The sequence below is a fragment of the Triticum aestivum genome, chromosome 5A, assembly GCF_018294505.1.
Source record: "Triticum aestivum cultivar Chinese Spring chromosome 5A, IWGSC CS RefSeq v2.1, whole genome shotgun sequence".
Classification (NCBI taxonomy): Eukaryota; Viridiplantae; Streptophyta; class Magnoliopsida; order Poales; family Poaceae; genus Triticum; species Triticum aestivum.
The window spans coordinates 549278931-549351019 of NC_057806.1; the positions used below are offsets into that span (position 1 = coordinate 549278931).

The 72089-nt window shown below is 46.2% G+C and overlaps 2 protein-coding genes and 2 pseudogenes across 2 annotated transcripts; 3 read left to right on the plus strand and 1 right to left on the minus strand.

Annotated features, from left to right (window-relative positions):
• The first annotated feature begins 9712 nt into the window (after positions 1 to 9712).
• On the plus strand, positions 9713 to 18556 carry LOC123104694 (disease resistance protein RGA5). Its single transcript, XM_044526571.1, has 7 exons — positions 9713 to 11056; positions 11140 to 11799; positions 12515 to 12924; positions 13654 to 14774; positions 15088 to 17202; positions 17757 to 17900; positions 18019 to 18556. The coding sequence occupies exons 2-7, from the start codon at positions 11532 to 11534 to the stop codon at positions 18407 to 18409; spliced, it is 4449 nt and encodes a 1482-aa protein (XP_044382506.1). The 5' UTR covers positions 9713 to 11056; positions 11140 to 11531; the 3' UTR covers positions 18410 to 18556.
• Positions 18557 to 29969: 11413 nt separating this feature from the next.
• Positions 29970 to 37408, plus strand: LOC123101520 (disease resistance protein RGA5-like; annotated as a pseudogene).
• Positions 37409 to 37415: 7 nt separating this feature from the next.
• LOC123101521 (disease resistance protein RGA5-like) lies at positions 37416 to 43117 on the plus strand (annotated as a pseudogene).
• A 22503-nt stretch (positions 43118 to 65620) lies between these two features.
• Positions 65621 to 66338, minus strand: LOC123107616 (auxin-responsive protein SAUR36-like). Its single transcript, XM_044529584.1, has one exon. It carries the CDS (start codon positions 66274 to 66276, stop codon positions 65824 to 65826), a length of 453 nt encoding a protein of 150 aa, XP_044385519.1. The 5' UTR covers positions 66277 to 66338; the 3' UTR covers positions 65621 to 65823.
• Between the last annotated feature and the right edge of the window lie 5751 nt (positions 66339 to 72089).

A 72089-nucleotide genomic window follows, 5' to 3' on the forward strand; every position in this document is an offset into this window, starting at 1 on the left:
GATGTTCATATTGGCTCCCACATATTCTACAAAGATCTTTTATCGTTCAGACCGCATAACAACATACGTTGTTCCCTTTGTCATCGGTATGTTACTTGCCCGAGATTCGATCGTCGGTATCTCAATACCTAGTTCAATCTCGTTACCGGCAAGTCTCTTTACTCGTTTCCTAATACATCATCCCGCAACTAACTCATTAGTTGCAATGCTTGCAAGGCTTATGTGATGTGCATTACCGAGAGGGCCCAGAGATACCTCTCCGACAATCGGAGTGACAAATCCTAATCTCAAAATACGCCAACCCAACAAGTACCTTTGGAGACACCTGTAAAGCACATTTATAATCACCCAGTTACGTTGTGACGTTTGGTAGCACACAAAGTGTTCCTCCGGTAAACAGGAGTTGCATAATCTCATAGTCATAGGAACATGTATAAGTCATGAAGAAAGCAATACCAACAAACTAAACGATCAAGTGCTAAGCTAATGGAATGGGTCAAGTCAATCACATCATTCTCCTAATGATGTGATCCCATTAATCAAATGACAACCCATGTCAATGGTTAGGAAACTTAACCATCTTTGATCAACGAGCTAGTCAAGTAGAGGCATACTAGTGACACTCTGTTTGTCTATGTATTCACACATGTATTATGTTTCCGGTTAATACAATTCTAGCATGAATAATAAACATTTATCATGATATAAGGAAATAAATAATAACTTTATTATTGCCTCTAGGGCATATTTCCTTCAGTCTCCCACTTGCACTAGAGTCAATAATCCAGATTACACAGTAATGATTCTAACACCCATGGAGCCTTGGTGTTGATCATGTTTTGCTTGTGGAAGAGGCTTAGTCAACGGGTCTGCAACATTCAGATCCGTATGTATCTTGCAAATTTCTATGTCTCCCACATGGACTAAATCCTGGATGGAATTGAAGCATCTCTTGATGTGCTTGGTTCTCTTGTGAAATCTGGATTCCTTCGCCAAGGCAATAGCTCCAGTATTGTCACAAAAGATTTTCATTGGACCCGATGCACTAGGTATGACACCTAGATCGGATATGAACTCCTTCATCCAGACTCCTTCATTTGCTGCTTGTGAAGCAGCTATGTACTCCACTTCACATGTAGATCCCACCACAATGCTTTGTTTAGAACTGCACTAACTGACAGCTCCACCGTTCAATGTAAACACGTATCCGGTTTGCGATTTAGAATCATCCGGATCAGTGTCAAAGCTTGCATCAACGCAACCGTTTACGATGAGCTCTTTGTCACCTCCATAAACGAGAAACATATCCTTAGTCCTTTTCAGGTATTTCAGGATGTTTTTGACCGCTGTCCAGTGATCCACTCCTGGATTACTTTGGTACCTCCCTGCTAGACTTATAGGAAGGCACACATCAGGTCTGGTACACAGCATTGCATACATGATAGAGCCTATGGCTGAAGCATAGGGAACATCTTTCATTTCCTCTCCATCTTCTGCAGTGGTCGGGCATTGAGTCTTAATCAGCTTCACACCTTATAACACAGGCAAGAACCCTTTCTTTGCTTGATCCATTTTGAACTTCTTCAAAACTTTGTCAAGGTATGTGCTTTGTGAAAATCCAATTAAGCGTCTTGATCTATCTCTATAGATCTTGATGCCCAATATGTAAGCAGCTTCACCGAGGTCTTTCATTGAAAAACTCTTATTCAAGTATCCCTTTATGCTATCCAGAAATTCTATATCATTTCCAATCAGCAATATGTCATCCACATATAATATCAGAAATGCTACAGAGCTCCCACTCACTTTCTTGTAAATACAGGCTTCTCCAAAAGTCTGTATAAAACCAAATGTTGTGATCACACTATCAAAGCGTTTATTACAACTCCGAGAGGCTTGCACCAGTCCATAAATGGATCGCTGGAGCTTGCACACTTTGTTAGCTCCCTTTGGATCGACAAAACCTTCCGGTTGCATCATATACAACTCTTCTTCTAGAAATCCATTCAGGAATGCAGTTTTGACATCCATTTGCCAAATTTCATAATCATAAAATGCAGCAATTGTTAAAATGATTCGGACAGACTTAAGCATCGCTACAGGTGAGAAAGTCTCATCGTAGTCAATCCCTTGAACTTGTCGAAAACCTTTCGCAACAAGTCGAGCTTTGTAGACAGTAACATTACCATCAGCGTCAGTCTTCTTCTTGAAGATCCATTTATTCTCAATTGCTTGCCGATCATCGGGCAAGTCAGCCAAAGTCCATACTTTATTCTCATACATGGATCCCGTCTCAGATTTCATGGCCTCAAGCCATTTTGCGGAATCTGGGCTCACCATCGCTTCTTCATAGTTCATAGGTTCATCATGATCTAGTAGCATGACTTCCAGAATAGGATTACCGTACCATTCTGGTGCAGATCTTACTCTGGTTGATCTACGAGGTTCAGTAACAACTTGATCTGAAGTTTCATGATCATCATCATTAACTTCCTCACTAATTGGTGTAGGTGTCGTAGAAACTGTTTTCTGTGATGAACTACTTTCCAATAAGGGAGCAGGTACAGTTTCCTCATCAAGTTCTAATTTCCTCCCACTCACTTCTTTCGAGAGAAACTCCTTCTCCAGAAATGTTCCAAATTTAGCAACAAAAGTCTTGCCTTCGGATCTGTGGTAGAAGGTGTACCCAATAGTCACCTTTGGGTATCCTATGAAGACACATTTCTCCGATTTGGGTTCGAGCTTATCAGGTTGAAGCTTTTTCACATAAGCATCAGAGCCCCAAACTTTAAGAAACGACAAGTTTGGTTTCTTGCCAAACCACAGTTCATAAGGCGTCGTCTCAACGGATTTCGATGGTGCCCTATTTAACGTGAATGCAGCTGTCTCTAAAGCATAACCCCAAAACGATAGTGGTAAATCAGTAAGAGACATCATAGATCGCACCATATCTAGTAAAGTACGATTACAACGTTCGGACACACCATTATGTTGTGGTGTTCCGGGTGGCGTGAGTTGCGAAACTATTCCGCATTGTTTCAAATGAAGACCAAACTCATAACTCAAATATTCTCCTCCACGATCTGATCGTAGAAACTTTATTTTCTTGTTACGACGATTTTCTACTTCACTCTAAAATTCTTTGAACTTTTCAAATGTTTCAGACTTATGTTTCATTAAGTAGATATACCCATATCTTCTTAAATTATCTGTGAAGGTGAGAAAATAACGATATCCGCCACGAGCCTCAATATTCATCGAACCACATACATCTGTATGGATGATCTCCAACAAATCTGTTGCTCTCTCCATAGTTTCGGAGAACGGCATTTTAGTCATCTTGCCCATGAGGCACGGTTCGCAAGTACCAAGTGATTCATAATCAAGTGGTTCCAAAAGTCCATCAGTATGGAGTTTCTTCATGCGCTTTACTCCGATATGACCTAAACGGCAGTGCCACAAATAAGTTGCACTATAATTATCAACTCTGCATCTTTTGGCTTCAATATTATGAATATGTGTATCACTACTATTGAGATTTAACAAAAATAGACCATTCTTCAAGGGTGCATGACCATAAAAGATATTACTCATATAAATAGAACAACCATTATTCTATGATTTAAATGAATAACCGTCTCGCATCAAACAAGATCCAGATGTAATGTTCATGCTCAACGCTGGCACCAAATAACAATTATTTAGGTCTAATACTAATCCCGAATGTAGATATAGAGGTAGCGTGCCGACCGCGATCACATCGACTTTGGAACCATTTCCCACGCGCATCGTCACCTCATCCTTAGCCAATCTTCGCTTAATCTGTAGCCCCTGTTTCGAGTTGCAAATGTTAGCAACAGAACCAGTATCAAATACCCAGGTGCTACTGCGAGCATTAGTAAGGTACACATCAATAACATGTGTATCACATATACCTTTGTTCACTTTGCCATCCTTCTTATCCGCCAAATACTTGGGGCAGTTCCGCTTCCAATGACCAGTCTGCTTGCAGTAGAAGCACTCAGTCTCATGCTTAGGTCTAGACTTGGGTTTCTTCTCCTGAGCAGCAACTTGTTTGTTGTTCTTCTTGAAGTTCCCCTTCTTCTTCCCTTTTCCCTTTTTCTTGAAACTGGTGGTCTTATTGATCATCAACACTTGATGCTCCTTCTTGATTTCTACCTTCGCGGCCTTTAGCATCGCGAAGAGCTCGGGAATAGTCTTATTCATCCCTTGCATGTTATAGTTCGTCACGAAGCTTTTGTAGCTTGGTGGCAGTGATTGACGAACTCTGTCAATGACACTATCAACAGGAAGATTAACTCCCATTTGAGTCAAGTGATTATGATACCCAGACATTTTGAGTATATGTTCACTGACAGAACTATTCTCCTCCATCTTGCAGCTATAGAACTTATTGGAGACTTCATATCTCTCAATCTGGGCATTTGCTTGAAATATTAACTTCAACTCCTGGAACATCTCATATGCTCCGTGACGTTCAAAACGTCGTTGAAGACCCGGTTCTAAGCCGTAAAGCATGGCACACTGAACTATCGAGTAGTCATCAGCTTTGCTCTGCCAGACGTTTATAACACCTAAGTATTCCACGTGTGCAACTGTTTTGCACCTGTTGTATTTGAACGTAGAGCCTATCACACCCGATCATCATGTGGTGTCTCAGCATGAAGAACTTTCGCAACGGTGCATACTCAGGGAGAACACTTATACTTTGATAATTTAGTGAGGGATCATCTTATAATGCTGTCGTCAATCAAAGCAAGATAAGATGCATAAAAGATAAACATCACATGTAATCAATATAAGTGATATGATATGGCCATCATCGTCTTGTGCCTATGATCTCCATCTCCGAAGCACCGTCATGATCACCATCGTCACCGGCGCGACACCTTGATCTCCATCGTAGCATCGTTGTCGTCTCGCCAATCTTATGCTTCCACGACTATCGCTACCGTTTAGTGATAAAGTAAAGCATTACATCGTGATTGCATTGCATACAATAAAGCGACAACCACATGGCTCTTGCCAGTTGCCGATAACTCGGTTACAAAACATGATCATCTCATACAATAAAATTTAGCATCATGTCTTGACCATATCACATCACAACATGCCCTGCAAAAACAAGTTAGACGTCCTCTACTTTGTTGTTGCAAGTTTACGTGGCTGCTACGAGCTTAGCAAGAACCGTTCTTACCTACGCATCAAAACCACAACGATAGTTTGTCAAGTTAGTGCTGTTTTAACCTTCGCAAGGACCGGGCGTAGCCACACTCGGTTCAACTAAAGTTGGAGAAACTGACACCCGACAGCCACCTGTGTGCAAAGCACGTCGGTAGAACCAGTCTCGCGTAAGCATATGCGTAATGTCGGTTCGGGCCGCTTCATCCAACAATACCGCCGAACCAAAGTATGACATGCTGGTAAGCAGTATGACTTATATCGCCAACAACTCACTTGTGTTCTACTCGTGCATATGACATCTATGCATAAAACCTGGCTCTGATACCACTGTTGGGGAACGTAGTAATTTCAAAAAAATTCCTACGCACACGCAAGATCATGGTGATGCATAGCAACGAGAGAGGAGAGTGTTGTCCACGTACCCTCGTAGACCGAAAGCCGAAGCGTTAGCACAACGCAGTTGATGTAGTCGTACGTCCTCACGATCCGACCGATCAAGTACCAAACATACGGCACCTCCGAGTTCAGCACACGTTCAGCCCGATGACGTCCCTCGAACTCCAATCCAGCCGATTGTTGAGGGAGAGTTTTGTCAGCACGACGGCGTGGTGACGATAATGATGTTCTATCGACGCAGGGCTTCGCCTAAGCACCGCTACAGTATTATCGAGGTGGACTATGGTGGAGGGGGGCACCGCACACGGCTAAAAGATCAAACGATCAATTGTTGTGTCTATGGGGTGCCCCCTGCCCCCTTATATAAAGGAGCAAGGGGCGGTGTGGTCGGCCAAGGAGAGGGCGCGCCAGGAGGAGTCCTACTCCCACCGGGAGTAGGACTCCCCCCCCTTTCCTAGTTGGAATAGGATTCGGGAGAAGGAAAGAGAGAGGGGAAGAAGGAAAGAGGGGGCCGGCCCCCCTTGCCCTAAACCAATTCGGTTTGGGCCTTGGGGGCCCTCCCCACACTCCCCTTGCTTCCCTCTATTTCCACTAAGGCCCGTGTAGGCCGATTAAGCTCCCGGGGGGTTCCGGTAACCTCCCGGTACTTTGGTAAAATCCCGATTTCACCCGGAACACTTCCGGTATCCAAACATAGGTTCCAATATATCAATCTTCATGTCTCGGCCATTTCGAGACTCCTCGTCATGTCCGTGATCACATCCGGGACTCCTAACAACCATCGGTACATTAAAACATATAAACTCATAATATAACTATCATCGAAACGTTAAGCGTGCGAACCCTACGGGTTCGAGAACTATGTAGACATGACCGAGACATGTCTCCGGTCAATAACCAATAGAGGAACCTGGATGTTCATATTGGCTCCCACATATTCTACAAATATCTTTTATCGGTCAGACCGCATAACAACATACGTTGTTCCCTTTGTCATCGGTATGTTACTTGCCCGAGATTCGATCGTCGGTATCTCAATACCTAGTTCAATCTCGTTACCGGCAAGTCTCTTTACTCGTTTCGTAATACATCATCCCGCAACTAACTCATTAGTTGCAATGCTTGCAAGGCTTATGTGATGTGCATTACCGAGAGGGCCCAGAGATACCTCTCCGACAATCGGAGTGACAAATCCTAATCTCGAAATACGCCAACCCAACAAGTACCTTTGGAGACACCTGTAGAGCACCTTTATAATCACCCAGTTACGTTGTGACGTTTGGTAGCACACAAAGTGTTCCTCCGGTAAACGGGAGTTGCATAATCTCATAGTCATAGGAACATGTATAAGTCATGAAGAAAGCAATAGCAACAAACTAAACGATCAAGTGCTAAGCTAACGGAATGGGTCAAGTCAATCACATCATTCTCCTAATGATGTGATCCCATTAATCAAATGACAACCCATGTCAATGGTTAGGAAACTTAACCATCTTTGATCAACGAGCTAGTCAAGTAGAGGCATACTAGTGACACTCTGTTTGTCTATGTATTCACACATGTATTATGTTTCCGGTTAATACAATTCTAGCATGAATAATAAACATTTATCATGATATAAGGAAATAAATAATAACTTTATTATTGCCTCTAGGGCATATTTCCTTCAGTTCCCTTTGTCATCGTTATGTTACTTGCCCGAGATTCGATCATTGGTATCTCAATACCTAGTTCAATCTCGTTACCGGCAAGTCTCTTTACTTGTTCTATAATACATCATCCTGCAACTAACTCATTAGTTAGAATGCTTGCAAGGATTATAGTGATGTGTATTACTGAGTGGGCCCAGAGATACCTCTCCGACAATCGGAGTGACAAATCCTAATCTCGAAATACGCCAACTCAACAAGTACCTTCGGAGACACCTGTAGAGCACCTTTATAATCACCCAGTTACGTTGTGACGTTTGGTAGCGCACAAAGTGTTCCTCTGGTAAACGGGAGTTGCATAATCTCATAGTCATAGGAACATGTATAAGTCATGAAGAAAGCAATAGCAACATACTAAACGATCAAGTGCTAAGCTCACGGAATGGGTCAAGTCAATCACATCATTCTCCTAATGATGTGATCCCGTTAATCAAATGACAACTCATGTCTATGGCTAGGAAATATAACCATCTTTGATCAACAAGCTAGTCAAGTAGAGGCATACTAGTGACACTTTATTTGTCTATGTATTCACACATGTATCATGTTTCCGATTAATATAATTCTAGCATGAATAATAAACATTTATCATGATATAAGGAAATAAACAATAACTTTATTATTGCCTCTAGAGCATATTTCCTTTAGTTAGATCATCCACTTGAGGGAAAATTGCTATTGTCCTACAAAACTCTGCGCTTGAAGGCCCAACACGAGTCTACAAGAATAAAGTTGCGTAGTAGACATCAATCTCCAAGAGACCATTGTATTGAGAATCAAGAGAGAGAGAGAGAGAGTGTGGAAGCCATCTAGCTACTAACTACGGACCCGAAGGTCTACAAAGAACTACTCACGCATCGTCGGAGAGGCACCAATGGAAGTGGTGAACCCCTCTGTTATGGTGTCTAGATTGGATCTGGTGGTTCTAGAGTCTGCGGCAGCTGTAATTGATTTTCGTCGACTCCCCTAGGATTTCTGGAATATTTGGGGTATTTATAGAGCAAAGAGGCGGTCCGGGGGGCACCCGAGGTGGGCACAACCCACCAGGGCGCGCCCTGGTGGGTTGTGCTCCCCTTGGAGCACCCCCAGGCGCTGCCTTGGCCCATTGGGTGTCTTTTGGTCCATAAAAAATCTTCATGAAGTTTCGTTGCATTTGAACTCCGTTTGGTATTGATTTCCTGCTATGTAAAAAACATGCAGAAAACAGCTACTAGCACTTGGCACTATGGCAATAGGTCAGTACCAAAAGAATGATATAAAATGATTATAAAACATCCAAGATTGATAATATAACATCATGGAACAATCAAAATTTATAGATACGTTGGAGATGTATCAATGCCTAGAGATACCTCTCTGATACTCGGAGTGACAAATCCTAATCTCGATCTATGCCAACTCAACAAACACCTTCGGAGACACCTGCAGAGCATCTTTATGATCACCCAGTTACGTTGTGATGTTTGATAGCACACTAGGTATTCCTCCGGTATTCGGGAGTTGCATAATCTCATAGTCAAAGGAATATGTATTTGACATGAAGAAAGCAATAGCAATAAACTGAACGATCATTATGCTAAGCTAACGAATGGGTCTTGTCCATCACATCATTCTCCTAATGATGTGCTCTCGTTATCAAATGACAACACATGTCTATGGTTAGGAAACCTTGACCATATTTGATCAACGAGCTAGTCTAGTAGAGGCTTACTAGGGACACGGTATTTGTTTATGTATTCACACATGTATTTAAGTTTCCGGTCAATACAATTATAGCATGAATAATAAACCTTTATCATGGTTAAGGAAATATAGTAATAACCATTTTATTATTGCCTCTAGGGCATATTTTCATCAGAAGGAATATGTATTTGACATGAAGAAAGCAATAGCAATAAACTGAACGATCAATATGCTAAGCTAATGAATGGGTCTTGTCCATCACATCATTCTCCTAATGATGTGATCCCGTTATTAAATGATAACTCATATCTATGGTTAGGAAACCTTAACCATCTTTGATCAACGAGATAGTCTACTAGAGGCTCACAAGGGACACGGTATTTGTTTATGTATCCACGCATGTATTTAAGTTTCCGGTCAACACAATTCTAACATGAATAATAAACCTTTATCATGATTTAGGAAATATAATAATAACCATGTTATTATTGCCTCTAGGGCATATTTCCATCAGCGGGTCCTTGCAATTTCCCTTCCTCGATGACATGTTGGATTTTGTCCCTCGGAGCTATTCAAAAAATAGAAAGTTTCCTGTTCAATCAACCTATGCTATGGACTGGAAACACGAACATGGGAGAAAACTTAGAAGAATTGATAATATGGGACATTTAATTATTAATCCTATTTGGAGTGAGATTTGGAAGTTATCTTGCCCGTTGAAGGTATTTTTTTCTTCATATTTTGCATGGAACTCTTTGGCAAATAGACACATAAAAGTTTCTCCCAATTTTCCTTCATGTTCCTTTGGATCGGAAGATACAAAACATATGTTATTTCAATGTCACAAAGCAAATGAGGTTTGGAAAGTGGCCAGGCTGGATCAAGTCATTAAAATAGCTTGCAAAGTTGATTATGCTGGTGAGGCTGTCCTAGAATATTTACTTTCGATACCTGAACATGAGTTGGCTATCTTGGGTATTCAGAATGTTCGTGGGATGATTGCAATTGCTACTTGGTATTTGTGGTGGGAAAGGCGAAAATTAGTTCATAAGGAGAAAACCCAAGATGCTAACCAGATTTCTATGGGGATTCACGCTATTACATTAAACTATGTTATAACTATATCACCTAAGGCTACTATGAAAAGAGGGGGCTGGACACAACCTCCGAGGGGGTTTGTAAAACTTAATGTGGTATATGCTCATGTGTTGCCGAGTACAGCTGCAACATTGCCGGATATTCAAGAAAACAGTCTAAACAACCCTTAAAACCTTCTTATCTGTTATCCTAGGTAAATGGGACTTCTGTAAGTCCATACTCTCATTAACCAAGTGTTTGCTTCATTGTTGTACTGTAAATCTCATACTCTCATTAACCAAGTGTTTGCTTCATTGTTGTACTTTAAGGTTGGCTGCAACTGGAACACGTGGGTCTTCTTAATGGTGTTTTCCCTAGGCTTTTGATTTAAGTGTGCATTTTTGCTGCCTCTATACATGGACCTACCTCTAGCAAAAAATTCTTGACATCGCCTTCAAGCTTTTGGTTTTATTAAAATATCCATCAGTCCCTACATGTCATCCCTTCTGTTGAGCCTCCCAACAAAAAAATGAGGCTCCTACATGTCATCATGTCATCGGTGCGAGCCGGTTGACGTTTGGGAGCAATCAGCTGGTGGATGCTAATCATTTGCATCTGTATTGCGGTACCGGGCTGGATATGACTGAGCAGGTGGGGTGCGGCACAGGGGGCCCGGAAGGAGAAAGGAGAGGAGATGAGGGCTGAGTGGCTCCGCATGTAGTACAGTAGTGCGTTCTTCCCTTCGATTTCCTACAGACCTACATACTATTCGTAGTCGCCCCCTTTTATCGAGCTGTGATGCAGATGCTTGCGCATTGGCTTTGGCTTCAGAGGGATCGACCAAGAAAATGAAGAGCACAAGATCGAAGACTGCCAACGTGCGCGGGCTCCTCTGTTCAAGCAGTTATCGTCTTCCGCTGATAAGCAGCAAGCGTGGTGACTGAGACGGACGGGAGGAAGTTTGGAGGCTCCAGACAAGGCGACAAGTGAGTACCTTCAATTTGTTTGTTGTTTCAGTGGGATTACCCGCGGAACTCGTTGTAATGTTAAATTTCTGACTGGTATGCAGTTCGATGTGTATGTGCCGTGGGGCAGAAGGATCCGCCTCTTGGCCTGGTTGCAGCGGGAGATCTCTATTGGGAAATTGAGAATTTTCCGTAGTGTGTGCGGAAGTGTCGTTCTTCTGAATCGAGCGAAGGGAGTTATAAAGGAAGATCTTGCCCTATTCTTTGAGTTGAAGCTTGGTTTCCCAATGTTAACCTAGATCTGCAAGAACACGATCTTGCAGTTTTGGACTTCGTCACAATATATCACCAAAATTAATCAAGTTCTTGTATTTGGAGATAGAGAGGCACAATCCAGGCTCCGCGCTCTAGAGAAATTGAAGACCTTCTGGGGTTCTTATCCATGGAGCAGCAGCAGAGCTTCGAGGAGAGGACGAGCAAAGACAGCCCCTAGAAGATGGGTGACAGTGCGCTCCACCTTGCAGCAAGGGCCGGAAATGTTGCCCTTGTGCAGAAGATCTTTGCGGACTGCGATCCGGAGCTGGTCGCGGAATTGACTGACCATCAGAACCAGGACGGTGAGACAGCGCTGTATGTTTCCGCGGAGATGGGGCATGTCGAGGTTGTGTGTGAAATTCTGAAGGTTTGTGATCTGCATTCAGCATTTCTCAAGGCACACAACAGCTTTGATGCATTCCATATTGCAGCAAAGCAGGGCCATCTAGGTTAGTTCTTTACTTCTTTCCTTTCATCACTAATTCTTGTATATTGTTGAGTTTAACCACAATGTGCTATGTTTGTCAAGTCATTGATTGGACGATTATGGTTGTGTGAATTGGAATTCTTCAGTACTCCTTAGTTGGATTGTTTATAGTTGTGATTTTCTTTGTCTTGTATACAGTGACTTGTATTTCATTACCTTTGTCCCCAAAGCATTTACCAGGTGTCCGCTTTTGCATTCAATGTTTAAGAAATTTATCTGGGTGATTTGGTCCATATTCCAGCCTATATTGCCTGGTTTTCTTGGTATGGCAGGCAAAAGTGACCATGGATTCACAGTTTTATGTAGGATTTGTTGCTGTCGCGATATGCTTATAAAATATTGATGTTGATGTATCCAAATCAGGGTATCTGATATGATTGATTAGCGAGATAATTAAATGTTGCATCTTCGTGCTTTTTTTTTGTGCCAGCAATTTGTGCTAGAACAAATCAGCTCATGCAATTCATAATAGAAGGCAGTGGAGAAGAGCAAACCACTGTCCTACTCCTGATCCTAAGTTCCTAACTACTACTCCCTCTTCCATAATTTTGAACTAAAACCATGACAAGAATTATGGGACGGAGGGAGTATGATAGTTGTATCTTTGTGGATGTTTGGCTTAATGTTATTGTCAAGTTATTTCGGCTCATATACATGTCCCATGCTTTGTTTCGCAGTTGTTTTGCAGGAGCTACTGAAGGCTTTTCCTGCATTAGCTATGACAACAAATTCAGTAAATGCCACAGCTTTATACACTGCCGCACTTCACCGCCACATTGGTATTGTCAATCTTCTACTGGATACAGACCCAAGACTTGCCAGGATTGCAAGAAATAATGGGAAGACAGCTCTGCATATAGCAGCAAGACTGGGCAATGTGGAGGTGGTAGTGTTGTTGTTGAATAAAGATCCGGCGACTGTTTTCAGAATAGACAGGAAGGGACAAACAGCAGTGCACATGGCTTCCAAAGGCCACAATGCTGAAATTCTGCTTGAGCTACTGAAGCCCGATGTCTCAGTAATCCATTTGGAAGATAACAAGGGGGACAGGCCACTGCATGTTGCAACGCGGAAGGGAAAAACCATTGTAGGTTACCATATCTCTAAAATATCTTCTGTTTTCTTCATTATTTCATTCTTCAGATGTTAACAATTTGTTGTTGCATATTATTTCTTGTTCATCCTATGTTCATTTGCAAAGTTTGCCTGCTTAAACCAGCAATATTAGATTTTCTAGAACATAAAGTATCTAAAGCAACTCCGCCTATGTCTTCTAGGCATAGCCGGTCCCAAGCCCGGGTAAAGGAGGAGGGTTGTGATAGGCTTGGCGAGCCAACGTAAAAACTAGCCAGTCCCATAGGTATGAAACCCATTTGAGCGAGAATAGTACTAGGATGGGTGACCTCCTAGGAAGTCCTCGTGAAAGGGTTTCATATCTAAGGGTTGTGATAGGCTTGGCGAGCCAACGTAAAAACTAGCCAGTCTTTTGGGTATGAAACCCATTTGGGCGAGAGTAGTACTAGGATGGGTGACCTCCTGGGAAGTCCTCGTGAAAGGGTTTCATATCTAGCCTACCCCAACTTGTTTGGGATAAAAGGCTTCGTAAAGTAAAGTAAGTATAAAGTATCTAAAGCAATTTACACTACATTATGTACACAAATAATGAAAAGACTTCCTTTCATAGACTTGAGAGAACTATGAAGTTCTAAGCAGTTTCAACCAGAATTTCAGTGGACTTATGTATATGTACTTACGATTTTAAGATTTTTTCTTAGTAATTTGATCCTTTTTCTGATATTCGCATAATTCCTTACAGATAGTTCAGACGCTAATATCCATTGAAGAGATTGATATCAATGCAATCAATGGAGCTGGAGAGACCGCTTTTGCCATTGCAGAGAAACTGGGTAATGAAGAGCTTGTAAACATCCTGAGGGAGGCTGGTGGAGTAACCGCAGAAGAGCAAGTAAATCCTCCGAAATCAATCAAGCGTTTTAAGCAAACACATGATGTCCAATCGCAGATCAAGCAAAAGCGTCGGACAAATATGCATTTCCACACGATCAGGAAGAGTAGTCAAAAGCTCCACACTGAGGCTCCAGTCTGCGCTTTGGCAGACGCCATGTTCAGACTTCCTGCAAAGCTTGATGAGCTACTGATTAGCCACGTCCACATGCTTCCTAGGGGTGCGGAGGATGAGATACCTCTCATCAAGCAAGATCTGGAAGAGATAATGGCCATTCTGCAGGAGCACGACCACCCAGGGAGAGCGGAAGACCGTGCTATGACGAGCAAGTGCCTGACCAAGGAGGTGCGCGAGCTGTCATACGACATGGAGGATAGCGTCGACCAGTACGTGCACGCCGTCGACACCAAGAGAAGGATTGTTCCTCGCCGTAAAAAGTACAAGATCACCTGTCGTAGGGGCAAGACCACTGCGCGGCTCCCGGAGAAGCTTAAGTGGCGTATATGGATGGCCAACAAGATCAGGGAGTTCAGTGTGCGCTCGCAAGAGGCGCTGCAGCGGTACAGCCTATTTAACCACCCTGGTGCTCATGGCATCAGCACGTCTGCTACTTCTACGAGACATGATGTGTGTTTTGGCTCTTGGTATCCCACACCGTGTGGGGAGCTTGTCGGTATAGATGGACATTTGAATACTCTTGAAGCGTGGTTGGGTAAGGATGGGGAGCAGCAGCTCAAGGTGGTATCTGTTGTTGGATCTGGAGGGGTTGGTAAGACCACACTTTCCAAAGAGCTGTACCGTAGAATCAGAGGGCAATTCGAGTGCCAGGCATTTGTGAGGACGTCCCGGAAGCCCGACATCAGGAGGCTTCTCATCAGCTTGCTCTCACAAGTCCGGCCACACCAAACCCCTCACACTTGGAAATTGCATAGTCTAATTGCCGATATCAGGACACATCTCCACGATAAGAGGTATACATGTCTCTTGATTCATAAGAATTACATTTTCTGGACAGGAATTTAATCTTGTGAGCAGGCCCTTAGTGTGATTTTTCCATTATACAAACATGTTACTGCGGCATCTTAGTGCACCAAAATGGTTTGCGGTTCGATTTCTTCCTTAGTTCAACGATATTTCGGTGGTGGTGAAGATTTGAAGTCACTGATAATATTTTTGTATGCAGCTATGCTGAGCCACTTTTTTTTTCCTTCCAGTCCAGTAAGTATAGAGTGGCAGATTTCCAATGCGTTATTAGGCTGACAACTGTGCTAAAACATTCCTCAGGTACTTGATCGTCATTGATGATGTATGGGCTACACAAACATGGGATATCATTAATCGTGCTTTGCCGGCTGGTAATCTTTGCAGTAGAATTCTAATAACGACAGAAGTCGAAGATGTAGCTCTGAAATGTTGTGGTTATGACTCTAGGCATGTTCTTATGGTGAAACCACTTGGTTACGATGATTCAAGCAAATTATTTTTCAGCACAGCTTTTGGACTACAATATGAATGTCCTCCAGAACTCTGTGACGCTGCACACAACATTGTGAGGAAATGTGCTGGTTCACCACTAGCAATGGTTACTGTTGCTAGTCTTTTAGTAAGCCAGATTGGCAAACCAGAGAAATGGGATTATGTAAATGAAATCTTTGGTCACGGTTTGAGCACATATCCTAGCTCGGAAGGAATGAAACAAGTACTAAACCTTAGTTACAACAATCTTCCTCATTATTTGAAGGCATGTGTGATGTATCTCAGTATATATGAAGAGGACTACATAATTCAGAAAGATGATTTGGTAAAGCAATGGATAGCTGAAGGTCTTATCCTAGCAACAGAAGAGAAAGACAAAGAGGAAATATCAAGGAGATATTTTGATGAGCTTATCAGTAGCAGAATGATCCTACCTGTGTATACAAATGACAACGATGATGTTTTGTCCTGCACACTGCATCACATGGTACTTGATTTTATCAAACACAAGTCCTTAGAAGAGAATTTTGTCATCGCAATAGATCATAGTCAGACAACTGCACCACTCGCAGACAAGGTTCGTCGACTGTCTCTCCACTTTGGTAATGCAGAAGCAACGCCACCAACAAATATGAGACTATCACAAGTTCGGACTCTCGCATTTTTCGGGGTCATTGAGTGTTTGCCTTCCGTTATAGAGTTTCGGCTTCTTCAAGTCCTAATCCTACATCTTTTTGGCGATGATGAAAGTGTCAGTTTTGATCTCACTGGAATATCTGAGCTTTTTCGGTTGAGATATTTGCATGTCACATGTAATGCCACCTTAGAAGTACCACAAACTCAGATGCGAGGTTTACAATATTTGGAGACACTGAAAATAGATGCAAGAGTAAGTGCAGTTCCGTCGGACATTGTTCATTTGCCGAGCTTGTTGCACCTCAGTCTTCCTGTTGGGACAAATCTACCAAATGGTATTGACCATATGACATCGCTTTGCACACTTGAATATTTTGATATAAATGTTAACTCAATGGAGAATGTGCACAGCCTTGGTGAGCTGACCAATCTTCAGGATCTTCGGCTCACATGTTCTACAGTTCCTTCTTCTTACTTAAAGAGTAAAATCGATAGTATGGGCTCTATTCTTGCGAACCTCAGCAACCTCAGGTCTGTAACTCTGAAGTCTTCAGGTATTCTGGAGAGTGAACCTTACAGCATGATCATTTCCTGTGATGGCTTGAGCAGCGTTTCCTCTCCTCCAGCTCTTCTTCAAAGATTTGAGTGGTTGCCACGCATTTGTACCTTCTCCAGCATCCCTAAGTGGATTAGCCATCTCAACAAGCTCTGCATTTTAAAGATTGGGCTTAGGGAATTAGTGAGCAATGATGTCGCTGCTCTGAGAGGATTGCCTGCACTAACTGTTTTGTCGTTATATGTCCGAGCAAAGCCCGCAGAAAAAATTGTCTTTACTAGGGCAGGATTCTTGGTTCTCAAGTGCTTCAAGTTCAGGTGCAGTGTACCTTGGCTGGAATTTGAGGTGGATGCAATGCCTAATCTCTTGAAACTCAAGCTAAGTTTTGATGCCCATGGAGTAGATCAACATCGTACTATACCTGTCGGCATGGTGCACTTAACAGGCCTTAAGGAAATCTCTGCAAAAATTTGGGGTGCTGGTGCCAATGAAAGAAGGGCTGCAAAATCAGCGCTGATTGATGCTATAAAAATGCATTCGGGATGTCCCACCTCCAGCATACAGTGTTTAGATGGGATGTTCAGTGGTAAGGATGATAATAATAGCGGGATACAAGAGGAAGAACACTTGACTCTGCAAAAGCAATACAATATCAAGGAGGAAGACTCCAAGAAACAGCATGATCTTCCAAAGGACTACATGGATGTTGCATACAAACAAACTTCCAGCAGGTATGGATTTGTCATCTGTTGTAACTAATTAACCAACAGCTTCGTTCCATATCCTAATGCATGCTAAAGCTAGTCATGGACGTACTTGTTTTGCTTTTTTGTAACTTGTGTGTCTTTGGATCGGCAGACCACACCTAAAACCAGCATGTAGTTCTTCAAAAGGACTAGGTGGATGACGCGGATGAACTTCATTAGGACTCACAAAATTATACTGAGGATTTATGGCATGTTCGCACTAGCCAACGCAGCCAAAAGTCGGAACTGATGAAAATAATAACAAGCATGTAGTTCTTCAAAAGGACTAGGTGGATGATGCGGATGAACTCCATTAGGATTCACAAAACTATACTCTGAGAATTTATGGCATGTTCCCACCAGCCAACGCAACCAAAAGTCCAAACTGATGAAAAGGGCTAGGCAATCCACATATACACTTGAACATTACCAACCATATAAAATAGTGATGGAAGAAGATTTCACGTATTTCTTTAATTACTAACTATATGGCGCATGTTGCTTTGAGAGTTTATGACATGTTTCTGCTTATCTCGTAGCAACAATCATAGGAAGTCCAAGCGGATCACACAGGTGAGGATGCAGGTGAGGGTGGGATCGGTGCAGGACAACAGCGCCCTCGAGGATGGCTTTAGCTGGAGGAAGTACGGCCAGAAGGATATCATCGGCTCCATGCACCCAAGGTCAGAACTCAGAACGAACTCTCACCTCAAGCGCAACATTTTTCCTTTTGGTCTCATTCACACTGGGCCTGACAGAGACTGACTCGAGCACTTGTTGAAATTGAATTCTCAATTGCAGAGCTTATTTCCGGTGCACGCACAGGCACGTTAAGGGCTGCCCAGTGACCAAGCAGGTGCAGCGCACGTCTACTGACCCGCTGCTCTTTGACGTCGTGTATCACGGGGAGCACACGTGCTTGGACTCTGTCGGATCCCCTGCGACGTCTTGTGGCCATGTCGCCGGCGTGGAGGTGATGAGCAGAAGTAGGCCCGGAGTTGGATTCGTGTCCCAGTCCCAGGCGGCGTGCAGTAGCCAGGTTATGTCCTCCGAGGTGGTAAGCGGAAGCGGGAGTACGGCGGGACTTTGGGGTGACGAGATTGACATGCCGGACCCGGACCGCGATGACACCGGCATCAGTGCTGACTACCTCGGTGGCTACGAATTTGATGTCAGCGCGTTTTTTGCCTAGCGAGATTTGATGATCTCCTCGCACTCGCAGGGGCGGAGCCACGATTCGATTTGAGCACAGGGAGGGCCAAACCATGTTATTTATAAAGCAAAACCATCTCCCATTAGGCAACAGTTCGTTGGTGATTTTGTCTTCATTATAACTGAACTGCAAGTTTCAGAATTGGCATCACACAACACACAACAAAAAGAACTAAAATCAAAGGATCTCTGTGATGGACGGACGGTGCTTCTTTTGTCTCAGCAGGAAGCATTTTGCCGTAGACTGCCAGGAACCGCCCAAGCGTTGGCGGTGCTACAAGGATTTTCATCTAGCCAGCCAATGCCCTGGCCCTTCGCCAAAGCCCTCCTCGCCTCAGCTGGGTTGGTCGTGGTGTGCCAGCCGACCTTGCTTCCAGGCCGGGCTTGTACGCTGAGGCTCTTTTGGCGCTGTCCCCTCGAGATCGCTTAGTTCGTCCTGCGGATTGCTGCATCTTCCCTCACACTCTTGTCAGGCAGTGTCTCCTTGCTGCTATGCTCACGGTGGGGCATCGATCTGCGGCATAGTGATCCTATACTTGATGAAGCATTGACGCCTTCTCCTCAGGTTATCGGTTCTATGGGTTGCTCTGCTTGGGGCGATGGTGTGTGGTTGACCCATGGTGCCTTGTCAGTGGGGAGGGAGGAATCCGTTGATCCAATGTGCTCGGAGGCTAAGTGCCCCGGCGACTGCTCCTCCTCTTCCATTGCTCAGTCCCCAGCACGTCCGATGCTTAGTCCAGAGGAGCTGCTTGTTTTCGACGCGGGGCGCATGATGGGGGCCCTCGGCAGGCCCGATGTTCTAGTTGAGCCTCCGGTTGGGGTGTGCGGTGTTGTTGCCAAGGCCACACAGACTAAAGCAACGCCATTATCTCTAGAGGATTCTCTCACCAAGGTTACTTGTGCACTACCACAACCTCTGCTTGGCACCCCGGCGCCTTTGCATGGGGAGAAGGATGACGGGCGACAAAGTGGGCGTCTGGAAAAGAAGAACAAGGTGTGCAACATCCTGACGTCCAAGTGCGCGGAGCACAGGTTGTTAGAGACTTTTAGTGAGCTGCCGGAGGTCAGCGAAGCAGAGGGCCCTAAGCAAAAGATGAAAGCATATCTAGACATGTATAAAAAACCGCTCTCACCGCAAGTGATCAAGGCGTTGAGGACTTTGGCAAGCATCGCAGAAAAAGTTAAAGTTGAACCTTTCAGGATGTTTTCCACTTGATAATGTTAGCACGTAATGCTTTCAGGCTGAGACGGAAGTATCACTCGATATGTACGGTTTAATCACTGATACCATAATTAGAGCAACTCCAACAATTCCTTCAAAAATCTTCCCGATTTCACTGAATTTTAGAGGAAGTTTCCCGCAAAGTACTTTCGTCCCATCCCGTAAAACATCTGCCCCTAAATTTATTTTTATTTTATTTTTCATTAAACAAAACGAAATAATGGCCTAGGGCCCGCCAACAAGTGACACGCGTGACGGCCTTCGGCAGGGTGACAATGGCGAGGTGGAGTTCCGACGGCGGGGCAATGGGAAGGCGGCGTTCCGAAGGCATGGCGGCGGCAAGGTGGTGTTCTTGCAACGGGCAGGGCGGCGGCGACGAAGCGATGTTCCAGCGGCGACGACGAGCGAGTGGCACGTCGAGAGGTTTCAGGTGGTTACCTTGCCGCCAAAAGTTTATGGGAAACAAAACTTCCCCTAGACCTGAAGGAAGTTGGGGTCAAGTTTACAAGATCCTGTCAATTTATTGCATGTTTACGGGGTTTTTTGGAGATGATTTTTGGCCTAAATTTTACTTTACAAATACAAGATCTGTTAGGGTTGCTCTTAGGCCGGGCCATAAAAAGACGAGAGCTCCTAGTTTTTTTTTTGAGAACTAGACGAGAGCTCCTAGTTGACGCTCGTGCGTCAACCAGGTGTAGATTTGCTAAAGCCTACATGAATGGGCCCACTTCACCAACGAACTTGTTTTTTAAATATTTTTCTGTTTGGTTATTTAGTCAGTTTTTCAGTGAAAAACCAGCTATTGTTTTTCAGAAGATAGAAAATTTTATAACCTATTAAAATAGGAAAATATATTTTCAAAAAAAATATATTACATGTTTTATAAAAGTTCAATGTATATTAAAAAATTATTCACCGTGTATTAAAAATATGTTCGGTTTGTATAAAGAATGGTCATCATATGTTAAAAAATGTGCAGTGTATAGAACAAAAATGTTCATCATATATAAAAATATATATTCAGTTTATGTTTTGAAGAAAATTTACCTTATGCTAAAAAAAGTTCAGTGTGCTTTTGAAAAATGTTCATTGCATGCTAAAATAGGTTCAGTGTGCATTTGAAAAAGTTCACCATATACTGCAAACCTATAAAATGCAAAAAATATAAAACAAAAGAAAACACAACATCTGAGAAAAGAAAACGTAAAAAACAAAATAGAAGCAGCTAGTTAAGTGGGCTGGCCCATCTGAAGGTTCCTTCAGTGAAGTCCCCCTTATATCACGCACTCGGGCGTCACCTAGGATTGACCATAAAAGACCGAGTAGAGAGGATGGCATCCGACCATGTGTGGTCCTCTCATGGGCCTATTTTTCTTTTCAGATCCTTTGCTTAGGATTGGCCATAAGCAAAGGAGATATAAGGGAGACTTCACTGACCTTGACTTTACAACCTCTGCTTGGCACACGCGTGGCAACATTCACTCTTGCGAGGTGCGTATGGGCTCTTCAGAACCCTGACCTTGTTGAAGCAATAAACTGTACCACGGAGCCTGGTGTCAAACGCTAGGTTTTTGCACTAATAGAGGCGCTCCTAGACAGAGATTTTATTCAGATGCTGATTACCCTATGGGCGATCTTGTATTCCCGGCGTCAAGCTCTGCATGAACATATCTTTCAAAGTCCATATGCCACGCACCATTTTATCTTCAAGTATATACACGAGCTAGAAGCATGCAAGCCCAAGACCACGAGTATAGTAATTAAGTACTGGAACTTTGATTTGAGCAAAGCCAAGATGGCTCCCTCCGCCTCATGGGATTGCCAAAATTAGGGTCGACGCCCTCAGGTACTATGGGTTTCTTCTCGGCACATTGCCGGTTGGAGCCACACCGCCCGCACGCCCACACGCTGGCAATGCATGCTGGCACGCCACGCCCTGTTGGCAAAAAAAGGAGCACTTTAGCGATTGATTTAATCCCTAAGCAAATCAAGAGCATGACAAGCACAACATGAAGCTCATACCGAAACGTAAACATGTGAGCCCGGACAAAATATAGAATCGAAACATTTATGAACACAACATAGCCGGCTAGCACATAAACAAGAAAGTAGGGGATGATCGAATCATACCCTCTAGTCGGCCACGCCGAAGCAGAGGCGGCATTAGCGACTGTGGCTTCTTCTTAGTGGCGTAGTCGAAGCCGAGGATGAAGACACGAACAAACCAGGAGGAGTCACACTGAGACGGTCCCTAAAAACCTTATCGCCCTTCTCCCGGTGAATGATCTCAAAGGACAGGGTTCCGATGTCCTGCTTTCCTGTTCGGCCGCACACGCGGTCGACATGATGAAATCGCTGGAGGCAACACCAAGCTTCGAGCAGTGGATGACTGCTAGGGCTGTGCGAGGAGGAATGAGTTGGTTCGCCATCTGGCTGGTCAACGCCTCCTATATAACAGCAAGCAGGGCGAAAATTGTCAACGAATAGGGCATTAGGGGCAAAGAAGCCATCCACCAATGTCAAATGGCCGGGTGCCCTGTTGCGGTTGAGCACTTGATGGGCCGAAATCACTGTTCTGACCTTGTCAACGTTTATAGTCACAAACTGAACTCGACGCGAAAGTATTTCGTGATTTGACCCTTTTAGAAACGCCAGGGTCCGCGGCGTTTTCACCCAACATAGAAACGCCAAGCAAGCTAAAAGGGTCAAATCGTGAAATACTTTCACGTCGGGTTCTACAAGGATTTTCATCTAGCCAGCCAATGCCCTGGCCCTTCGCCAAAGCCCTCCTCGCCTCAGCTGGGTTGGTCGTGGTGTGCCAGCCGACCTTGCTTCCAGGCCGGGCTTGTACGCTGAGGCTCTTTTGGCGCTGTCCCCTCGAGATCGCTTAGTTCGTCCTGCGGATTGCTGCATCTTCCCTCACACTCTTGTCAGGCAGTGTCTCCTTGCTGCTATGCTCACGGTGGGGCATCGATCTGCGGCATAGTGATCCTATACTTGATGAAGCATTGACGCCTTCTCCTCAGGTTATCGGTTCTATGGGTTGCTCTGCTTGGGGCGATGGTGTGTGGTTGACCCATGGTGCCTTGTCAGTGGGGAGGGAGGAATCCGTTGATCCAATGTGCTCGGAGGCTAAGTGCCCCGGCGACTGCTCCTCCTCTTCCATTGCTCAGTCCCCAGCACGTCCGATGCTTAGTCCAGAGGAGCTGCTTGTTTTCGACGCGGGGCGCATGATGGGGGCCCTCGGCAGGCCCGATGTTCTAGTTGAGCCTCCGGTTGGGGTGTGCGGTGTTGTTGCCAAGGCCACACAGACTAAAGCAACGCCATTATCTCTAGAGGATTCTCTCACCAAGGTTACTTGTGCACTACCACAACCTCTGCTTGGCACCCCGGCGCCTTTGCATGGGGAGAAGGATGACGGGCGACAAAGTGGGCGTCTGGAAAAGAAGAACAAGGTGTGCAACATCCTGACGTCCAAGTGCGCGGAGCACAGGTTGTTAGAGACTTTTAGTGAGCTGCCGGAGGTCAGCGAAGCAGAGGGCCCTAAGCAAAAGATGAAAGCATATCTAGACATGTATAAAAAACCGCTCTCACCGCAAGTGATCAAGGCGTTGAGGACTTTGGCAAGCATCGCAGAAAAAGTTAAAGTTGAACCTTTCAGGATGTTTTCCACTTGATAATGTTAACAATTCCTTCAAAAATCTTCCCGATTTCACTGAATTTTAGAGGAAGTTTCCCGCAAAGTACTTTCGTCCCATCCCGTAAAACATCTGCCCCTAAATTTATTTTTATTTTATTTTTCATTAAACAAAACGAAATAATGGCCTAGGGCCCGCCAACAAGTGACACGCGTGACGGCCTTCGGCAGGGTGACAATGGCGAGGTGGAGTTCCGACGGCGGGGCAATGGGAAGGCGGCGTTCCGAAGGCATGGCGGCGGCAAGGTGGTGTTCTTGCAACGGGCAGGGCGGCGGCGACGAAGCGATGTTCCAGCGGCGACGACGAGCGAGTGGCACGTCGAGAGGTTTCAGGTGGTTACCTTGCCGCCAAAAGTTTATGGGAAACAAAACTTCCCCTAGACCTGAAGGAAGTTGGGGTCAAGTTTACAAGATCCTGTCAATTTATTGCATGTTTACGGGGTTTTTTGGAGATGATTTTTGGCCTAAATTTTACTTTACAAATACAAGATCTGTTAGGGTTGCTCTTAGGCCGGGCCATAAAAAGACGAGAGCTCCTAGTTTTTTTTTTGAGAACTAGACGAGAGCTCCTAGTTGACGCTCGTGCGTCAACCAGGTGTAGATTTGCTAAAGCCTACATGAATGGGCCCACTTCACCAACGAACTTGTTTTTTAAATATTTTTCTGTTTGGTTATTTAGTCAGTTTTTCAGTGAAAAACCAGCTATTGTTTTTCAGAAGATAGAAAATTTTATAACCTATTAAAATAGGAAAATATATTTTCAAAAAAATATATTACATGTTTTATAAAAGTTCAATGTATATTAAAAAATTATTCACCGTGTATTAAAAATATGTTCGGTTTGTATAAAGAATGGTCATCATATGTTAAAAAATGTGCAGTGTATAGAACAAAAATGTTCATCATATATAAAAATATATATTCAGTTTATGTTTTGAAGAAAATTTACCTTATGCTAAAAAAAGTTCAGTGTGCTTTTGAAAAATGTTCATTGCATGCTAAAATAGGTTCAGTGTGCATTTGAAAAAGTTCACCATATACTGCAAACCTATAAAATGCAAAAAATATAAAACAAAAGAAAACACAACATCTGAGAAAAGAAAACGTAAAAAACAAAATAGAAGCAGCTAGTTAAGTGGGCTGGCCCATCTGAAGGTTCCTTCAGTGAAGTCCCCCTTATATCACGCACTCGGGCGTCACCTAGGATTGACCATAAAAGACCGAGTAGAGAGGATGGCATCCGACCATGTGTGGTCCTCTCATGGGCCTATTTTTCTTTTCAGATCCTTTGCTTAGGATTGGCCATAAGCAAAGGAGATATAAGGGAGACTTCACTGACCTTGACTTTACAACCTCTGCTTGGCACACGCGTGGCAACATTCACTCTTGCGAGGTGCGTATGGGCTCTTCAGAACCCTGACCTTGTTGAAGCAATAAACTGTACCACGGAGCCTGGTGTCAAACGCTAGGTTTTTGCACTAATAGAGGCGCTCCTAGACAGAGATTTTATTCAGATGCTGATTACCCTATGGGCGATCTTGTATTCCCGGCGTCAAGCTCTGCATGAACATATCTTTCAAAGTCCATATGCCACGCACCATTTTATCTTCAAGTATATACACGAGCTAGAAGCATGCAAGCCCAAGACCACGAGTATAGTAATTAAGTACTGGAACTTTGATTTGAGCAAAGCCAAGATGGCTCCCTCCGCCTCATGGGATTGCCAAAATTAGGGTCGACGCCCTCAGGTACTATGGGTTTCTTCTCGGCACATTGCCGGTTGGAGCCACACCGCCCGCACGCCCACACGCTGGCAATGCATGCTGGCACGCCACGCCCTGTTGGCAAAAAAAGGAGCACTTTAGCGATTGATTTAATCCCTAAGCAAATCAAGAGCATGACAAGCACAACATGAAGCTCATACCGAAACGTAAACATGTGAGCCCGGACAAAATATAGAATCGAAACATTTATGAACACAACATAGCCGGCTAGCACATAAACAAGAAAGTAGGGGATGATCGAATCATACCCTCTAGTCGGCCACGCCGAAGCAGAGGCGGCATTAGCGACTGTGGCTTCTTCTTAGTGGCGTAGTCGAAGCCGAGGATGAAGACACGAACAAACCAGGAGGAGTCACACTGAGACGGTCCCTAAAAACCTTATCGCCCTTCTCCCGGTGAATGATCTCAAAGGACAGGGTTCCGATGTCCTGCTTTCCTGTTCGGCCGCACACGCGGTCGACATGATGAAATCGCTGGAGGCAACACCAAGCTTCGAGCAGTGGATGACTGCTAGGGCTGTGCGAGGAGGAATGAGTTGGTTCGCCATCTGGCTGGTCAACGCCTCCTATACAACAGCAAGCAGGGCGAAAATTGTCAACGAATAGGGCATTAGGGGCAAAGAAGCCATCCACCAATGTCAAATGGCCGGGTGCCCTGTTGCGGTTGAGCACTTGATGGGCCGAAATCACTGTTCTGACCTTGTCAACGTTTATAGTCACAAACTGAACTCGACGCGAAAGTATTTCGTGATTTGACCCTTTTAGAAACGCCAGGGTCCGCGGCGTTTTCACCCAACATAGAAACGCCAAGCAAGCTAAAAGGGTCAAATCGTGAAATACTTTCACGTCGGGTTCTACAAGGATTTTCATCTAGCCAGCCAATGCCCTGGCCCTTCGCCAAAGCCCTCCTCGCCTCAGCTGGGTTGGTCGTGGTGTGCCAGCCGACCTTGCTTCCAGGCCGGGCTTGTACGCTGAGGCTCTTTTGGCGCTGTCCCCTCGAGATCGCTTAGTTCGTCCTGCGGATTGCTGCATCTTCCCTCACACTCTTGTCAGGCAGTGTCTCCTTGCTGCTATGCTCACGGTGGGGCATCGATCTGCGGCATAGTGATCCTATACTTGATGAAGCATTGACGCCTTCTCCTCAGGTTATCGGTTCTATGGGTTGCTCTGCTTGGGGCGATGGTGTGTGGTTGACCCATGGTGCCTTGTCAGTGGGGAGGGAGGAATCCGTTGATCCAATGTGCTCGGAGGCTAAGTGCCCCGGCGACTGCTCCTCCTCTTCCATTGCTCAGTCCCCAGCACGTCCGATGCTTAGTCCAGAGGAGCTGCTTGTTTTCGACGCGGGGCGCATGATGGGGGCCCTCGGCAGGCCCGATGTTCTAGTTGAGCCTCCGGTTGGGGTGTGCGGTGTTGTTGCCAAGGCCACACAGACTAAAGCAACGCCATTATCTCTCGAGGATTCTCTCACCAAGGTTACTTGTGCACTACCACAACCTCTGCTTGGCACCCCGGCGCCTTTGCATGGGGAGAAGGATGACGGGCGACAAAGTGGGCGTCTGGAAAAGAAGAACAAGGTGTGCAACATCCTGACGTCCAAGTGCGCGGAGCAAAGGTTGTTAGAGACTTTTAGTGAGCTGCCGGAGGTCAGCGAAGCAGAGGGCCCTAAGCAAAAGATGAAAGCATATCTAGACATGTATAAAAAACCGCTCTCACCGCAAGTGATCAAGGCGTTGAGGACTTTGGCAAGCATCGCAGAAAAAGTTAAAGTTGAACCTTTCAGGATGTTTTCCACTTGATAATGTTAACAATTCCTTCAAAAATCTTCCCGATTTCACTGAATTTTAGAGGAAGTTTCCCGCAAAGTACTTTCGTCCCATCCCGTAAAACATCTGCCCCTAAATTTATTTTTATTTTATTTTTCATTAAACAAAACGAAATAATGGCCTAGGGCCCGCCAACAAGTGACACGCGTGACGGCCTTCGGCAGGGTGACAATGGCGAGGTGGAGTTCCGACGGCGGGGCAATGGGAAGGCGGCGTTCCGAAGGCATGGCGGCGGCAAGGTGGTGTTCTTGCAACGGGCAGGGCGGCGGCGACGAAGCGATGTTCCAGCGGCGACGACGAGCGAGTGGCACGTCGAGAGGTTTCAGGTGGTTACCTTGCCGCCAAAAGTTTATGGGAAACAAAACTTCCCCTAGACCTGAAGGAAGTTGGGGTCAAGTTTACAAGATCCTGTCAATTTATTGCATGTTTACGGGGTTTTTTGGAGATGATTTTTGGCCTAAATTTTACTTTACAAATACAAGATCTGTTAGGGTTGCTCTTAGGCCGGGCCATAAAAAGACGAGAGCTCCTAGTTTTTTTTTTGAGAACTAGACGAGAGCTCCTAGTTGACGCTCGTGCGTCAACCAGGTGTAGATTTGCTAAAGCCTACATGAATGGGCCCACTTCACCAACGAACTTGTTTTTTAAATATTTTTCTGTTTGGTTATTTAGTCAGTTTTTCAGTGAAAAACCAGCTATTGTTTTTCAGAAGATAGAAAATTTTATAACCTATTAAAATAGGAAAATATATTTTCAAAAAAAATATATTACATGTTTTATAAAAGTTCAATGTATATTAAAAAATTATTCACCGTGTATTAAAAATATGTTCGGTTTGTATAAAGAATGGTCATCATATGTTAAAAAATGTGCAGTGTATAGAACAAAAATGTTCATCATATATAAAAATATATATTCAGTTTATGTTTTGAAGAAAATTTACCTTATGCTAAAAAAAGTTCAGTGTGCTTTTGAAAAATGTTCATTGCATGCTAAAATAGGTTCAGTGTGCATTTGAAAAAGTTCACCATATACTGCAAACCTATAAAATGCAAAAAATATAAAACAAAAGAAAACACAACATCTGAGAAAAGAAAACGTAAAAAACAAAATAGAAGCAGCTAGTTAAGTGGGCTGGCCCATCTGAAGGTTCCTTCAGTGAAGTCCCCCTTATATCACGCACTCGGGCGTCACCTAGGATTGACCATAAAAGACCGAGTAGAGAGGATGGCATCCGACCATGTGTGGTCCTCTCATGGGCCTATTTTTCTTTTCAGATCCTTTGCTTAGGATTGGCCATAAGCAAAGGAGATATAAGGGAGACTTCACTGACCTTGACTTTACAACCTCTGCTTGGCACACGCGTGGCAACATTCACTCTTGCGAGGTGCGTATGGGCTCTTCAGAACCCTGACCTTGTTGAAGCAATAAACTGTACCACGGAGCCTGGTGTCAAACGCTAGGTTTTTGCACTAATAGAGGCGCTCCTAGACAGAGATTTTATTCAGATGCTGATTACCCTATGGGCGATCTTGTATTCCCGGCGTCAAGCTCTGCATGAACATATCTTTCAAAGTCCATATGCCACGCACCATTTTATCTTCAAGTATATACACGAGCTAGAAGCATGCAAGCCCAAGACCACGAGTATAGTAATTAAGTACTGGAACTTTGATTTGAGCAAAGCCAAGATGGCTCCCTCCGCCTCATGGGATTGCCAAAATTAGGGTCGACGCCCTCAGGTACTATGGGTTTCTTCTCGGCACATTGCCGGTTGGAGCCACACCGCCCGCACGCCCACACGCTGGCAATGCATGCTGGCACGCCACGCCCTGTTGGCAAAAAAAGGAGCACTTTAGCGATTGATTTAATCCCTAAGCAAATCAAGAGCATGACAAGCACAACATGAAGCTCATACCGAAACGTAAACATGTGAGCCCGGACAAAATATAGAATCGAAACATTTATGAACACAACATAGCCGGCTAGCACATAAACAAGAAAGTAGGGGATGATCGAATCATACCCTCTAGTCGGCCACGCCGAAGCAGAGGCGGCATTAGCGACTGTGGCTTCTTCTTAGTGGCGTAGTCGAAGCCGAGGATGAAGACACGAACAAACCAGGAGGAGTCACACTGAGACGGTCCCTAAAAACCTTATCGCCCTTCTCCCGGTGAATGATCTCAAAGGACAGGGTTCCGATGTCCTGCTTTCCTGTTCGGCCGCACACGCGGTCGACATGATGAAATCGCTGGAGGCAACACCAAGCTTCGAGCAGTGGATGACTGCTAGGGCTGTGCGAGGAGGAATGAGTTGGTTCGCCATCTGGCTGGTCAACGCCTCCTATATAACAGCAAGCAGGGCGAAAATTGTCAACGAATAGGGCATTAGGGGCAAAGAAGCCATCCACCAATGTCAAATGGCCGGGTGCCCTGTTGCGGTTGAGCACTTGATGGGCCGAAATCACTGTTCTGACCTTGTCAACGTTTATAGTCACAAACTGAACTCGACGCGAAAGTATTTCGTGATTTGACCCTTTTAGAAACGCCAGGGTCCGCGGCGTTTTCACCCAACATAGAAACGCCAAGCAAGCTAAAAGGGTCAAATCGTGAAATACTTTCACGTCGGGTTCTACAAGGATTTTCATCTAGCCAGCCAATGCCCTGGCCCTTCGCCAAAGCCCTCCTCGCCTCAGCTGGGTTGGTCGTGGTGTGCCAGCCGACCTTGCTTCCAGGCCGGGCTTGTACGCTGAGGCTCTTTTGGCGCTGTCCCCTCGAGATCGCTTAGTTCGTCCTGCGGATTGCTGCATCTTCCCTCACACTCTTGTCAGGCAGTGTCTCCTTGCTGCTATGCTCACGGTGGGGCATCGATCTGCGGCATAGTGATCCTATACTTGATGAAGCATTGACGCCTTCTCCTCAGGTTATCGGTTCTATGGGTTGCTCTGCTTGGGGCGATGGTGTGTGGTTGACCCATGGTGCCTTGTCAGTGGGGAGGGAGGAATCCGTTGATCCAATGTGCTCGGAGGCTAAGTGCCCCGGCGACTGCTCCTCCTCTTCCATTGCTCAGTCCCCAGCACGTCCGATGCTTAGTCCAGAGGAGCTGCTTGTTTTCGACGCGGGGCGCATGATGGGGGCCCTCGGCAGGCCCGATGTTCTAGTTGAGCCTCCGGTTGGGGTGTGCGGTGTTGTTGCCAAGGCCACACAGACTAAAGCAACGCCATTATCTCTAGAGGATTCTCTCACCAAGGTTACTTGTGCACTACCACAACCTCTGCTTGGCACCCCGGCGCCTTTGCATGGGGAGAAGGATGACGGGCGACAAAGTGGGCGTCTGGAAAAGAAGAACAAGGTGTGCAACATCCTGACGTCCAAGTGCGCGGAGCACAGGTTGTTAGAGACTTTTAGTGAGCTGCCGGAGGTCAGCGAAGCAGAGGGCCCTAAGCAAAAGATGAAAGCATATCTAGACATGTATAAAAAACCGCTCTCACCGCAAGTGATCAAGGCGTTGAGGACTTTGGCAAGCATCGCAGAAAAAGTTAAAGTTGAACCTTTCAGGATGTTTTCCACTTGATAATGTTAACAATTCCTTCAAAAATCTTCCCGATTTCACTGAATTTTAGAGGAAGTTTCCCGCAAAGTACTTTCGTCCCATCCCGTAAAACATCTGCCCCTAAATTTATTTTTATTTTATTTTTCATTAAACAAAACGAAATAATGGCCTAGGGCCCGCCAACAAGTGACACGCGTGACGGCCTTCGGCAGGGTGACAATGGCGAGGTGGAGTTCCGACGGCGGGGCAATGGGAAGGCGGCGTTCCGAAGGCATGGCGGCGGCAAGGTGGTGTTCTTGCAACGGGCAGGGCGGCGGCGACGAAGCGATGTTCCAGCGGCGACGACGAGCGAGTGGCACGTCGAGAGGTTTCAGGTGGTTACCTTGCCGCCAAAAGTTTATGGGAAACAAAACTTCCCCTAGACCTGAAGGAAGTTGGGGTCAAGTTTACAAGATCCTGTCAATTTATTGCATGTTTACGGGGTTTTTTGGAGATGATTTTGGCCTAAATTTTACTTTACAAATACAAGATCTGTTAGGGTTGCTCTTAGGCCGGGCCATAAAAAGACGAGAGCTCCTAGTTTTTTTTTGAGAACTAGACGAGAGCTCCTAGTTGACGCTCGTGCGTCAACCAGGTGTAGATTTGCTAAAGCCTACATGAATGGGCCCACTTCACCAACGAACTTGTTTTTAAATATTTTTCTGTTTGGTTATTTAGTCAGTTTTCAGTGAAAAACCAGCTATTGTTTTTTCAGAAGATAGAAAATTTTATAACCTATTAAAATAGGAAAATATATTTTCAAAAAAAATATATTACATGTTTTATAAAAGTTCAATGTATATTAAAAAATTATTCACCGTGTATTAAAAATATGTTCGGTTTGTATAAAGAATGGTCATCATATGTTAAAAAATGTGCAGTGTATAGAACAAAAATGTTCATCATATATAAAAATATATATTCAGTTTATGTTTTGAAGAAAATTTACCTTATGCTAAAAAAAGTTCAGTGTGCTTTTGAAAAATGTTCATTGCATGCTAAAATAGGTTCAGTGTGCATTTGAAAAAGTTCACCATATACTGCAAACCTATAAAATGCAAAAAATATAAAACAAAAGAAAACACAACATCTGAGAAAAGAAAACGTAAAAAACAAAATAGAAGCAGCTAGTTAAGTGGGCTGGCCCATCTGAAGGTTCCTTCAGTGAAGTCCCCCTTATATCACGCACTCGGGCGTCACCTAGGATTGACCATAAAAGACCGAGTAGAGAGGATGGCATCCGACCATGTGTGGTCCTCTCATGGGCCTATTTTTCTTTTCAGATCCTTTGCTTAGGATTGGCCATAAGCAAAGGAGATATAAGGGAGACTTCACTGACCTTGACTTTACAACCTCTGCTTGGCACACGCGTGGCAACATTCACTCTTGCGAGGTGCGTATGGGCTCTTCAGAACCCTGACCTTGTTGAAGCAATAAACTGTACCACGGAGCCTGGTGTCAAACGCTAGGTTTTTGCACTAATAGAGGCGCTCCTAGACAGAGATTTTATTCAGATGCTGATTACCCTATGGGCGATCTTGTATTCCCGGCGTCAAGCTCTGCATGAACATATCTTTCAAAGTCCATATGCCACGCACCATTTTATCTTCAAGTATATACACGAGCTAGAAGCATGCAAGCCCAAGACCACGAGTATAGTAATTAAGTACTGGAACTTTGATTTGAGCAAAGCCAAGATGGCTCCCTCCGCCTCATGGGATTGCCAAAATTAGGGTCGACGCCCTCAGGTACTATGGGTTTCTTCTCGGCACATTGCCGGTTGGAGCCACACCGCCCGCACGCCCACACGCTGGCAATGCATGCTGGCACGCCACGCCCTGTTGGCAAAAAAAGGAGCACTTTAGCGATTGATTTAATCCCTAAGCAAATCAAGAGCATGACAAGCACAACATGAAGCTCATACCGAAACGTAAACATGTGAGCCCGGACAAAATATAGAATCGAAACATTTATGAACACAACATAGCCGGCTAGCACATAAACAAGAAAGTAGGGGATGATCGAATCATACCCTCTAGTCGGCCACGCCGAAGCAGAGGCGGCATTAGCGACTGTGGCTTCTTCTTAGTGGCGTAGTCGAAGCCGAGGATGAAGACACGAACAAACCAGGAGGAGTCACACTGAGACGGTCCCTAAAAACCTTATCGCCCTTCTCCCGGTGAATGATCTCAAAGGACAGGGTTCCGATGTCCTGCTTTCCTGTTCGGCCGCACACGCGGTCGACATGATGAAATCGCTGGAGGCAACACCAAGCTTCGAGCAGTGGATGACTGCTAGGGCTGTGCGAGGAGGAATGAGTTGGTTCGCCATCTGGCTGGTCAACGCCTCCTATATAACAGCAAGCAGGGCGAAAATTGTCAACGAATAGGGCATTAGGGGCAAAGAAGCCATCCACCAATGTCAAATGGCCGGGTGCCCTGTTGCGGTTGAGCACTTGATGGGCCGAAATCACTGTTCTGACCTTGTCAACGTTTATAGTCACAAACTGAACTCGACGCGAAAGTATTTCGTGATTTGACCCTTTTAGAAACGCCAGGGTCCGCGGCGTTTTCACCCAACATAGAAACGCCAAGCAAGCTAAAAGGGTCAAATCGTGAAATACTTTCACGTCGGGTTCAGTTTGTGACAATAAACACTGACAAGGTCAGAACAATGATTTCGGCCCACTTGATGACCCTTGAAATCGAGAGCACGCACTTCCGCACGCTCCGCGTCTGCAAGAACCGCTTGAATCATCGCCATCTCATCCGTGTAGTCCTCATCGTCGAACGACTCAACGTAATGCTCGTATATGTAGCCATCTCATCCGTGTAGTCCTCATCGTCGGATGACTCATCCGGATTCATTGTGTCAAGGAAGAAGGGGACAAAAACATTAGCACATGCATTTCACCGAACACTTGCCGGACATGGTGAGTACAGTAGGGGCGGATGATACCCGTGCGGCGGACGGAGGAGAGGTGTACTACAAAAATCGTCTCGATCGAGGCGACCCACGAGGGCCGCTGGGCTGGGCAGAGATAACGTATCTTAAAGACTAGTTGCCATCGATCCTCTTAAAATGTACTAGTATGTCAGTCCATTTGCAATTTTTTTTCAGCCGATGCAGTTGAGATTCCCCATTGATAGCATTTGGTAGGGGAACCAAGCGGTTGACCATGGAGGTGTAGGCTAGGAGAAGCCAGAGGGAGGAAGGAGTGGGCTGAGAAATTTATTTTGATTGGATGAACACCAATGTGCTCTCGTCTGAAGGAACTCCACAACCACAGGTACGGTTGCGTGTCATCTTTGTTGATCTCGGCGTCTCTCTCTGTTGGTTTATAGATCCATGATGTACTCTAAGCTGGCTTTGGTTTCAGGGAGATCTAATGGAGACTCCAGTCTGCGCTTTGGTGGACGCCATGTTCAGACTTCCTGCAAAGCTCGATAGGTTACTGGTCAGTCACGGCCACATGCTGCCCCGGGGGGCGGTGGACGAGATACCTCTCATCAAGCAAGATCTTGAGAAGATTGTAGCCATCCTCCAGGAACACGGCGACTCGGGAGCAGAGGACTGTTCTATGACGGTCAATTGCCTGACCAAGGAGGTGCGCGAGCTGTCCTACGACATGGAGGACACCGTCGACCAGTATAAGCACGCCGCTGATTCCAGGAGAGGAATATTATCTCCTCGCCGCAAGAAGTACAAGATCACTCGCGGTAGGAGCAAGCCCACATCGGGGCTGCGGGAGAAGCTCAAGTGGCGTCTATGGATGGCCAACAAGATCATGGAGTTCAGTGTGCGCTCCCAGGAGGCGCTTCAGCGGTACAGCTTCTTTAACCACCTTGGTGACAATGGTAGCAGTGCTGCTGCTTCTGCTTCTACTAGATGTGATGATGCATCTTTCCGCTCTTGGCATCCCACGCCATATGGGGAGCTTGTCGGTATCGACGAAAATGTGAATAAGCTTGAAGCGTGGCTGGGTAAGGATGGAGAGCAGAAGCTCAAGGTGGTGTCTGTTGTTGGATCTGGAGGGATTGGTAAGACCACGCTTGTCAAAGAGCTGTACCGTAGAATCAGAGGGCAATTTGAGTGCCGGGCATTTGTGCGTTTGTCCCGAAAGCCTGATATCAGGAGGCTTCTCATCAGCATGCTCTCACAAATTCGGCCACACCAGCCTCCTCACACTTGGAAGGTGCATAGCCTAATTGCTGACATCAGGGCACATCTCCAACATAGAAGGTATATATATTTTTATCTTCATTGATCATATATTCTAACATTGATTGATGTCTTCTTCAGTTGGATGATTTTATGGAGGTGGTGATGCTTGTTTGAAGTTAGTTTTGTAAAGTGGATTTTTATTTCGCTGGGTTGTGAAGTGAGAAGTTGCTTTAGAATTTTCTCATTCTTTTTTATTTTGCAAGAAAACCAATGATTGTCTTACGAAGTTCAGCTGAGCCACTTCCTTCTTTCTTCTAGTCCGTTAATGATAGACTAGTCTTTTCGGCAGAATAATATCTCTGTTAATGATATAATAATAATCTTTCTGATTATTTCTGATTTGATATTTGCTATTAGGCTGACAACTATGCGAAAACTTTCCTCAGGTACTTGATCGTAATTGATGATGTATGGGCTACGCAAACATGGGATATCGTTAGCCGTGCTTTGCCGGGTGTTAATCTTTGCAGCGGCATACTTATAACTACAGAAATCAATGATGTAGCTCTGAAATGTTGTGGTTATGACTGTAAATATGTTCTCACGGTGAAACCACTTATTGACGATGATTCAAGCAAATTATTTTTCAGCACAGCTTATGGTCGTCGACTTGAATGTCCACCAGAACTTGGTGAACTTTCAAAGAGTATTATAAGAAAATCAAAGTTTTAAATAGCGCGCTAAGCATCTTAGCGCCGGACCTCTTTCAAATGCTATAGCGTGCTATAGCGGAGCTATAGCGCGCTATTTAAAATGTTTGTTCATTTGTTTGGACCAAAGTCTCTTAGCGCAAGACCTTTTGTAAACGCTATAGCGTGCTATAGCGGAGCTATAGCGGGCTATTTGAAACAATGAAGAAAATGCGCTGGTTTGCCACTAGCAATTGTTACTGTTGCCAGTCTTTTAAGCCGGATGAACAAACCAGAGCAATGGGATTATGTAAATAAATCCTTGGGTTATGGTTCGAGGACAAATCCTACTTCGGAGGGGATGAAACAAGTACTAAACCTTAGTTACAGCAATCTTCCTGAGCATATGAAGGCATGTGTGATGTATCTCGGTATATATCAAGAGAACTACATAATTCAGAAGGATGATTTGGTAAAGCAATGGATAGCCGAAGGTTTTATCCGTGCAACAGAAGAGAAAGACAAGGAAGAAATATCAAGGAACTATTTCAATGAGCTTATCAGTAGCAGAATGATCCAACCTGTACATATAAATGACAACGATGATGTTCTGTCATGCAGTGTGCATTATATGGTACTTGATTTTGTCTCACGCAAGTCCACAGAAGAGAATTTTGTCACCACAATAGATCATTATCAGACAACTGCAAGACTAGCCGACAAGGTCCGTCGACTGTCTCTTCACTTTGGTAATGCAGAAGCAACACCACCAGCAAATATGAGCCTATCCCAAGTTCGAACTCTTGCGTTTTTTGGGGTCTTCAAGTGTTTACCTTCCATTGTCGAGTTTGGGCTTCTTCAAGTTCTAATCCTACATCTTTGGGGTGATGATGAGAGCATTTGTTTTGATCTCACTAGAATATGTGAGCTTTTTCGGCTGAGATACTTGCATGTCACATCCAATGTCACCTTAGAAGTACAACAAACCCAGATCCGAGGTCTACAATATTTGGAATCACTGAAAATAGATACAGGAGTAAGTGCAGTCCTATCAGACATTGTTCATTTGCCCAGCTTGTTGCACCTCAGTCTTCCCGTTGGGACAAATCTACCGAACGGTATTGGTCAAATGACATCCCTTTGCACACTCGGATATTTTGATCTATGTGCTACTTCAGTAGAGAATGTGCACAGCCTCGGCGAGCTGAAAAGTCTCTGGGATCTCCGGTTCACCTGTTTTCAACAGTGCATTCTTGTCATCTAAAGAGCAAAATGGATAGTGTGGGCTCCATTCTTGCGAAACTCAGCAACCTCAGGTCTCTAACTCTGAAGCCTTCAAGTATTCTGGATGCTGGGCCTTCCAGCATTAGCATTTCGTGTGATGGATTGAGCAGTGTACCCTCTCCTCCGGCGTTTCTTCAAAGATTTGAGTGGTCGCCAAGTATTTGCACCTTCTCCAGCCTCCCCAAGTGGATCAGACATCTCGACAAGCTCTGCATCTTAAAGATTGGGATTACTGAACTAGCGTGGGAGGATGTTGATGTTCTCAGAGGATTGCCTGCGCTCACTGTTTTGTCGTTGTACGTCCGGGCAAAGCCCGTGGAAAGGATTGTCTTCAATAAGACAGGATTCTCAGCTCTGAAGTACTTCAAGCTCTGGTGCAGTGTACCTTGGCTAGAATTTGAGGTGGATGCAATGCCTAATCTCCGGAAACTGAAACTAGGTTTTGATGTCCATGGAGCAGATAAGCTTGGACCTGTTGGCATCGAGCACTTGTCAAGCCTTAAGGAGATCTCAGTGAAAATTGGGGGTGTCTCTACCGATGACCCTGATAGAAGGGCTGCAGAATCGGTGTTGAGTCATGCCATAAATATGCATCCAACACGTCCCATCTCCAACATACAGTGTGTAGATGGGATGTTCACTAGTAAGGATGATAAGAATAGTGGAGTAGAGCTGCAAAAAACAATATAAGATCATCGATGATGACGCAGTTGAACAGAGTGTAGTCCTTCAAATGGGCTCCAGTGAAGATGCTCAGAGCAGGTATGGACAGTGATTTTCTTCTCGTTCGTGCGATTCACTCGTTGAGTTTTATTGGAAGCTAAATGCTGGCTGTCATGCATCAGGTGTTTGGATAGGCAAAATGCGGCGGACAAGCAGGTGAGGTGGATGGATATCGGTGAGAAGACACAGGAGCTCATCCCCAACATTGAAAAGGTAATTAACGAACCATTTGGATGCCAAAGCCTTACACACGTTGCTCTCCACGAGTAATTAATTTAATCCACCGTAGTAAAATTGTTGGACGGTGCATGATTAGTTCTTCCCACATTTGGTTGTGCGTCACAGAAGGACCATGCCAAGCAGGTGAGGATGGAGGAGATCAGCTATCGGATACAGGAGCTCGTCCCCAGGATAAAAAAGGTAACGAACGAACCGTACGAGCGCCAAATGAGCCGTACCGGCACGGCTCTGCCAAGGAATTAATCCACTGTTAGTAACTTTTCCCCGTTAGGATCGCGCATCAGACGGAAGAAGCATCGCTGAGCGGGTGAGGAGGACGAAGATCAGCGAGCGGCTACGGAATCTGCAAGGGCTCGTCCCCAACATGGAGAAGGTAATTAACAAACTGTTCGAACGCCAAAGCCATACGCTGGCACGGCTCTGCGAGGAATTAATCCACTGGTAGTAAGAAATTGCTGGACTGGTTTACTTTCCGCATTTGTTTCGTGTGCGGAGCTAGCAGAGTCAGTCTGGTCTTGAGCTAACTGGTTTACTTGACATCGCTGCAGCAAACCAACACGTCCGACATGTTGGATATGGCTGTGGATTACATCAAGGAACTCCAGATGAAGATCAAGGTACGTACATGTACATGTGGTGATATACAGTGAGATAAGACCAGAAATGCTGATATATATCAACAACTAGATTAGCCGTGTGATCGAGGGCATTACGCCTAAATCCATCCAAATCACATACGCATACGCATGCTACTAATTTCGTTGAGCATGCAGCCCCTTTCTGTTTCTGTTGACCACTTTGAATTTTGTCGAGCTGACCACGGACCTCGTCATGGCGGTCTCTTGTTGATTCCCTGAAGGCGATGAAGGAAGAAGAGGCGAATTGCACTTGCACCTGCTTGCCGAGCAAGCAGAAGCACTCGCCGGCTGATGAAGCTCAACCGCCGGTGCCCGGTGCAAAGCAAGCCGACGCTGGATGAAGCATCCGCGGTACCGTACCCCTAGCTAGCTAGTCTCTTTCCTTGTTTGATTCTAGGCACCACTGGTAGTAGCACAAAATGAGTAGCATCAAGTCTGTGCCAGTGCAGGGTGGCCATCGCATGCAGAACATCAAGGGAAGCACGAAACGAGATCGATCAAGTTTGTATATGCAAGCCGTTAGCATGCGTGGGCCACATGTTCCGCCATTCTATATCCGTTGCGATGCTGTCTTGTTGCCAAGTAAATTTAATACTTCCTGCCTAAAGAAATATAAGAGCGTTTAGATCAGAGGGAGTACTACAGTACCTAGCTGCAAAAACCATTTTACACGACAGGCCAACAACCGGAGCACTCGTAAAACCGTACGCCACAAAGCAAATCCTCACGGTATTCGCGGCAGCATGACACGCTTCACGGAGAGCGTGATGATGCGCTCATAGCGTGCGGCACCTCGGGCCAGCAGGTGGCAGTCACCTACGAATACGATGGCAGCTCGGTGAACTCACTTGAAGCAATCGAGGGCAATGGTCTTTTGTTGAAGTGTATGTATGTGGATTGCCTAGCCCTTCCGCTGGACTGTCCCCTGCGGCGAGGCTGGCATCCATCGAGAGGTCCGGCCGGCCGGAAGTCATAGACTTGACGGACGACAGATTCCACGACGGCGGCCTCATGGCGGCTATCAATGATGACTGGCTCAGTTTGAGGTGCGCTCCGCCGTCGCCGCCGCCGCCAGAATCGACCTCGGGGCACTTCTCGCCGCAAGCTCAGAAAACAGCCAAGCAGCTTAGGCACACAGTCAGTGATATCAGCTATTCACAGGTCAAGCAAGCGTGTCAAACCAACAAGAGAATTCAACAACTACAGGCTCCTGTCTGCGCTATGGCGGACGCCATGTTCAGGCTCCCGGAGAAGCTGGACGGGTTACTGGCCAGCCATGGCCAAACGCTGCCCCGGGGCGCGGGGGAGGAGATACCTCTCATCAAGCAAGATCTGGAGAAGATGGTCGCCATTCTCCAGGAGCACAGTGACTCCAGAGCAGAGGACCGTGTTATGACGGCCAAGTGCCTGGCCAAGGAGGTGCGCGAGCTCTCGTACGACATGGAGGACAGCGTCGAGCAGTACGAGCAGGCCGCCACCACCAGCAGATGGATAGCTCCTCGCCGTAGGAAGCACACGCCCGCTCGTCATAGAGTTACACGGCTTCCGGAGAAACTCAGGTGGCGCCTATGGATGGCCAACAAGATCAGGGAGTTCAGCTTGCGCTCGCAGGGGCAGGAGGCGCCTCTTTAACCACCATGGTGACAATGACATCAGAGCTGCTTCCATTGGTGGCACTAGCAGCAGCACTCCTCCTAGACATGATGCGTCTTTTGGCACTTGGTACCCCACGCCGTATGAGGAGCTTGTTGGTGTAGGTGAACATGTGAATAATCTTGAAGCGTGGCTGGGTAGGGATGGAGAGCAGAGGCTCAAGGTGGTTACTGTTGTTGGATCTGGAGGGATTGGTAAGAGCACGCTTGTCAAAGAGCTGTACCGTAGAATCAAAGGGCAATTCGAGTGCCGGGCATTTGTGAGGACGTCCCGGAAGCCTGACATCAGGAGGCTTCTCATCAGCATGCTCTCACAAGTCCGGCCACACCAAACCTCTCACACTTGGAAATTGCATAGTCTAATTGCCGACATCAGGACACATCTCCAAGATAAGAGGTATACTACATGTTTCTCTATTGATTCATATAGAAATTGCATTTTCTGGACTTCTGTGTGTAGCTATGCGGGGCCACTTTATTTTTTCTTTCTAGTCCGGTAAGGATAGAATGACAGAGTTCTGATTTGCTATTAGGCTGACAACTGTGCTAAAACATTCCTCAGGTACTTGATCGTAATTGATGATGTATGGGCTACGCAAACATGGGATATAGTTAGCCGTGCCTTGCCAGATGATAATCTTTGCAGTGGAAATGTGGAATACTTATAACTACAGAAATAGATGATGTAGCTCTGAAATGTGGTGGTTATGACTCTAAGTATGTTCTTCCGATGAAACCACTTGGTCACGATGATTCAAGGAAATTATTTTTCAGAACAACTTTTGGTCCACAATATGAATGTCCTCCAGAACTCAGTGAAGTTGCAAATGATATAGTAGGGAAATGTGCTGGTTCCCCACTAGCAGTGGTTACTATTGCCGGTCTTTTAGCAAACCAGATGGGCAAACCAGAGCAGTGGAATTTTGTAAATAAATCCTTAGGTCATGGTTTGAGGATAAATCCTGCTTCAGAGGGGATGAAACAAGTACTAAACCTTAGTTACAACAATCTTCCTCTGCATTTGAAGGCATGCCTGATGTATCTCAGTATATATCAAGAGGATTACATAATTCAGAAGAATGATTTGGTAAAGCAATGGATAGCTGAAGGTCTTATCCATGCAACAGAAGAGAAAGACATGGAGGAAATATCAAGGATCTGTTTTGATGAGCTTATCAGTAGAAGACTGATCAAACCTGTACATATAAATGACAATGGTGATGTTTTGTCCTGCACAGTGCATCATATGGTACTTGATTTTATCAAACAAAAGTCCTTAGAAGAGAATTTTGTCACCGCAATAGATCCTTGTCAGACAACTGCACCACTCGCAGACAAGGTTCGTCGACTGTCTCTTCACTTTGGTAATGCAGAAGCAACCCCACCAACAAATATGATACCATCACAAGTTCCAACTCTTGCATTTTTCGGGGTCATCAAGTGTTTGCCTTCCATTGTGGAGTTTCAGCTTCTTCAAGTTCTAATCCTTCATCTCTGGGGCGAGGATGAAAGCATCAGTGTTGATCTCACCGGAATATCTGAGCTATTTCGGCTGAGATATTTGTATGTCACATGTAATGCCACCTTAAAATTACCACAAACCCAGATGCGGGGTCTACAATATTTGGAGACACTGAAAATAGATGCAAGAGTAAGCGCAGTTCCGCCGGACGTTGTTCATTTGCCGGGCTTATTGCACTTAAGTCTTCCTGTTGAAACAAATTTGCCCAATGTATTGGCCGCATGACATCGCTTTGCACCCTTGGATATTTTGATCTAAGTGTTAACTCGATAGATAATGTGGAGAGCCTCAGTGAGCTGATCAATCTTCAAGATCTTCGGCTCACCTGCTCTACAGTTCATTCTTCTTATTTAAAGAGCAAAATGGATAGTATGGGCTCTATTCTTGCGAAACTCAGCAACCTCAGGTCTGTAACTCTGGAGCCTTCAGGTATTCTCGACAGTGGACCTTCCAGCATGAGCATTTCCTGTGATGGCTTGAGCACCGTTTCCAGCATCCCCAGGTGGATTGGACACCTCAACAAGCTCTGCATTTTAAAGATTGGGGTCAGGGAACTAGCGAACAATGATGTTTGTTAGAGTTGTGTCGAATATTATTGTACAAGGTAGGTTACAGTTGGACTCTGAGTTGTACGGTGTGTAGATAGAATATGGAGTCGTGTCCAAGTAGGACACTTATATCCTAAGCCTCTTATATATGAGGGGGTAGACACACGATGTAACCTATGCCAACATAATAGCACGGACACGCGGGGGAGCCGGCGGCGTGTGCCGGCGCCCGAGCGGCCGGGGTGCGGTATTGTGACGGTGTCATGGGAAGGAGCGCCCTAGTCATGCCCCGGGGATGTAGCCATATCGGTGAACCTCGTTAACAAATCTCGGTGTCGTGACTCGTGTGATTGCTTGGTCCTCGGTAGATTGACGGTATGCCTCGGATTATTCCAACAATATTCTCAGAAGATTGCCTGCATTAACTGTTTTGTCATTATATATCCGAGCAAAGCCTGCAGAAAGGATTGTCTTCACTAAGACAGGATTCTCGGTTCTCAAGTGCTTCAAGTTCAGGTGCAGTGTACCATGGCTGGAATTTGAGGTAGATGCCATGCCTAATCTCTTGAAACTCAAGTTAATTTTCGATGGCCATGGAGTAGATGAACATGTTATGGTACATGTCGGTATTATGCACTTAACATGCCTTAAGGAAATCTCTGCAAAAATTGGGGGTGCTGGTGCCAGTGACCTCTATAGAAGGGCTGCAGAATCAGCTTTGATTGAAACTATTAAGCTGCATCCGGCATGTCCCACCTTCAACATACACATAACCCTGCAAAAACAATGCGAGATCATGGAGAAAGATTCCATGAAACACCATGGAGTCCTTCAAAAGGGTTCTAGGGAAGATGCTCGATGCAGGTACGGACAGCAATTTCTCTCTCGTTCGTGCACTTTGCACATTGGGTTTTGTTGGAGCCTAAACACTTGCTATCATCAGATTTTTGGCGCCTTCGGACTGGAAAAATGTTGAGGCGAGAGAACCGAACCGAGACCAGGCGGCGATGGTGTCGGACTCGGATCTGGTGGAGCGACTGAGGGAGGTGCTGTGGGAGTCGGACCTCACAAGTCACAACCACGAGCACCGGTGCCCTGTGCCGACGCCTTGAGGAGGACTTCGGGGTCGACCTGTCAGACAAGAAGACCTTCGTCCGGGAGCAGGTCGACCTCTTGCTCTCCGAGCTTTGCCGGCAAGGCTGAGCCGGAGGATGTGCCTGTGGAGGAGGATCTGCTGGACGTGATACTGGTGGCTGGGGAAGGAGGAGAGGGTAGTGGTGTTGAGTAAATAGGCAATTTCTCGATTAAATTAATCCATGAGTAAATTACTAGCATGGTATTGACTAAGTTGATGGCGTACTGACTCTGATCTAAACATGCACGTACTAAGCAAACAGTAGACAAATCTACACATACTGCTAGTACTGCTAATATGAAAATAATCAGGAGCGGGATAAACGAGTTATACCATCCAGTAGGCCACGCAGAGGCCGCGGCTTTGGTGGCAGCAGCGGCGTCCTCGGCGGCCTTCTTGTCGGCTTCAGCTTTCTCGGCGGCGGCACGGTCGGCGTCGGTGGACATGGTGATGAAGAAGGCGACGCAGACGTAGAGGAAGTAGACGATCGGAAGCGAGCAGTCGCGTAATCGCTGCCCAAAAACCTATTCGCCCCTCACCCCGTACAGGAACCAGAAGGGCGTGGTTTCGGAGACCTGCTCTCCCGTCGACAGTGTACGCGGCGGACGGGATGGAGTCACCGGCGGCAGCAGCAGCAAAGGAACGACGGTGGGCGTGCGCGTATGTGATCTGTTCGTGGCGGCTAGGGTTAGGAGACACCGCATACTTATAGGCGCAGCCGCGTGGAGAGACGTGGGCTCGACCCACGTCCGAGTCCGTGACAGCCCACGATCCGACGTCTCAGATCGTGGCCCAGCTGTCAGAAAACTCTCCGTTAGTGACTGGCAAAAATAAGCGCGTAGGTGTGAGCTCGGCTCGGCTCAATCCCGCAACCCGCGTCGCGTCGCGACGAGGCGTGGCGTGGCGAGGCGGGCGGCGGCGGAGGAGTGCGCGAGGGCCTCTTCTCTTCTCAAGCTCCAATAGCATGTAGAAGAGAAACCCTTATAAACCACTCCAACTCTCCTTCCACTTCCGGGGTGGGACTAAACTTCCCACCACACCTAGTGCCATATAACCCACATGGGCCCTTAGAGATTTTTCAGAAATTGCAATATGGGCCTAGAGCCCATCTCAGATTTCAGCAATCCCCCACCAGATCTCGAGGGCCCATTGTGTCCTCTCTTCCAATTGCTGTTTCGATATACCAGTGTTTTAGTGAAGACCTGTTAAGGTTGAACTTCACCTAGAACAAGTGGCTACACTCCTTCACAACTGAACAATGGACTATGCCTTGAATTGTCAGTTTGACGTAAAGAAGTTTCACTACATGTCTTACTAGTACTAGGCTGCCGAAGGCTACCCCTCGGGTGAAGCATATAAGTCACACTCCTGGCCTATTCATGAGCTTACTAGAGATCACCCCAATCTCATAGACTGTGACCAGCAGTCGGGCTCATATAGGTGTGTTCCTCCAAAGATCGCTCTGTAGGATAGCATCTTGCTTTTATAAGCTTTGGAACACATTGAGACCGTAGTCATCCTACCATACAGTATCGAGAGTATTGCATCTCCAACGGAGTGGGTTAGTATAGTTACTCTCCTCAGTTCACCACTGGCTTATTTTCCCAGGTCCTAGTTCACAGGATCTCCGATCACATAGGTTGGGTTACCACCATGGCAACTCATGTGGGTCTCATACCCATCTCCCTCGATGCATTATCTATCACAACACGTGATAGCCCTTTTGTAAAGGGATCTGCCAGATTCTTAGCCGTATGGACATAGTCCAACGCTATCACTCCGGAGTTTCTTAATTTTCTGACAGCTTTTAATCTCATTCTTATGTGTTTGGTGGACTTCATGTTGTCCTTTGAACTCTTCACCTTGGTGATGACAGTCTGATTGTCACAGTTCATAAGGATAGCCGGAACCGGTTTATCAACCAATGGCAAGTCCATCAAAAGATCTCGAAGCCATCTCGCTTCAACACCAGATGTGTCTAATGCCGTTAATTCTGCTTCCATTGTCGATCTCGTTAAGATCGTTTGCTTGCAAGACTTCCAGGAAACAGCGCCACCTCCAAGAGTAAACATATACCCAGTTGTGGCCTTCATCTCATCAGCATCAGAGATCCAATTCGCATCACTATACCCTTCAAGTACCGACGGGTATCCGGTATAGTGAAGTCCATAGTTCATAGTACCTTTCAGATAGCGCATAACTCTCTCAACAGCATGCCAATGTACATCACCCGGTTTGGAAACAAACCGGCTCAGTTTGCTCACAGCAAACGCGATGTCAGGCCTCGTTGCGCTCGCTAGGTACATCAGTGAACCAATGATTTGAGAGTATCTCAATTGATCTTTAGCCATGCCTTTGGACTTTCGAATCAATACGCTAGGATCATATGGTGTTTGAGATGGTGTGCAGTCCGAATATCCAAAACGACTCAACACCTTCTCAACGTAATGGGATTGCAGAAGTGTGATCCCACCCTCATTATCTCTCAGTAGCTTGATGTTCAAGATAACATCAGCCACACCAAGGTCTTTCATCTCAAAGTTCTGAGATAGAAACGATTTGACCTCCTCAATGACTTTGAGGTTTGTTCCGAATATCAGTATGTCATCAACATACAAGCACAGTATAACTCCTTCGCCCCCACCATGGCGATAGTATACACATTTGTCAGCCTCATTAACAACGAAACCAACAGATGTCAGAGTTGTATTAAACTTATCATGCCATTGCTTAGGTGCTTGTTTCAGGCCATATAAAGATTTTATCAACCTACACACCTTTCTTTCCTGACCATCTATCACAAAGCCATCAGGCTGTTGCATGTAGATTTCCTCCTTTAGCTCTCCATTTAGAAAAGCCGTCTTAACATCCATCTGATGGACGAGAAGACCATGTGAGGCCGCCAACGAGAGTAATACTCGAATGGTGGTCAGTCTAGCCACAGGTGAATAAGTATCAAAGAAATCTTCCTCTTCTTGCTGGTCATAGCCCTTGGCCACAAGCCTAGCCTTGTACTTTTCAATCGTACCATCGGGCCTAAGCTTCTTTTTGAACACCCACTTACATCCCAGTGGTTTGCAACCATAGGGACGGTCAGTGATCTCCCATGTCCCGTTAGCCATGATGGAATCCATCTCGCTACGGACCGCATCCTTCCAGTAGTCAGCTTCTGGAGAGGCATACGCTTCTGAAATAGAAGTGGGAGTATCATCCACGAGGTACACGAAGAAATCATCACCAAAGGTCTTTGCAGTCCTTTGTCTCTTGCCCCTACCAAGGGTTTCCTCGTCATCCTCCTCAGGATTTTCATCATGTGTTTGTTCATAATATTCCATAGGGATGGCAGGTTCAGGAGTCTCCTCAGATTCCTGTCTAGAAGTGCTTTGCATATCTCTCATAGGAAAAATATCCTCAAAGAATGTAGCATCCTTAGACTCCATAATTGTACCGACCTTCTGGTCAGGTACCTCAGATTTCACTACTAGAAATCTATAGCCAACGCTGTTCTTAGCGTAGCCCAAATTAATGCAGTCCACGGTCTTTGGTCCAAGCTTACGCTTTTTGGGGATCGGCACGTTGACTTTCGCCAAACAGCCCCAAGTGCGCAAGTACGAGAGTGTCGTCCTTCTCTTTGCCCATTTCTCATAGGGAGTGATCTCATTATCCTTTGTCGGAACTTTATTCAGGACATGACATGCCGTCAATATAGCCTCCCCCACCATGCCTTGGATAAACCCGATGTATCTAACATGGCGTTAACCAAATCAGTTAGAGTACGGTTTTTCCGCTCGGCAACCCCGTTTGACTGGGGTGAATAGGGAGGCGTCCTCTCATGAATAATGCCGTGTTCCGCACAGAAGGAATCAAACTCACTCGAGAAGTACTCTCCACCACGATCTGACCGGACTCGTTTAATTTTCTTTTCAAGTTGATTTTCAACTTCTGCCTTATAGATTTTAAAGTAGTGTAGAGCCTCATCTTTAGTATTTAACAGATACACATAGCAATATCTAGTGGAATCATCTATCAATGTCATGAAGTATCTCTTTCCACCTTTAGTCAACACACCATTCATCTCGCAAAGATCAGAATGTATGAGTTCTAATGGTGCCAGGTGTCTCTCCTCCGCGGCCTTATGAGGCTTGCGAGGTTGCTTAGCTTGCACACATGAAAGGCACTTAGAACCTTTGGCTAAAGTGAAACTCGGGATTAAATCCAACTTGGCTAGCCGCGTCATAACACCAAAACTAATGTGACAAAGACGTGAATGCCAAACTTCAGATTCATTAACATTCGAATGAATATGGTTCACGACTTTATTACAAAAATCTGCGAGGGAAAGGCGGAACATCCCTCCGCTCTCATAACCTTTTCCAACAAAGAGTCCATATTTTGTAACAACTAATTTATTAGACTCGAAAACCAACTTAAACCCTTCTCTACATAGAAGGGAGCCACTAACGAGGTTCTTCTTGATGGCGGGGACATGCTGCACGTTCTTCAGCTGCACGATCCTTCCCGAAGTAAACTTCAGATCGACCGTGCCAACACCATGAACAGAAGCACTCGCGCCATTCCCCATCAATACGGACCCGTGACCTGTGACCTGGTAAGAAGTGAACAATGAAATGTCAGCACACACATGAACACCTGCACCTGTGTCCACCCACCAATCGTTGGGTTGAAACACTGAAAAAACAGTAAATAAATTACCGTACCCAGATGCACCATTCTCATTGTTGCCCACAATCATGTTGACAGACTTGGAGTCCTGTCCTGACTTCTTGTACTTGTTTGGGCACTTGTTGGCCCAATGTTCAACCGAACCACAAGTAAAGCAGCCCTCGTCCTTCTTGTTCTTCTTGAAGGTCTTCTTACCCTTCTTCTTAAAGTCGGTATTGTGTTGGACACCGTTCTTTCCCTTGGGCTTGTGGGAGTTGAAGTTCTTCTGGTTCACCATGTTGGCAACAGAAGTCCCTTCGGCCCCTTTTCCGTGCGAGTCTTTTGCCCTCGAATTCTGCTCAACACTCAGATGGCCAATGACATCCTCCACAGAGAATTCACGCCTCTGATGTTTCAGAGTGGTGGCAAAGTTCCTCCAGGAATTAGGGAGCTTAGCGATTATGCAGCCCGCGACAAACTTGCCCGGTAACTCGCACTTGAGAAGCTCAAGTTCCTTAACAATGCATATTATCTCATGAGCCTGCTCCAATACAGGACGGTTTTCAACCATCTTGTAATCGTGGAACTGCTCTATAATATACATCTCGCTCCCTGCATCGGCGGCCCCGAATTTAGATTCGAGCGCCTCCCACAAGTCCTTGGCGACATGCACATGTAAATATGCGTCGACCAGTTTATCTCCGATCACGCTAAGAACTGCTCCGAGAAACACAACGGTAGCCTCCTTGAACGCCTTCTCCTGTTCAGGAGCAATCGTTCCCGTGGAGACACCGGTGACCCAGAACACGTTCATAGCCGTGAGCCATAACGTGGTCTTAGTCTGCCAACGCTTGAAGTATGTACCGGTAAACTTATCCGGTTTCAGTGCAGCGGCAAAGCCACTTGCCGAGAAATTCCTACACATAATAGGTTTTTGGATTGTTGAGTAAATAGGCAATTTCTCGATTAAATTAATCCATGAGTAAATCACTAGCATGGCATTGACTAAGTTGATGACGTACTGACTCTGATCTAAACATGCACGTACTAAGCAAACAGTAGACAAATCTACACATACTGCTAGTACTGCTAATATGAAAATAATCAGGAGCGGGATAAACGAGTTATACCCTCCAGTAGGCCACGCAGAGGCCGCGGCTTTGGTGGCAGCAGCGGCGTCCTCGGCGGCCTTCTTGTCGGCTTCAGCTTTCTCGGCGGCGGCACGGTCGGCGTCGGTGGACATGGTGATGATGAAGGCGACGCGGACGTAGAGGAAGTAGACGATCGGAAGCGAGCAGTCGCGTAATCGCTGCCCAAAAACCTATTCGCCCCTCACCCCGTACAGGAACCAGAAGGGCGTGGTTTCGGAGACCTGCTCTCCCGTCGACCGTGTACGTGGCGGACGGGATGGAGTCACCGGCGGCAGCAGCAGCAAAGGAACGACGGTGGGCGTGCGCGTGAGCAGATGTGATCTGTTCGTGGCGGCTAGGGTTAGGAGACACCGCATACTTATAGGCGCAGCCGCGTGGAGAGACGTGGGCTCGACCCACGTCCGAGTCCGTGACAGCCCACGATCCGACGTCTCAGATCGTGGCCCAGCTGTCAGAAAACTCTCCGTTAGTGACTGGCAAAAATAAGCGCGTAGGTGTGAGCTCGGCTCGGCTCAATCCCGCAACCCGCGGCGCGTCGTGACGAGGCGTGGCGTGGCGAGGCGGGCGGCGGAGGAGGAGTGCGCGAGGGCCTCTTCTCTTCTCAAGCTCCAATAGCATGTAGAAGAGAAACCCTTATAAACCACTCCAACTCTCCTTCCACTTCCGGGGTGGGACTAAACTTCCCACCACACCTAGTGCCATATAACCCACATGGGCCCTTAGAGATTTTTCAGAAATTGCAATATGGGCCTAGAGCCCATCTCAGATTTCAGCAATCCCCCACCAGATCTCGAGGGCCCATTGTGTCCTCTGTTCCAATTGCTGTTTCGATATACCAGTGTTTCAGTAAAGACCTGTTAAGGTTGAACTTCACCTAGAACAAGTGGCTACACTCCTTCACAACTGAACAATGGACTATGCCTTGAATTGTCAGTTTGGCGTAAAGAAGTTTCACTACATGTCTTACTAGTACTAGGCTGCCGAAGGCTGACCCCTCGGGTGGAGCATATAAGTCACACTCCTGGCCTATTCATGAGCTTACTAGAGATCACCCCAATCTCATAGACTGTGACCAGCAGTCGGGCTCATATAGGTGTGTTCCTCCAAAGATCGCTCTGTAGGATAGCATCTTGCTTTTATAAGCTTTGGAACACATTGAGACCGTAGTCATCCTACCATACAGTATCGAGAGTATTGCATCTCCAACGGAGTGGGTTAGTATAGTTACTCTCCTCAGTTCACCACTGGCTTGTTTTCCCAGGTCCTAGTTCACGGGATCTCCGATCACATAGGTTGGGTTACCACCATGGCAACTCATGTGGGTCTCATACCCATCTCCCTCGATGCATTATCTATCACAACACGTGATAGCCCTTTTGTAAAGGGATCTGCCAGATTCTTAGCCGTATGGACATAGTCCAACGCTATCACTCCGGAGTTTCTTAATTTTCTGACAGCTTTTAATCTCATTCTTATGTGTTTGGTGGACTTCATGTTGTCCTTTGAACTCTTCACCTTGGTGATGACAGTCTGATTGTCACAGTTCATAAGGATAGCCGGAACCGGTTTATCAACCAATGGCAAGTCCATCAAAAGATCTCGAAGCCATCTCGCTTCAACACCAGATGTGTCTAATGCCGTTAATTCTGCTTCCATTGTCGATCTCGTTAAGATCGTTTGCTTGCAAGACTTCCAGGAAACAGCGCCACCTCCAAGAGTAAACATATACCCAGTTGTGGCCTTCATCTCATCAGCATCAGAGATCCAATTCGCATCACTATACCCTTCAAGTACCGACGGGTATCCGGTATAGTGAAGTCCATAGTTCATAGTACCTTTCAGATAGCGCATAACTCTCTCAACAGCATGCCAATGTACATCACCCGGTTTGGAAACAAACCGGCTCAGTTTGCTCACAGCAAACGCGATGTCAGGCCTCGTTGCGCTCGCTAGGTACATCAGTGAACCAATGATTTGAGAGTATCTCAATTGATCTTTAGCCATGCCTTTGGACTTTCGAATCAATACGCTAGGATCATATGGTGTTTGAGATGGTGTGCAGTCCGAATATCCAAAACGACTCAACACCTTCTCAACGTAATGGGATTGCAGAAGTGTGATCCCACCCTCATTATCTCTCAGTAGCTTGATGTTCAAGATAACATCAGCCACACCAAGGTCTTTCATCTCAAAGTTCTGAGATAGAAACGATTTGACCTCCTCAATGACTTTGAGGTTTGTTCCGAATATCAGTATGTCATCAACATACAAGCACAGTATAACTCCTTCGCCCCCACCATGGCGATAGTATACACATTTGTCAGCCTCATTAACAACGAAACCAACAGATGTCAGAGTTGTATTAAACTTATCATGCCATTGCTTAGGTGCTTGTTTCAGGCCATATAAAGATTTTATCAACCTACACACCTTTCTTTCCTGACCATCTATCACAAAGCCATCAGGCTGTTGCATGTAGATTTCCTCCTTTAGCTCTCCATTTAGAAAAGCCGTCTTAACATCCATCTGATGGACGAGAAGACCATGTGAGGCCGCCAACGAGAGTAATACTCGAATGGTGGTCAGTCTAGCCACAGGTGAATAAGTATCAAAGAAATCTTCCTCTTCTTGCTGGTCATAGCCCTTGGCCACAAGCCTAGCCTTGTACTTTTCAATCGTACCATCGGGCCTAAGCTTCTTTTTGAACACCCACTTACATCCCAGTGGTTTGCAACCATAGGGACGGTCAGTGATCTCCCATGTCCCGTTAGCCATGATGGAATCCATCTCGCTACGGACCGCATCCTTCCAGTAGTCAGCTTCTGGAGAGGCATACGCTTCTGAAATAGAAGTGGGAGTATCATCCACGAGGTACACGAAGAAATCATCACCAAAGGTCTTTGCAGTCCTTTGTCTCTTGCCCCTACCAAGGGTTTCCTCGTCATCCTCCTCAGGATTTTCATCATGTGTTTGTTCATAATATTCCATAGGGATGGCAGGTTCAGGAGTCTCCTCAGATTCCTGTCTAGAAGTGCTTTGCATATCTCTCATAGGAAAAATATCCTCAAAGAATGTAGCATCCTTAGACTCCATAATTGTACCGATCTTCTGGTCAGGTACCTCAGATTTCACTACTAGAAATCTATAGCCAACGCTGTTCTTAGCGTAGCCCAAATTAATGCAGTCCACGGTCTTATGTCCAAGCTTACGCTTTTTGGGGATCGGCACGTTGACTTTCGCCAAACAGCCCCAAGTGCGCAAGTACGAGAGTGTCGTCCTTCTCTTTGCCCATTTCTCATAGGGAGTGATCTCACTATCCTTTGTCGGAACTTTATTCAGGACATGACATGCCGTCAATATAGCCTCCCCCCACCATGCCTTGGATAAACCCGATGTATCTAACATGGCGTTAACCAAATCAGTTAGAGTACGGTTTTTCCGCTCGGCAACCCCGTTTGACTGGGGTGAATAGGGAGGCGTCCTCTCATGAATAATGTCGTGTTCCGCACAGAAGGAATCAAACTCACTCGAGAAGTACTCTCCACCACGATCTGACCGGACTCGTTTAATTTTCTTTTCAAGTTGATTTTCAACTTCTGCCTTATAGATTTTAAAGTAGTGTAGAGCCTCATCTTTAGTATTTAACAGATACACATAGCAATATCTAGTGGAATCATCTATCAATGTCATGAAGTATCTCTTTCCACCTTTAGTCAACACACCATTCATCTCACAAAGATCAGAATGTATGAGTTCTAATGGTGCCAGGTGTCTCTCCTCCGCGGCCTTATGAGGCTTGCGAGGTTGCTTAGCTTGCACACATGAAAGGCACTTAGAACCTTTGGCTAAAGTGAAACTCGGGATTAAATCCAACTTGGCTAGCCGCGTCATAACACCAAAACTAATGTGACAAAGACGTGAATGCCAAACTTCAGATTCATTAACATTCGAATGAATATGGTTCACGACTTTATTACAAAAATCTGCGAGGGAAAGGCGGAACATCCCTCCGCTCTCATAACCTTTTCCAACAAAGAGTCCATATTTTGTAACAACTAATTTAATAGACTCAAAAACCAACTTAAACCCTTCTCTACATAGAAGGGAGCCACTAACGAGGTTCTTCTTGATGGCGGGGACATGCCGCACGTTCTTTAGCTGCACGATCCTTCCCGAAGTAAACTTCAGATCGACCGTGCCAACACCATGAACAGAAGCACTCACGCCATTCCCCATCAATACGGACCCGTGACCTGTGACCTGGTAAGAAGTGAACAATGGAATGTCAACACACACATGAACACCTGCACCTATGTCCACCCACCAATCGTTGGGTTGAAACACTGAAAAAACAGTAAATAAATTACCGTACCCAGATGCACCATTCTCATTGTTGCCCACAATCATGTTGACAGACTTGGAGTCCTATCCTGACTTCTTGTACTTATTTGGGCACTTGTTGGCCCAATGTTCAACCGAACCACAAGTAAAGCAGCCCTCGTCCTTCTTGTTCTTCTTGAAGGTCTTCTTACCCTTCTTCTTAAAGTCGGTATTGTGTTGTACACCGTTCTTTCCCTTGGGCTTGTGGGAGTTGAAGTTCTTCTGGTTCACCATGTTGGCAACAGAAGTCCCTTCGGCCCCTTTTCCGTGCGAGTCTTTTGCCCTCGAATTCTGCTCAACACTCAGATGACCAATGACATCCTCCACAGAGAATTCACGCCTGTGATGTTTCAGAGTGATGGCAAAGTTCCTCCAGGAATTAGGGAGCTTAGCGATTCCGCAAGGACGGCGCCTCGCCGCCGGCCGCCGCGTTCTAGCCCACGCCCCGCTCCCTCCTTTCCCTACCACCTACGACCTAGAGGAGCCCGAACCCTAGCTCCTAACAAGGAGGGAGCTGCATCACCGCCGGTTTGCAGCACCCGGAGGATGGGAGATTATATGTTTCTTCTTTTGCTGGTAATCTGTAACCATGGAACATGTGGGAGTCATTGGAGAAATGTGGAACTTCAACTTGTGTGAAATGCATGCTGCACCTGAAAATTGCACCGGCATGTTGCGTCATACTTATTGTTACAGCAACAGTTCTAATCATTTTTCGAATGAGTCACATTGAGCTTGGAATCATATAGACTAGCATATTCTGAGGTTCATGCATGATTATTTCTTCTATAGCAATCTACGCATGTACATTTCTAACTCCTATGCTATTATAGGATTGTATTTAGTAAACACCGTGTAACAACCCGGCGTCATCCTCTCGGGGGACACCGGCAGTGAATCCTAGCTGCCACCAATAGGTCAGCTCCTCCTCTAATCCCCTCCTTGGCTGCAAGGCGGAAGGTGGCGGCGGCGGGGATTCTCCTTGTTCTCATCATGGTTGGCAGGGGGGCCGCCACCCACCGGTGCGCTCAGATGGATGGCTCCGTCAGGGGCACTTTGGTAGGTCGCCGGATTGGCACCAGGGACGTACGCGAATAGCTCTCCTGCTGCATTCGGCCTAATTAATCAACCAGAACCTCTGATTTTTCTCCTAGAATAGCAGTCCATGGGACATATAGACAAAATTGGAAGCCAGACTGGATTAATCACACATCCAACACCCATGAAAGGCAGGAACGCAACATCCGACGGCCAAAACGGTTAAGGAGCTGGAAATCCGAATGGATAAAATTTCATAGTATATGGATTTCTTTGCAGCGTTTGGAATGGAGGAACTGCGAACGGTAAAACTTAGGAAAGTATCAAGTTCCTTCAGACTTCCTACAAATGTTTTTTTTTCCGGATTGCAGGAATTTGAAGACGTGAGAAACTGAGAATTGAAAAAACATAAGTTTAAGATGTCATGTTAAACATAAGTTTCGGAGTACTATGAATCCCTATATAGGATTTCAAAACACGTGAATTTTGTGAGAGGTCCTTTTCGACGGTGCATAGCAAATCAACGCGCAAGTTTTAGACTGAAAGTGTGTTAATACGTGCTCATGGCCTTTCCAGCCAGCTTGCCACACTCACAGTGCATGCACTTAACCAAAACAGCCTTCTACAAAATGTTTGCATGCCCGCGCTGGCGACGCTGGAAGCAGAAGCAGCTATCGGCGATGCTGGCCGGAACCACGACGCCAAACGCTGGAACCATGACAACTTTTTTGCTGGAACTAGAGATGGATTTTCGCTGGAACCACGACGATTTTTTTGCTGGGAATGGTGATGGATTTACCGCGAAGGATTGATGTTGGTGGTGACCATGACTAGCAGGTGTTGCGGCCCTGGTGGCACCCACGAGCAGCAACGGTGAGTGTCGCATGCATCGGTTAAAGCATCTCCACTCGTTCGGCCCTCAGGGCATAGGCTGGCGCTCTTTCGACGCTCGTCCGGCGATTTTTAGGCCCTGGGGCGATCTAGATCCCAGGCACGCCCTAGGTGCCGCCCCCAAGGCGTCGCAAATTCAAACTTGGTCCATTTCCGCTTTCAAAAAAATGTCACAAGTCCGGCGATCAGCGCCACAGTTCGGCGATCACCTTGCCACAGTTCGGCGATCAAATGAAAAGTTCGGCGTGCAAAAAGAAAGGACGCGTAGGCAATGCATTAAACGGCGGTGTCGGCCTCCGGCGTCGGAGGAGTCGGCGTGCGTGGGCTGGGCGGCGTCGGCGCGGCGTCTGTGCTGCTGGGCGTCGTAGAGGCATCATCGCTCGGGCTTGGCAGCGGCGGTGTCGGCCTCCGGTGTCGGAGGAGTCGGTGTGCGCGGGCTGGGCGGCGTCGGCGCGGCTTCTGTGCTGCTGGGCGTCGTGGAGGCATCATCGCTCGGGCTTGGCGGCGGCGTTGGCGTCTGCGTGGGAGTTGGCGGCGCCGTCGACGGCATCTGGTTCAGGATGAAGCCGCGCTTCGCCAGGTACCACGCCTTGAGCTGCTCATCGTCGCTCTGGAGCATGTCCGCAGGAAAGCCAAGTCGGTGTTCCTCTTCTTCACGGCGACGTTGGTCCGGAGCAGGTCGAGCTTGACGGTGCTGTTAATCATCAATGCCAACCACCGCGCCTCGGTTTTCTCTTCCCACAGGGCGGCCCGGGTCTGGGCGTCGGCAATGCAATGTTCGACGGACTCTTGCACACGTGCGATAGCCGACTCGGCGTGTTTCCCCTTCTTGGCCCCTTTGTTGCCGTCTAGGCGCCCGTCGGCCGCGCCTGGCATCGGCGTGTCTGGCTTGTACGTCTCCTTGGCCTTGGCGAGGGTGCGCCGGACATCCGCCCGCTTCTCGCACTTCTCAATCCGCTTGAAGATGTGAAGGTACTTGAAATCTTAGTCGTTGTTGTCCTAGCGAAACATGGCGAACATCCGCACTAGCTGCACCGAGGAACAACAATCGGCGGGCGCGCACATGGCGAAGAGAAAAGGGAGAGACCGACGTGCCATACCTGATCCTCGATGTTGGCGTTGCTCTCCGGGCGAGCCGCGATCTCCTCGACGATTCCATGCCATTGTTGCACGCCGTTTGGATGAGCCCCCAATGGTTCGCCATTGCCTTTGACCCGCTACATGTAGACGCCTTTGAAGTAGGGGTCGACGAGCTTGCGCTCGTCGAACTCGGCCTTGATGCGCTCCCAATACGTGTCGACGCTCTGGTTCATGCTGGTGATCGGGTCGAGGCAGACGACTTTCCACGCCTCAGCGAGGCACTCGTCCTCCTTGGACGCCCACTTGGTGCGCGGCTCGCCGGTCCTGGCCGCCCGCTTCTTCTTCTTCTTCTTCCCTTTCCTCGCCGGAGCAGGTGCCGACTCCTCCTCCTCCTCTGGCTCCTCCTCGCCGTACTCGAGCTCGCCGTCCATGTCGCCGTTGAGGTCCATTATCTCGTCTTGGACAGTAAACCCGGGGGAGGCGGCGGCGGCCGTGCCGGTCGTGATGATGTAGTCCATGTCGGCCTCCTTCGCGTCAGTGTCGTCGAGATGCGATGAGGAGGCTTGTGAGAAGAGCAGCGCGCCACGGCGGAGACGTAGCGTCGGGGAGGCTGCGTAGGCCGGCGGTGAGTAGGTGTACGGAGGGTACTGTACGCCGGCAAAGGCGGGCGAGGGCGTGCGCTGGGCCAGGTGACCATGGGGGAAGGTGATGTTGGGGTTGAACCCGCCGTGCGTCGCCGTCGGCATAGCCCAGTGACGTCGTGCAACCCCAGGGTTGTGGCGACGACGAGAAGCCGGCCGGAGACCCGACGCTTTGCTGGCTCCAGGACGCGTATGGGTCGTGGCCGCCGGGCGGATTCATCATCCCTACGTGAGCCGCCTCGGTTTGTTCGGCCAAGCGCTCCGCCTGCTCCGCCACCGCCGCGGCCACGAGCACCGCCCTGTCCCGGGCCTTCTTGGCATTCGCCCTGTTCCGCCGGTCGGTGGTGACAGCCTCCCGGCGCTGAACTTCCACCCTTCAGTGGCGTTAGACATGCCCGGGGGCTTGGACGGCGGCGCCCTCTGCTTCCTCTGCTTCGGCTGGGTGGTGGCGGCGGCGGTGGCATCCGTCGCGGCGCGGGGGGCCGCGTACTTCTTCGGCGGCATGGAAGCCGTCTAGGAGGAGAGGAGGAGGAGATTGGCGGGAGGAATGGAGAATGAGAGGAAAACCGATGGGGGGAAGCAGGGGGAAATGGCGGGAAAAGGGCATCCTCTTGCCGACAGAGCGGCCACATGCCCCTTTTCGCTTCTACCGGCGCCCCAGGTGACCTTCGGGCGCTTGGGTTCGGCTTGGGTTCGCCAACTACTATTTCGGCCCATACTGGCGCTAAATGAGATCTTGGGGGCGCGGCTAGAGATGCTCGTAGCGGGGGGTCGGAGCATAACAGGGAAAGGGAAGGAGGCAATGGATCAGACGGTTTATGTACATTAGATGAGATGGCTAGCAGGACTGGCCCTCCTGAAAGTGTGGGAGACATGCTTTTTGTTAAAGGTATACCATTGATCATCCAAGGACCAAGCAATCGCACGAGCACAACATCAAAATTTGTTAACGAGGTTCACCGATATGGCTACATCCCGGGGCCTGACTATGGGCGCTCCTCCCCATGACACCACTACAATACCGCACCCGGTCGTCCTGGACACCGGCACATGCCGCCGGCTTCCCCTGCGTTCCGGTGCTATTATGTTGGCATAGGTTGCATCGTGTGTCTACCCCCGCTATATATGAGAGGCTTAGGATACAAGTGTTCTACTTGGACACGGCTCCATATCCTATCTAAACACAATACAACTACAAGTCCAACTGTAAGCTACCTTGTACACTATATTCGACACAACTCCAACATTTTTGCCGTCACATATGACAACGAACCTTTGAGAGGCCGGGAAAGCATCCACTGCAAATAAGCATGTGTCATAAATGATGGAACATGTACCGTTCCGGCGTGTTGATGAAGGTCATCAATGTTAGCCCATAAACTTTCAGCCACATTATGCATGCCTCCACCGCCGCGATAGATGATGAGAGCTTGGTGACTCCTAGACAACACAACCTCTTCTTCTTCAAAAAAAAAAAAATACACAACATGAGCTCATACCTCCCACAACGTCAACAAAGCATGCCGCCGCAATGGGAGGAGGCCAGATGAGGCATTTCCATAGGTGGCCGGAGCCTCACTAAACAAAACCGAAAAACCTAGCCTCACGGACGGCAGTCCAGCAAGAAACACAAACACCGTGGTCCTTGGCGCCTCTATGAGGAGGACCACGCCATCATGGGCAGGAACCGATAAGGCCTTGTTTGAAACGACTTTGTCGCCACCATCAAAGCACGGCAGGTAGAAAACCCTAAAGTTATCTACAAATCAGTCACAAGGCACTCGGTTCCCTGCCCCTTCGCAGCTGAACCGACTGATGGAGGGAGTGGGGAGTGGGGAGCTGTGAGCTCACCGTCAATTGTAGACGGTGGGACCCCGTGTTCTTCCACATAAGCAGGGGAAAGGGTTGTTGGATTTCCCTTCCTACCCTAGCTAATTTTCATGATACTGATATATCTTCTTTATTGTGAGTAACAGCGAGGACTTGCTCAGTGGCATATGTCGCATGAGCCAACCCGGTAAGGTGGCTTATTATCTTTGTTATTTTCTTTTGTTGTTTTCTTTCATATTTGTTCCTCAAGGAATTTTCTTGACAACTATATGTGTTCCATAGCTCAATTCCGTGAGCAGAGCTCGAAGAAAAGTAAAAGGGGAAGAGGGCATTGGCCGACCGTTGGCCAATGCAACCACTAAAAGTGAAGAAGCTAGTATGCTTCCATGGCCCCCTCTGCCAGTAGCCCGAGTCTCACTCTTCGTTGATGGTTCTTCTATTCTGATGAATGGCTCTGTCGGTTCGATGATGATAAGAAATTCTGAAGGGAGAATTATCTTCGCTACTTATCATTATTTGTTCTCCTCTACTGATGCACTTGAATCAAAGATCCAAGCGATCAAGGAGGGCATGGCTCTAGCACTTCAATATAGAGATCTTTCGGTTGTCGTTCAGTTTTATTAGTCAGTGGCACTTTCTGCTTTATCAGATAATTCTTTGGCTTGCTTGGGCTTATGGACATTTAGTAGCTGAGATCAAACGTGTGATGGAAGATAGGGAGTTTATTCCTATGAAAACTTAATAGAGATAAAAATAGGATGGATGCATGGCTAGCAACGGTCGCACTGAACAAAATATTGCTTGTTGGTTGCGACATTGACCGGACTGCATTCTTAATCTCTGGTGAGCAGATTGTAACCCTGTAACTATGAAATAAAACTCTTTGATTCCCAACAATTTTTTAAACAGAATTCAGCATATATATTTGCCTGCAAAAGAAGAGTAACCACATTGGACAAAAGGATTTAAGTGGACAAAAAGACTGGTCTGTGATAACCGTCAAGCCGAGCCAAAAAAATCCATATCATTGACGCCTCCAGGGAGCTAGTCTGGTCGGTGTTAAGGCTCATCCTCATCATTGACCCCTGGCAAAAGGCTGGTTAGTGTTGAGCGGTCAGTGCTATTTGAATCTGTAGTAGTGTCCATCTTAGGCTTGCTTTATTTACTCTTCTTTATTAAAGCATATTATTTTAATTTATTTGCAGAATCATCCATATTATTATTTTGGACGTGTTAGCTCTGCATCGTGTTATGTAGAGGCCGGGCATTTTCCCAGTTTGGTTGTATGAATTCGATATAGTGAATAAAGATGTTATTAAAAATACATATAAGTGAGTCATGCTATCGTAAGTAATCATTGTGCTTTATGCAAAAAACATTTGATGAAAAGGGGTTTTCTCCATCCCATTTTTATTAGAAACGAGGCCAACCAGACACCCTAAACTGTTTCCAGTGCTCGGGATCAACCAATGTAGCTGAACAGAAGGATAACCTACTACGAATTAACAAGCCAAAAGGATTTTAGATCAAGACAACCAAGCTATCCTGTTACAAGATCACCGGCTTCAGTTGGAATGTGCGCTCAAACAGAAGCCTTGGTGGTGTCCCCCTAGACGGCTCATCTTCTTCTTCCTCACCAAGCGATCCTTAGAAGCTCCCCTCTTTTTCGATCCAGCAGAAGAAGGCATTCCCTGAGCAGCTTCGATTGTTGGTCTGAGCGCTTTATGTAAAATTCTAGATAAAAACGCTAGGACTATAATGCGATTTGGTTGACAGAAGATCACTAGATAGTCCAACTATAATTTTGGCGAGTGCAGCTCTCATGAAAAAGCATGGCGAACTTGAGCTCTGGGGTGATGGACGGTGCAAGAGTTAACAGGATCTCCCTATCAGAATGAGTGTGGTCACTTTTCCACATTCCTGTCACTTCCCATTCCCACATGGTGCGGTGATGTAATGAACAACTACTCATTTGTTGCATGGAGAGTCTTGCTAAGGCATCGAATGTATGACAAACAATCATGCTCACATCCGTAAATATAGCCAGCTAGCCCGGCCAAAGCAAGGACCTATTAATAACATAAACAAGCCAATTTTATAGACACTCTTGAGACCAGCTGGTGTCTCGGCATGTAGTTATGTGAAGGTATCCCAGCTAGGTACACGAAGATCGTCACAAAGCTTGTCCTGGGACCACCTACCTTATGTATGCAACTTGCTTGATTCAACTACCTTTTTATGCACCATTTATGGTATACATATCTCCCTCTTTCATGCAGCTCACCCTAATATTATTCAAGTTCTATATACAAGAGACATGTTATGCCTCGTGTTCAGGTTTGATATATACAAGAGGTGTGTGTTATGCCTAGTATTCAATTGTTGAACTATCTACAATATACTAATATGCTCCATAAACTTAGGGCTCATTCAGTTTATAGAATTTTCAAACCATAGGACTGTGAAAAGTAAAGGACTGGGATGCTCTCTCCACTCCAATACTTAAATAATTCCATGAGGTCTCGCCCAATGATAAGAATCCTTAAGAATTAGGTCAACATGGACACAACCAATGGAATCTAATACCTTAATTCTTGATAAACCAATGTCATGCATATGAAAGATCCTAAAGGTCAACGTCATATGTGAATCCTCCATAAATCCCGCAAACTGAATGAGCCACATTCTCTTCAAATCTTTGTTGTAGATTCTAATCTTTGCAGGAGTACTTTGGCAAATTAGGACTAAACCCCCACATTCTCTTCAAATCTTTGTTGTACCTCTGTTTTGAAACCAGAATTATATATGTAATGTGAAATTACCCCCGCATACCACGTACCGACATCTTTGTTTATATGGATGAAGGTACAAGGGACAGACATCGCCATGATCTCAGAACATGGAATGCTTACTGCAAGTGTAAGGCCAAGACGAGTTCTTGCGAGCGTGGAGTGGGAACAAAAGTTCCCTCTGGTTACGGTGCAAACTCTTTCGAGGGGAATATCTGATCACACCCCATTGTTCGTGGACTCAGGGGAGCCGAACCACGTGGGTAACAAGAACACCTTCTCTTTCGAGATGTCATGGTTTGAACGTGAGGGGTCGTGGACTTGATCACCAGGGAATGGGATAGAGGTGTAGGAGGCAAGACTGCGATAGAGCGTTGGCAGAATAAGATTAGGCATTTGAGAAGTTTCTTACGGGGTTGGGCTAAGCACCTCAGTGGTGTGTATAAGATTGAAAAGGATAGACCCCTTACTCTTATACAGGCCCTGGACATACAGGCCGGATCCACTATTTTATCGCCAGCTGAGCTTCAGGTTAAAAATGAGGCGGAGAAGAGGTTGAAAGAACTGCTCCGCGAAGAAGAATTGAAGTGGGCTTTGCGTGCTAAAGTCCGCAAAGTGGTCCAAGGGGACGCGAATACTCAATTCTTCCATTTGATAGCTAATGGCAAGCACAAAAAGAAGTGTATCTTTCAGCTTGAGCAAGACGAGGGCACTATTTTAGGTCAGGACAACCTAAAAACATATATTACCGACTATTATAAGCAGTTATTTGGACCTTCGGAAGATAATTGTGTGTCCCTCGATGAGTCCAGGACTGAGGATGTGCCCCAGCTATCGGCTGACGATAATGATATTCTGGTTGCCCCGTTCTCGGAGAAGGAGGTGTTTGATGCTATTGCACAGATGAAAAACAATAAGGCTCCCGGACCGGATGGATACCCGGCAGAGTTCTATAAAAAGTGCTGACACATTATTAAGGGGGATTTACTACCTATGTTCCATGATCTGTTCTCTGGACAGCTTCAATTATTTCACTTGAATTTTAGGACTATCACACTGCTTCCCAAGAAAACGGATGATGTGAGAATTGAGCAATTCAGGCCGATCTATCTCCTCAATGTTAGTTTCAAAATTTTCACCAAGGTCGGGACTAACAGGCTCACACAGATTACGCATTCTGTGGTGCAACAGTCCCAAACTGCTTTCATGCCGGACAGAAATATCCTTGAAGGGGTGGTCGTCCTGCATGAAACACTCCATGAAATCCATTCCAAAAAATTAGATGGAGTAATTTTTAAGGTGGATTTCGAGAAAGCGTACGATAAGGTCAAATGGCCATTCCTCCAACAGTCATTGCGTATGAAAGGTTTTGATGAAGCCCGGCGCCGACAGGTTGAATCATTTACGCAAAAAGGTAGTGTGGGAATTAAAGTTAATGATGACATAGGTCATTACTTCCAGACACATAAAGGCCTAAGACAAGGAGATCCGATGTCCCCTATACTGTTTAACATTGTGGTGGATATGTTAGCAATTTTGATAGGAAGGGCTAAGGAAAATGGTCAAGTAGGTGGATTGGTACCTCATCTTATTGATGGAGGTGTATCCATCCTTCAGTACGCTGATGATACAATCATTTTTATGGAGCATGACTTGGCCAAGGCGACAAATATGAAGCTTGTGTTATGCCTATTTGAACAATTGATCGGGTTAAAGATTAACTTTCATAAGAGCGAGCTGTTCTGTTTTGGTAGGGTCAAAGACAAACAGGATGCTTATAGGCAATTGTTTGGGTGTGAGTTGGGAGAGTTACCCTTCTCTTACCTGGGGATTCCAATCCACCATCGTAGGCTGACAAACAGAGAGTGGAAGTGCATCGAGGACCGATTTGAGAAGAAAATGAGTTGCTGGAAGGGTAAGCTCATGTCATACGGAGGCCGATTAATCCTGATTAATTCGGTGCTCACGAGTATGCCAATGTTTCTCCTATCATTCTTTGAGGTCCCAGTTGGTGTTAGGAAGAGACTGGACTTCTATCGATCGCGTTTCTTTTGGCAGGGTGATGCGCTTAAAAGAAAATATCGGCTTGCCAAATGGGATATCATCTGTAGACCGAAAGACCAAGGGGGTCTAGGTATTGAGAATCTAGAAGTTAAGAATAAATGCCTTCTTAGCAAGTGGCTGTGGAAGCTCTCATCGGAGAATGATGCTATGTGGGCTCAAATCCTTCGCAGCAAGTACCTCCAGACAAAAACTTTGTCCCAGGTTACAGTCAGGCCGACCGATTCACCTTTCTGGAAAGGCCTGATGAAAGTCAAACAGTCCTTGTTTAATAGGACAAAGTTTGTTATTGGAAACGGCACGAGTACACGTTTCTGGGAGGATACTTGGCTCGGCGAGACACCCTTGGCCATCCAATATCCGTCTTTATACCGCATTGTTCAACGACGTGAGGTGTTCGTCGCATCGGTCTTTCAATCTACCCTCCTTAATATTTAGTTCCGACGAACGCTAGCGGGCAATCGTTGGGAAGAATGGCTCCGTCTAGTTAGGAGACTGATGGAGGTCCAGCTTTCACAACAACCCAATGAATTACGCTGGAAATTGACTAAGTCTGGAGTATTCACGGTTAAATCAATGTATATTGATGTTATTAATTCGAACTCCATTCCTACGTTCAAGCATGTTTGGGATGTCAAAGTTTCTTTGAAAATAAAAGTGTTTATGTGGTTTGTCCATAAACAAGTTATTTTAACTAAGGACAACTTGATAAAGCGTAATTGGACAGGACCTACTAGGTGTAGTTTCTGCGATCGGGATGAGACTATTAAACACCTCTTTTTTGATTGCCCGTTGGCCAAGGTACTTTGGCAGACGGTCCACATTGCTTTTAATATCAATCCACCGAATTCTGTTAATGCTTTATTTGGGACATGGCTTAATGGGATTGAGCCTGACTTAGCGAGACATGTTCGGGTTGGAGTTTGTGCTTTGCTGTGGACTATCTGGACTTGCAGAAATGATTTGGTTTTTAACAGAATATCATGTATACATTTTTTGCAGGTCATATTCCGAACTACGGCTCTGATCCGTTCGTGGTCGCTACTCACCCAGACGGAGGCCAGGGAGCATTTGGTTACTGGGTTTTTCTGCTGGGAGATGGTAGCTCGAGATATCTTCAACCGGTTTGGATGGCGGTCATGTAATAGGATAGGCAATTAGTTTCCCTATCTAGTTTTAGCCAGCCGGTTGTGGCATTTTTTCTTGGCTAGTTGGTGTTTCTAGTCCTTATTGGCTCTGTGTGAGCTTTCTGTGCTTTTTTATTACTTTTGGAGACCTTTGAAACCATGTTGGCACTACTTTATTTGGTTAATAAGATGGCCGTATGCATCTTTCTGATGCAGAGGTCGGAGAATCCCCCTTTTCAAAAAAAAAAAGTGTAAGGCCAAGATAACAATGTTTTGTGTTTCCAGAAAGAGATATATGACAGTTGTCTGATTTCAGCTGGAGGAAGTAGAGCCGGAAGTTAGTCCACAATTGCGAGTACCCATGGTTAGACACAAACCGTCACCCAAGTAAACTCAAGCGCCATTTTCCTCGCTCTCGAAATTTTTAATGTGTTCAATTGTTGCTTGCTTGGATTGCGCTCATCTGCTCGTTGCGAGTATATACCATATGTACCTATAAGCATTAGTTTAGGACTGAACATGTATACTTGTTTTGATTTCATTCTCTTCAGTTAAATTCCACTGCAATGCAATACGAATAAATTCCACTTTGAACCACTTGCCACTGTATATTCACATTACGCAACAAGCAGAACAGGGCTAAAGCTGAACACTACGGCAGCTGTTGTTCAGAAGCTAACAAGCAACTACTTGCTGGTAAAGCCTTACGCCCACCACACTGCCTTCAAAGCTGGACCTATAGTGCAACTTCAGCTAGGAAAAATGCTATCAGTTTGGACTGCCAAATCAGAGACAGAAGAAATGATGCACATTTGGTACCTCTTGCCAACTAGGTATGTCTTCTTAATTTCTCATCTATATACCCATGGTACTTCTATTGGAGTTACCAAAAGTTCACCATGTCACAAAATTCAGGTAATCTTCATAAATTTCCTTGTCCAATCCAGAACTTGCTACTGTATATTAACATCACGCAATGAACAGAGTAGGGCTAAATCTAGCTCCTCTACAGCTGCATGCCATTCTTCAGAAGCTAACAAACTGCTACTTGCTGGTTAAGCCGTAAGCCCACCACACTGCCTTCAAAGCTGCACGGCCTCACGACGGAGCTCATGAATGCCTTCACGACTTCCGTGGAGGCATCTCTCCGGAGCAAGCACATGGCGTACTCCATGACCGTGGCATCACAGGGCAGCACGATCCTCCCGTCATCGCCGCCTGCAAAGCCGAACTCTTCGTGGGACATCGTCAGGAGCTCGCTTAAGATCGACGTGCCGAGGTATGCCAGCGGCACCTCGAACCGTGCCCCATCTATGGTGTACACCATGCAGTGGCCCTTCATCGCCACCCATGGCGACGTCGCGCAGCACTCGCCATTGGCTGCTCCTTTCACCGCTGTCGTGGTTCGGGTGAGCCTCTTCCTCCCCATGGCCGCCATCCTCTGCCACTTCTTTGCCATCTGAGCAAGTCTCTTGGCACTAACCATGTTTCTTTTCCTCCTCGTATTTCTTTCTTGGCTAGGTGTGGTAATGTTGCTTTGGTTTCTGAATGAGCTGATGTGCTGGTGGTGGTGCTAATCTGATGGATTTATAGGGGTGAGGGAGAAAGAGAAGAGAACAATGCAGTTTAGGTGCAGCATCTATCCTGACAGGTTGGCAAGGGACATGGCCATGAGCTCAGAACATGCAATGCTAACTGCAAGAGTGCAATGTGATCTTGATTTGATTTGTCTGGGGCCATCGGTTTGCCACTTGTTGGACATCATAGTGTGCTGCCATACTTATCTGTTTTAGTGGCAAATATAAGAAGCACATGGAGACCGTCGGTAAATTGGCACCATTTCTGTTTGTGATACAAAATAATCATTTGGGTGCTTGATGAATCATGTCTTACCAAATGAAATGTGATCTTGATTTGTTTTGTCTGGGGCTATCGGTTTGCCACTTGTTGGGCAGAACTAGCATTCTAGACTTGTGGTACGGTGTGGTTGGGTATCATAGCGTGCTGCCATGCTGGATTTGTTCTAATGTCAAATATAAGAAGCACATGGAGACCGTGAGTAAACTGGGTCCATTTCTGTTTGTGATACAAACTAATCATTTTGGGTGCTTGATTAATCATATCTTTACGAATGAAATACTCCATAGAGTGGCCCCTGCTGAGATGGAGATATTTAGTGCGTGAGTTGCTCATGCAACAAGAAGATAAAAAAAATCTCTTCAACACCTTGATACATCCATTTCTCCGACAAGTATTTCCGGACGGAGGGAGGGAGTACAAGATTACAAGTATCTCATGATTGTTGTTAAGTGAGAGATGTTAAACGATACATATTGAGTGCATCAATAGGTGACTTGCGTGGCACATATACATAGCTAGGGATAGTATTTTCTTCTAGTTTAAACCTGTTGGACTCTATCTCGATCTCTCTCTCTGTAATCTCGATCTCCCTCTCTGTAATACTCCTCTCCGGTTACATCTCTAACCGGATGTCTTGTATCTCACGCATACATCAATATATATACCTGCGGGCTCCCTGTTCGGGGGTTGAGACGCTTCCATCAATCTTTACATGGTATACAGAGCAGGCCCTTCCACCACATCTAGTTCCTCTCCATCGATTCCCCACGCAACAACCTACAACGCCTAGTTCTTCCTCGTTGATCCCCTACCCATCAACCCGCAGCCATGTCAACCTCCACCGCCACCATTACCTCCAGCCTCAACTACAACACCTCCGAGCCTCTCACCAGGACGAACTACGTCCTCTGGCGAGCTCAAGCACGATCCCAGATAATGGGCGCCGGCTTGTATGGCTACATAGATCAGACTATAGAGGAGCCTCCCAAAACCATCACCACCAAGGACAAAGAGGGCAAGGATCAGTTCGTTTCAAACCCTGCCTACCCTCCCTGGCTCATCCAGGATCAGCAAATCGTCGCCTACCTTCTTCGTAACCTCTCCAAAGAAGTGCTTGTTCAGGTGGCCTCGATGGAAACTTCATATGCAATATGGACAGCCCTAAGCAAGATGTTCTCTGCAGTCTCTCTCTCGCGCGTCAATAACATTAGGGCCTCCCTCACCAACGCCCAGAAGGGCACACTGCTGGCTGCAACCTACTTCGGTAATATGCGAGAGCTCTCTCTGATGAACTTGCAGTGGCAGGAAAACTGATCGGGGAAGACGAGCTGGTGGCTTTCATCATTGCGGGGCTCGATATGGAGTATCATCTCATCATCTCCGCATTGGACATTTGTACTGATCCGATCTCCATCGAGCAGCTCTTCTCCATGGTGGAAAACTTCGATCAGAGAGTCGAGATGTTCCATGGGACTGGCGTAGGCAGCTTCAAGTCGCCGGCCAACAGCGCTTCTCGCAGCCGCCAGGGACCCGGCAAGGGGTTTCGTGGCCAGCATAAAGGCAATGGCAGCGGCGGATCTCGCAGCGGCGGCGGGAACAACTACAACAAAAACAACTCGAACAACGGCTATCATGACTCTGGTGGCGGCTGCTATAATGGTGGTAGTGGTGGCTATCATCAAAATAGCGTCGGTGGTGGCCATCACAGCGGTGGTGGCGGTGGATATTCCCAGCAGGGCAACTTCGGAGGTGGCTACAATCCTAGGCGCTCCTTCAACAACAACAACGGAGGGCGCAACAATTTTCAGGGCTATGAAGGTTATGAAGGCAAGTGTCAAATCTGCAAAAAGACTAACCATATTGCTAAAGATTGTGATTGGCGCTATTCCGATGATACATCCCAAAGAAAAAAGGTTGCAGCAGCTGCTGATACTTCATATGGCGTTGACACAAATTGGTACCTCGACACGGGCGCCCAAAAACACATCACTGGAGAGCTGGAAAAGGTGACAATGCATGAATAGTACCGTGGTCATGATCAAGTCTACACCGCATCCAATGGGACAGGTATAAAGATTAGTCATGTTGGTCAATCAATTATCAAAACCTCACATAAAGACCTTGTCATAAACGATATCTTGCATGTTCCCAATGCTTCTAAAATACTTATTTCCGTTCATTGCATTGCTCTTGATAATAATGTCTTTCTAGAGTTTCACCCCTATTTCTTTTTGATCAAGGACCAGGTCACAAAGAGAGTTCTCCATAGGGGTACCTGTGTGCAAGGGCTCTATTCATTGCTTCCTCAATGCTGCAAATTCAATAAACAAGTGTATGGTGCCATCAAGCTTTTTGCTGAAAGGTGGCATAGTCGTTTAGGTCATCCCTTGTTTGCCACTGTTCATCAAATTCTTAGGAAAAATAAACTCCCAGTTGTTGGTGAGAGAGATACAGAAACTATTTGCGATTCATGTCAAAAAGCAAAAAGTCATCAGTTACCTTATTCTATTTCTACCAGTGTGTCTACCAAGCCTTTGCTACTTATTTTTTCTGATGTTTGGGGTCCAGCACCCACTTCTGTTGGTAGACAATCTACTATGTAAATTTTGTTGATGACTACAGCAAATACACTTGGATCTATCTTCTTAAAAACGTTCTGATGTGTTCCAAGTCTTTCACAACTTTCAAGCCCTTGTTGAACGTAAGTTTGATAGCAAAATCATTGCCATGCAATCAGACTGGGGTGGTGAGTATGAAAACCTAAATTCGTTTTTTCAAAAGATTGGCATATCTTATCATGTGACTTGTCCCCATGCTCATCAACAAAACGGTTCCGCAGAACGTAAGCATAGACACCTTGTTGAAGTAGGTCTAGCTCTTCTAGCTGCGGCCTCCATGCCCTTAAAATTTTGGGACGAAGCTTTTCTTACCACTGTTCATCTTATCAATATGTGGCCTAGTCGCATAATAGCTAATGAAACTCCCACTGAACGCCTTCTACATGTCATACCTGATTATTCTACTCTTCGTATTTTTGGGTGTGCTTGTTGGCCGAATCTTCGTCCTTACACCACTCGCAAACTCATATTTCGGTCTCAACAATGTGTATTCCTTGGCTGCTCAACACAAGGGTGTCAAGTGCCTTGATGTTTCTTCTGGTCGTGTGTATATCTCTCATGATGTCGTGTTTGACGAAACATAGTTTCCCTTTCCCAAACTAAACCCCAATGCTGATGCTCTACTTCGAAAAGAGATTCTTATCCTTCCTCCAAATTTATCTGGAGTTGCTTGTGTGGGAAATGATGATTGTATTGATCCAATATTGACTAACTCTTCTAACCTTTTATCTGAGGTTGTTGCTACAGGAACAAACAGTGCCGAAAATGCATGTCAAAACGATGCCACTTTTGAAGAAAATGGTGCACCTATGCGTTCTGTGGCTGCCACAGAAAATTTGGTGCGGTCTCCCTCGGGATCTGTGTCCCTAACTGCGTCAGGGCCGACTGGATCGGCTTCAGGATCAGCGCCTCGTCAGGCAGCGGCTAGCCCCATGCGCACGCCCGCTTCGCCCCCGTCCCGTGTCGCCACGCGGCGGTCTGCGGTTGTGTCGTCCCTTGTGGACGCCCCGCACCAATCAGCTCTGGGGGCCCAGCCGACAGCGCGGTTCGCGTCGGACCCCCACGTCTACATCAGGCGGGTGACTGCGTCTGGCTCCCGATCCGCGACGGATGCGCCGACTGCACCTGGATCTTCTGTCACAGCTTCGTCGTCCCCTGCCGTTTGCTCGACCGCAGAAGATCCAGCAGGCGTGGATAGCCCAGCCGCCTCCTCGGGATTGGATGGATCGATCCAGGAGCTTGTCGGTGCATCTGCCGCTGGCTCTGCTGACTCTCCAACGCCTAGATCCTCTATGCATACACAGGATCCTACACCACCACTTACACATCTTCGAGCAGGTGTTATTCAACCTACAAATTATAAGATTAAATTTGGCTTAGCTGCTTCCACAGGAGAACCACACACCTATCAAGAGGCTCTTGATGATCCAGACTGGAAGAAATCTATGGATGTCGAGTTTCAGGCTCTTCGGAGAAATAACACAAGGCATTTGGTTCTGTCACGTCCAGGTAAAAATGTGATTGACTGCAAGTGGGTGTTTAGGATAAAAAGAAAGTCTGATGGGACAATAGATCGATATAAATCTAGGCTTGTTGCTAAAGGTTTCAAACAGCGATATGGCATTAATTATGAGGATACTTTTAGTCCAGTTGTCAAGGCTGCCACTATCCGTCTTGTGTTGTCTATTGCTGTATCAAGAGGATGGAGTCTCAGACAACTAGATGTGCAGAACACGTTTCTTCATGGTGTTCTAGAAGAGGAAGTATATATGAAGCAACCTCCTGGGTTTGAAGATAAAAGTAAACCATCTTATGTTTGCAGACTTGACAGGTCTCTCTATTGACTAAAACAGGCTCCTAGAGCGTGGTATTCTCGATTGAGTACAAAGTTGCAACAGCTTGGTTTTCTTCCCTCTAAGTCTGATACATCACTGTTTATTTACAATAAGTCAAATACTTCCATTTTTGTGCTGATCTATGTGGATGACATTATTGTTACAAGCTCGTCAGATGAAGCAGTGAAAGCTCTCTTGTCAGATTTAAACTCAGTATTTGCTCTCAAAGATCTAGGTGATTTGCACTATTTTTTGGGTGTTGAGGTCAAGAAAAATAAGGAAGCTTGTCTTCATCTTTCTCAAGAGAAATATGCAACTGATCTTTTGAGCAGAGTTGGATTACAGGGTTACAAACCTTCTCCAACACCATTGTCCAGTTCTGAGAAACTTTCTCTTGCTGAAGGAGAGCCTTTGAGTCAAGAGGATGCCTCCAAATATAGAAGCTTGGTTGGTGCGCTTCAATACTTGACTCTTACTAGGCCAGATATTTCCTTTGCAATAAACAAGGTTTGTCAGTATCTTCATGCACCAACTACTGCACACTGGACTGCAGCGAAACATATACTGAGATATGTGAGAAATACTTTGAGTGTTGGACTCACTTTTAGCAAGTCATCATCTACTCTTGTTAGTGCGTTTTCTGATTCTGATTGGGCCGGTTGCTTAGATGACATAAGATCAACTGGTGGTTTTGCGGTTTTCTTTGGTCCTAATTTGATCTCATGGTGTGCAAAGAAACAAGCTACTGTTTCCAGATCCAGCACCGAGGCAGAGTATAAAGCACTGGCCAATGCAATAGCAGAGATCATCTGGGTAAAGTCTATGCTTAAGGAACTTGGAATATTTCATACCCAAACTCCATGCATTTGGTGTGATAATCTTGGTGCTACATAATTGTCTGCCAATCCTGTCTTTCATGCAAGAACCAAACATATTAAGATTGATTATCATTTTGTGAGGGCAAGAGTTGCTAATAAAGAGTTGGA

Coding starts and splice junctions, on each gene's coding strand:
- LOC123104694 (XM_044526571.1), top strand. CDS start 11,532: ATGGGTGACAGTGCGCTCCACCTTGCAGCAAGGGCCGGAAATGTTGCC. Junction 12,925..13,653: donor CGCGGAAGGGAAAAACCATT/GTAGGTTACCAT, acceptor AATTCCTTACAG/ATAGTTCAGACGCTAATATC. Junction 17,901..18,018: donor ATCGGCTCCATGCACCCAAG/GTCAGAACTCAG, acceptor TCTCAATTGCAG/AGCTTATTTCCGGTGCACGC.
- LOC123107616 (XM_044529584.1), bottom strand. CDS start 66,276: ATGGTTAGTGCCAAGAGACTTGCTCAGATGGCAAAGAAGTGGCAGAGG.